A 72,089-nucleotide genomic window follows, 5' to 3' on the forward strand; every position below is an offset into this window, starting at 1 on the left:
TGAACACTACCTGACCTGGCAAGTTGCTGGCAGTGCCCCCCCGCCCGCTCCTAAAAGAGGGCACACACACACCGCCGCCCCGAGTACTTCACAAATCTTTAAAAGACCATGCGCTTGTTCATGAGGCTTAAATGGTTTATCACCTCTTCTAGAACCCCTGCATCGACCCTCTGACGTTTCCTGGAAAAATTACCATGTAACACAATACCAAGCCCTGTCAGCTGAAACCCCCAAGGAATCGTGGGGCATATTATCAAGGGGGTTTATCTCCGCTTTTTTGGCTTTAAAAGCCATGAAAGCGGAGATAAAATTATCTCCCTATTACCAAGCTGTCGCTAACACCAGTTAGTGACAGCTAAAAGGAGATAGCGACCATCTTGGGCCCCGCTTTGCATGTCAGTGATACTTATCACTAATGACATGCAAAGTGGCGTACCAAGATGTTAGCGACTGGAAACAGTCCCTAACATCGCTATCTTCTATTACCAACTTTTGGAGATATTCGCGCTAAGCGCGAATATCTCCAAAATCTAACACCTGCCCTGAGCAGTTCTTAGCCATGTTATCCAATGGGAGGTGGATAACATGGCTAAGAGCATTTGCTCGATAATACATGAATATCGCTGACTTTTCTGCGATAATAGCAAGGTTTATCTGCGATAAAAATCGCCGATGTGCGGCGATAATTTTTGTCTCTAAACAAGTTAGAGACAAAAATTATCGCTAGTTGTTCGTAATATGCCCCCGGGTTTTTGCTTGCAGAAATCGGGAGGCGGGAGACTAGCACTGAAATCAGTAGTCACACGCCTGAATCAGGAGGGTTGGCATGTCTGAATTCTCTACAGCTGGGGCCATAAACTACATCCGCAGGGGTAGGTGATAGCCTGGGACCAGCCTGGCATCTAAAATGGCTGCCGTGCACGACAAAATTGTGGCATTGGAAAAAAGGCAAGATGGCGCAGCCGCTGGAAGAGATGTATCAACATATATGAGCCTCCTCAGCCACCCTCAGGAAACATAGGGGATTAGGATACGTCTCCCGCACCCCCTTATACCTAGTAATTTAATTAACGAAGCACAAAATGGCGAATTCCCGTTTCGCTACCAGTTTGCGGCCCAGTTCACGGCCCGTGAAGCGCTTCTACCGTGAAAAATCATTTTTTTTTTCTTTTCCCCACGGGACCCTTTAATAACCCCAACAACATTCCTAGGGGGTCAAGAGGGGGATACCTTGCCCCCTTTCATTAAATTCCCCCTTAGTTTTTCACCTCTTCTTCTCTCTCGATCCTACCGAGAGACAAGATGGCGGCCGCTCCGGACTGTCACGCAGCAAAATAAAAAAAAGCTCACGCACAGCCGCTGGAAGAGATGTATCAACATATATCAGCCTCCTCAGCCACCCTCAGGAAACATAGGGGATTAGGATACATCTCCCGCACCCCCTTATACCTAGTAATTTAATTAACGAAGCACAAAATGGCGAATTCATGTTTCGCTACCAGTTTGCGGCCCAGTTCGCGGCCCGTGAAGCGCTTCTACCGTGAAAAATCATTTTTTTTTCCTTTTCCCCACGGGACCCTTTAATAACCCCAACAACATTCCTAGGGGGTCAAGAGGGGGATACCTTGCCCCCTTTCATTAAATTCCCCTTTCGTTTTTCACCTCTTCTTCTCTCTCGATCCTACCAAGAGACAAGATGGCGGCCGCTCCGGACTGTTTAGAATGTTGACAGACACCGGAGAGCCAATCAGCTTTCTGCGCGCAAAGTTCCGATAAGCGAAAAGTAAGCGGACCGGATCGCTGCCCGGAGCGCTGTTACAGATATATATCTTGATTTAAACGTTAATTTCTCAAAATCCACTGAAGCACATATATTGAGACCTAGCAAAGGCACATCGGGCTACCAGTCCCTACAATTTTGCCAAGTTTCGTGCAAATCCATTCAGCCGTTCGAGCTAAAAGTGAGGCCAACCGCCCTATGGAAAACTCAATGTAAAAAACGCGTTTTGGGACCCCCCTTTTTTCTCAGCCCCCCCTTGACGAAAGCCCACCAAATTTCCAGGGGCTGCTCAGAAACAAAATGTGCCATTTTCCTGAAAATTTCAGCCGATTCCGTCCACAAACGCCAAAGTTATTAGACATAGAATTTTCAGAAATCCCATAGGGAATAAATCCTAACTATATATACCTACTGGCGATAGCCAGTAGGTAATATATATATATATATATATATATATACATATATATATATATATATATATATAGCCAGTAGGTAATATATATATATATATATATATATATATATATATATATATATATATTCAATGAAAAAACCATTGGTTTTAGGCCATATATAGTTAGGAATTAGCATTTACAAAACCTTATTTTACTCGCATAAAACCATTGAAATTCCATATATAGTTAGAAGCGCTAACTATATATCGCGCACCCGCAATCCACTGCTGATGATGTCACATATTACATCATTCATGACATGGTCAGTGACATCACTGATGACATCACTGATGACATCTCAAATGACATCACTGATGACATCACTGATCACAACATCCAGTGATTGTATGTGTCTGTAAAGTTTAAATATGTTTTACATATTGAAGAATGAGTGGATGTATAAGTGTCTGGATGAAGAATTTAGTAGGTGCATGACTGACTGTATGAAAGAGTGATTAAATGTGTCTCACTGAGTGCATGGGTTAGTGACTAAACTGTCTTAATTTGTGCATCAGTATGTTTGTTGTTGTGTAAGCTGCTGCATGTGTTGATCAGTAGCTATAAGAGTGGCCATATGGGTTATTGATTGGTTGCCCAAGTATTTGAATGGGAGGCTGAGTGTGTGTGTGGGTGGCTGGGAGGTGCGTGACTCTGTGCATAGATGTGTAAGCAGTTGATTCACTAGGAGTATGAGTTCAAGAGTGCATGTGGAAACAGCTATATGGGCGGTTGACTGTGCATGGGTGTGTTGGTGAGTGAATGGATTTCTCATTGCTACATGTGCAAGTAAGTACGTATGTAAAACACAATACATGTGAGAGTTGACATATATAAATAACTGAACATAAGAGCCAGTGAATGTGTGAGTGGCTGTATCGATCACTGTGAGCTTGTATCAGGGATTATATAAGAGAGTAAATATGTGTTATTATATGTTTGAATAAGTAAGATGTGTATAACTGTATAGTTGAGGAAATGGAGGTGTGATTGATTCTTTGCATGACTGACTAGGTGTGTGAGTAACTCCATGGATGAGTGACAGTCTGTGAGTGTCTGTTTATACTGAGTGTATGTAAGGTTATATTAGAGTCTGAAGAGGTTCATTGTATTATCACATGAGTGATGTGATCAGTGATGACAAATGAGATGTCATCAGTGATGTCATTTGAGTTGTCATCAGTGATGTCATCAGTGATGTCATTTGAGATGTCATCAGTGATGTCATTTGAGTTGTCATCAGTGATGTCATCAGTGATGTCATTTGAGATGTCATCAGTGATGTCATCAGTGATGTCACTGACCATGTCATGAATGATGTAATATGTGACATCATCAGCAGTGGATTGCGGGTGCGCGATATATAGTTAGCGCTTCTAACTATATATGGAATTTCAATGGTTTTATGCGAGTAAAATAAGGTTTTGTAAATGCTAATTCCTAACTATATATGGCCTAAAACCAATGGTTTTTTCATTGAATTTTCAAGGTTTTGTAAATGCAAATTCCTAACTATATATCCACTATAACCTATGGTTTTTTCTGTGAATTTCATTGGTTTTTTAATAGCAAATATGAAAAGCTTTAAAATGTAAAGTACGTGATAGATAAAAACATTTTCGTATTTATGCAAGCTGATGTGCTTTGAACGCTGCCCCCCTCCCCTCTTTTCTCTTAGTAGTACTCTCTCTTTGCAGATAGTGAAGAGTAGTTAACGCAGGCCTTTACCCCCGTTGTAATCCGTCCTGCCTGCTTGTCTCTCCATTTGATTGATTATTATCCAAGCATTTACTGTTTTTCAATTGATTCTCTTTGGTTCATTCTCTATTTACAAACAAGCACAAAGTCGCAATACTCTGTTTAGTCTTTGCAGATCGTGAAAAATCGTGTAAAAAAATAAAAGTAATCGAGCAAAATCAGTAGGCCACTAATTGGATCTCTTTTTGACCTCGCTAAAATAGAAATATTATAAACAACCCTTCATGAGAAATACGAAAATAGTGAGATGAACTGAGCTCCACACCATGAGGGCTGCAAGACAGCTCGGCTCCGTCACCCACCCCGCCCAAAATAACGACAAACCCTATGCAAATATTAAAAATATAGACAACACACCAGCAAAGAAACAGGGTAAAACATTTTATTAAATAACTATTTACATAACGTTGGTTTATAAGATGATGTCAGTAGTGGACCGATGTGTGAATAGGTCGGAAGCAGCACAAGGCGCCAAGATCCGGATGGAAAGTCCTGGATATTGGGTGCCATAGTTCAGAGTTCTGAGTTTGAGCCTTTTTCAATGTCTGTGCTTTGTTGTTTCCCCTCCATCAAAAACAAAAAAAATATATAAAACTGTGCAAAAATACAAAAAAAACAAAAAATGTTTACAAAAGCAGTGCTTGTAAGACTGTCTGAAGCTTATTTCCACCTACTGCAGCTTCACTATTCCAAAGTAAGTGAGGGTCGTTTGTGGACCTGACTGCATTTGAAAACAATGTTATATGGTACCTCCCTAAACCGCTTGACGGAGGCCCCCGAGGGGCGGTGTGATGACACGGACTCGGAGAAGACGCTTGGCTCCGACCCCCTCCCCAAGTCTTATAGCACTGGTGTAGCCTGAGATCGCCCCCGACATAGGCGGCCGGCTCCCGGGGTCCGGCGGAACTTTTTGCCTTTTGATGACTCTTCTATTCTGGACTTTGTCCCACAATCCGTTTGACCTGAAGACACGCTGTAGTGGGGCGCCCCTTTACCGTTTTAGTTGCCATTCCGCCCGCTTTTGCTACACTGTGCCTCTTCCGCCATTCAGCTGTTTACCGCCCGCTCTTGCGACTACAGCGTCTCGCTCACCATGTAGTTAAGTTGCTCCCGCTCTTGCGGTGCAGCGATAGGCGGCTGCCACAGGACTCTCAAAATGGCGGCCGGCTCTTCGGTTTTGGGCCTGGTCCACTAAAATGGCCCTGGGACACCTTGGAACTCGGACGCTTCCCTGATAGGGCTTGGGTCCCATTCTCGAAAAGCGTCCCCTCAGCCGTGAAGATTCTACAAAAGTCTTGGGGGCCTCCGACTCCCGCAGGCTTCTGGTGGGGAGCGGCTGCCATGATTGCTCGTGGAATGGCCACGACGGAGCTACGAGATGGTAGTGGTCTCATGCTGACGCCAGCTTTAGTCTGAAACATCCAGAAACACTATAGACTACCAATTCGATCAGTTCCGGTAGCGCCCCAACATGACCCGGAAGAGAAGAATTTGCCCTCCCCTCTTTGACTGATGGTTCTTGTTGCCTGTCCCCTCTGTTGTCATTTAACAGAACTTTTTGGACTGCTGAAAGGGGTTGTGTTCTGAACGCTGGTTGGTGGAGACATTTAGACTATATTCTTGACCTACGTTGTCGCGTAATGCGTTTTATGACACGCCGCGTTAGCGCACCCGGAAGTGATCCGAGGCGCGGCGCGCAGCGCGTAACGTAAGCATAACAGGTCATGTGACTTGTTAATAAAACTTTTCATTGGTTCATTTTACTTTTGTTAATTTAATGATGAAAAGCTTGGTCATATGACCTAAAAATTACGCTTTTTATTTTTTTCGAACATTATTTTTTTTTCAAACATATGTTATAATATTCCAGGCTAATGTACTTTCCCGGAAAATTTACAACTGTCCTGCAAGTAAAATATATTCCTTTTTCGAGAAAAAGGGCGTTTCTTCGTTCCATGACGGAGCCGTTGAGTAAGAGAGACTCGGCCTGCTGTCTTAGTCGCCGATACGCCTGATTATCAGATTCTTATCGATCACTTTATGTTGCAGAAATGAAAAACACAACTGCCCTTGACCATTTATCTTTACTGCGTTCCTACATATTATACCTTTTATCCGTCATGTAATTGGACTGCTTTATTTCACTTGCCTTTTACTGATTCGAAAACAGTGACTAAAAGTAAAAACTTTACCAATGTAAATACTACTACCGTGTTTTGTTTTAAAAACCTTTATTGTGAAAATATCAGTATACAAATACGGGCCTATAACCACGTGGGCCGGCCACGGAGCAAACTGAAATCGTATATGATGAGGAGACATTTACACTGTAGAGGAACGTAACGAGCGGGCCATTAGGTTGCAAGAACTAAGGTGTCTAACAGTTGCGGAATCGGTGGACGTACATTTTGTAATTAAAATAAGACAGGGCCACTTACAATAACATTTTCTAGATATACATTTGCGGGCAAGGAGTTACGAGTCCCATTTATACCGGCGCCATTTTGGGCGAGGCCGGGCAGGTCCAAGATATAGTCAAAATGTCTTCACCAACAATCGGCCAGACCAGAACCCCTTTCGGCCCTTTATGCTACAAGATGGTGTCTTCCATTCAGAAAATATTGTTGGCAGCATTTTGAAAGGAAAGATAAACAGCCGTTCTCCTAGTGAGTCTCACATTGTTACATTTAGGAAGAATGTTGAAGAGTAATATGTGGAAAATCTGAAGCCATTTTTCTACAAACTCTCAATCAGCCTAAGTCATGGGCGATCTTTGTCCACACCAGGGCAATAGTGAAGCTGCAGCAGGTGCAAAGGAGCTTCAGACAGTCTTACAAGCACTGCTTTTCTAAACATTTTTTTGTATTTTTGCACAGTTTTATATATATTTTTTTGTTTTTGATGGAGGGGAAACAACAAAAAACAGGCATTGAAAAAAGCTCAACAGTGCAGGGCGCCTTGTGCTGCTTCCGACCTATTCACACATCGGTCCACTACTGACATCACCTCATAAGCCAACGGGGCACCCCACACTGACTTTCGGCGCAGCATTGTAGGATGGCCACACCAGTGCGGCAACTTGCTGGACACCACCTCGGTGCCATCCGGATCTCGGAGCGTTCGAGTCACTGTACCGCAAGAGTGACCGGAACTCAGCTGGTCACGCCGTCTTTCGGCGCAGCATTGTAGGATGGCCACACCAGTGCGGCAACTTGCTGGACACAACCTCGGTGCCATCCGGATCTCGGCGCGTTCGACTCACTGTACCGCAAGAGTGACCGGAACTCAGCTGGACACGCCGTCTTTCGGCGCAGCATTGTAGGATGGCCACACCACTGCAGCAATTTGCTGGACACCAGCTTGGGCAACAGTGAAACTGCAGCAGGTGCAAATAAGCTTCAGATAGTCTTACAAGCACAGCTCAGAACTCTCAACTATGGCACTCAATATCCAGGACTTGCCATTCGGATCTTGGCGCCTTGTGCTGGTTCCGACCTATTCACACATCGGTCCACTACTGACATCACCTCATAAGCCAACGGGGCACCCCACGCCGACTTTCGGCACAGCATTGTAGGATGGCCACACCAGTGCAGCAACTTGCTGGACACAACCTCGGTGCCATCCGGATCTCGGCGCGTTCGACTCACTGTACCGCAAGAGTGACCGGAACTCAGCTGGACACGCCGTCTTTCGGCGCAGCATTGTAGGATGGCCACACCAGTACGGCAATTTGCTTGACACCACCTCGGTGCCATCCGGATCTCAGCGCGTTGTGCTGCCTTCGGCCTATTCGCACATCGGTCCGCTACTGACGCCGCCTCACGTGCCAACGGATTTTCTACGGTTTTTGTAGCCCTATGCCGCATAACAGGTCATGTGACTTCTTTATAAAACTTTTCATTGGTTCATTTTACTTTTGGTTTCCTAAAGATGGAAGGCTTGGTCATATGACCTAAAAATAACACTTTTCATTGGTTTAGAACATTTTTTTTTCCCAAACGATGAAAGCCCCACCTTGTTTCTGGATCATTCAGACTGAAGCTGGCGTCAGCATGAGAGCACCACCATCTCGTGGCTCCGTCGTGGTCATTCCGCGAGCAATCATGGCAGCCGCTCCCCACCGGAAGCCTGCGGGAGTCGGGGGCCCCCAAGACTTTTGTACAATCTTCACGGCTGAGGGGACGCTTTTCGAGAATGGAGCCCAAGCCCTAGCAGGCAAGCGTCCGAGTTCCAAAGTGTCCCAGGGCCATTTCAGTGGACCAGGCCCAAAACCGAGGAGCCGTCCGCCATTTTAAGAGCCATGTGGCAGCCGCCTATCGCTGCACTGCAAGAGTGGGAGCAACTCAACAACATGGTGAGCGAGACGCTGTAGCCGCAAGAGCGGGCGCAACTCAGCTAGATGGCCGCCACCTGGGGAGGCCCATTCACGCCGCCTCCCCCACACCCCCCCCGGGCCGCCGCACGCCAATTTTCGGAGTAGCATTGTAGGATACCAAAACCAGTGCGGCAGTTTACTGGACATCACCTGGGTGCCTGTCGTACATGTTGTGTCAGCCATGTGACACTGGACACAGACCGCTACTGACGAGGCCTCCCCCCGCACCACCCGGGACGCCCCACGCTGTTTTTCTGTGCTGCATTGTAGGATCCCTAAACCAGTGCGGCACCCAGGCGACATCACCTGGGTGCCGTCCAGAACTCTGCACGTTGTGCTGCCTTGGGACTATTCGCACAAAAGACAGCTTCTAACCATTGTTGCTTTTTGTGTTGAGAAATGTTTAAATGTTTTTAGTTTTTGTTCCGTTCGTTAAAGTTAATAGTTAATAAAGTTTTATAACCTTACTTTGTTGGAGTGTTATCTATTTTTTTAAAAACGGGTGAATGGGGCCTTGAATCGGGTTATTGTCATGTGTGGGCTTTGGAAGTGTGCTGCTGCAGGATCGGACATTTCAAACTCAAATGCACGTTCTTTTTCTTACCTTTCCGAAGCATGGAGCGCAATAGCAAGCAGAGAAAGGGTGATGCACGTGTTGAACACTACCTGACCTAGCAAGTTGCTGGCAGTGCCCCCCCGCCCGCTCCTGAAAGAGGAAACACACACACCGCCGCTCCAAATACTTCACAAATCTTTAAAAGACCATGCGCTTGTTCATGAGGCTTAAATGGTTTATCACCTCTTCTAGAACCCCTGCATCGACCCTCTGACGTTTCCTGGAAAAATTACCATGTAACACAATACCAAGCCCTGTCAGCTGAAACCCCCAAGGAATCGTGGGCATATTATCAAGGGGGTTTATCTCCGCTTTTTTGGCTTTAAAAGCCTTGAAAGCGGAGATAAAATTATCTCCCTATTACCAAGCTGTCGCTAACACCAGTTAGTGACAGCTAAAAGGAGATAGCGACCATCTTGGGCCCCGCTTTGCATGTCAGTGATACTTATCACTAATGACATGCAAAGTGGCGTGCCAAGATGTTAGCGACTGGAAACAGTCCCTAACATCGCTACCTTCTATTACCAACTTTTGGAGATATTCGCGCTAAGCGCGAATATCTCCAAAATCTAACACCTGCCCTGAGCAGTTCTTAGCCATGTTATCCAATGGGAGGTTGATAACATGGCTAAGAGCATTTGCTCGATAATACATGAATATCGCTGACTTTTCTGCGATAATAGCAAGGTTTATCTGCGATAAAAATCGCCGATGTACGGCGATAATTTTTGTCTCTAAACAAGTTAGAGACAAAAATTATCGCTAGTTGTTCGTAATATGCCCCCGGGTTTTTGCTTGCAGAAATCGGGAGGCGGGAGACTAGCACTGAAATCAGTAGTCACACGCCTGAATCGGGAGGATTGGCATGTCTGAATTCTCTACAGCTGGGGCCATAAACTACATCCGCAGGGTTAGGTGATAGCCTGGGACCAGCCTGGCATCTAAAATGGCTGCCGTGCACGACAAAATTGTGGCATTGGAAAAAAGGCAAGATGGCGCAGCCGCTGGAAGAGATGTATCAACATATATCAGCCTCCTCAGCCACCCTCAGGAAACATAGGGGATTAGGATACGTCTCCCGCACCCCCTTATACCTAGTACTTTAATTAACGAAGCACAAAATGGCGAATTCCCGTTTCGCTACCAGTTTGCGGCCCAGTTCGCGGCCCGTGAAGCGCTTCTACCGTGAAAAATCATTTTTTTTATTTTCCCCACGGGACCCTTTAATAACCCCAACAACATTCCTAGGGGGTCAAGAGGGGGATACCTTGCCCCCTTTCATTAAATTCCCCCTTAGTTTTTCACCTTTTCTTCTCTCTCGATCCTACCGAGAGACAAGATGGCGGCCACTCCGGACTGTCACGCAGCAAAAAAAAAAAAAAGCTCACGCACAGCCGCTGGAAGAGATGTATCAACATATATCAGCCTCCTCAGCCACCCTCAGGAAACATAGGGGATTAGGATACGTCTCCCGCACCCACTTATACCTAGTAATTTAATTAACGAAGCACAAAATGGCGAATTCCCGTTTCGCTACCAGTTTGCGGCCCAGTTCGCGGCCCGTGAAGCGCTTCTACCGTGAAAAATCATTTTTTTTTTTTTTTTCCCCACGGGACCCTTTAATAACCCCAACAACATTCCTAGGGGGTCAAGAGGGGGATACCTTGCCCCCTTTCATTAAATTCCCCTTTCGTTTTTCACCTCTTCTTCTCTCTCGATCCTACCGAGAGACAAGATGGCGGCCGCTCCGGACTGTTTAGAATGTTGACAGACACCGGAGAGCCAATCAGCTTTCTGCGCGCAAAGTTCCGATAAGCGAAAAGTAAGCGGACCGGATCGCTGCCCAGAGCGCTGTTACAGATATATATCTTGGTTTGAACGTTAATTTCTCAAAAACTACTGGAGCACATATATTGAGACCTAGCAAAGGCACATCGGGCTAACAGTCCCTACAATTTTGCCAAGTTTCGTGCAAATCCATTCAGCCGTTCGAGCTAAAAGTGAGTCCAACCGCCCTATGGAAAAATGAATGGAAAAAACGCGTTTTGGGACCCCCCTTTTTTCTCAGCCCCCCCTTGACGAAACTCCACCAAATTTTCAGGGGCTGCTCAGAAACAAAATGTGCCATTTTCCTGAAAATTTCAGCCGATTCCGTCCACAAACGCAAAAGTTATTAGACATAGAATTTTCAGAAATCCCATAGAGAAAAAATCCTAACTATATATACCTACTGGCGACCGCCAGTAGGTAATATATATATATATATATATATATATATATATATATATATATATATATATATATATATTCACTGAAAAAACCATAGGTTATAGACCATATATAGTTAGGAATTAGCATTTACAAAACCTTATTTTACTCACACAAAACCATTGAAATTCGCATATATAATTAGTTGCACTAACTATATATCGCGCACCCGCAATCCACTGCTGATCATGTCACATATTACATCATTCATGAAATGGTCAGTGACATCACTGATGACATCACTGATGACATCTCAAATGACATCACTGATGACATCACTGATGGCATCTCAAATGACATCACTGATGACATCACTGATGACATCTCAAATGGCATCACTGATGACATCACTGATGACATCTCAAATGACATCACTGATGACATCACTGATGACATCTCATTTGACATTACTGATCACAACACTAATGACATCATTCATGTGATTATACGATGAACCTATTCAGACTCTAATATAACCTTAGATACACTCAGTGTAAACAGACACTCACAGACTGTCACTCATCCATGGACTTACTCACACACCTAGTCAGTCATGCAAAGAATCAATCACACCTCCATTTCCTCAAGTATACAGTTATACACATCTTACTTATTCAAACATATACTAACACATATTTACTCTCTTATATAATCCCTGATACAAGTTCACAATGATCCATACAGCCACTCACACATTCACTGGCTCATATGCACAGTTATTGATATATGTCAACATTCACATGTACTGTGTTTTACATATGTACTTACTTTGACATGTAGCACTGAGATATCCATTCACTCACCAATACACTCATGCACACAGTCAACCGCCCATACAGCTGTTTCCACATGCACTTTTTAACCCATACATCTAGTGAATCAACTGCTCACACATCTATGCACTGAGTCATACACCTCCCAGCCACCCACACACACACTCAGTCTCCCATACAAATACTTGGGCAACCAATCAATAACCCATATAGTTACTCATATAGCTACTGATCAACACATGCAGCAGTTTACAGAACAACAGACATAATGATGCACAAATTAAGACAGTTTAGTCACTAACCCATGCACTCAGTGAGACACATTTAATCACTCACTCATACAGTCAGTCATGCACCTACTAAATCCTTCATCCAGACACTTATACATCCACTCATTCTTCAATATGTAAGACATATTTTAACTTCACAGAAACATACAGTCACTGGATGTTGTCATCAGTGATGTCATTTGAGATGTCATCAGTGATGTCATCAGTGATGTCACTGGCCATGTCATGAATGATGTAATATATGACATGATCAGTAGTGGATTGCGGGTGCGCGATATATAGTTAGTATATAGTTAGTGCAACTAACTATATATTACGAATTTCAATGGTTTTGTGTGAGTAAAATAAGGTTTTGTAAATGCTAATTCCTAACTATATATGGTCTATAACCTATGGTTTTTTCAGTGAAATTTCAAGGTTTTGTAAATGCTAATTCCTAACTATATATGGTCTATAACCTATGGTTTTTTCAGTGAATTTCAATGGTTTTTTATTAGCAAATAGCAAAAGCTGTAAAATGTATTCTTCTTTTAAAGGAAAAATATATTTTATATGTATTTAATATAATTTTTTTATGTATGTAAATTTTTTGAGGGAACAAATAATCAACTATCATGCTGAAGAAGAGTGTGGGGAAAAAAAGACAAAGAGGAGGACTAAGAGGAAAGAACAATCAGTTCAAAAATACAATTGCTTTAAAGCATGAAGTGCTTTTCCACACATTTACATTTAAATAACCCATATTAGAACATACAAAATATCTACAGAGGAGACGGTGTACATTGAATTTTAGACTCTTCATTGGTACCTACATGTTGGTACTTACATCCCCCACACAACACAACAGCTCTATTCAGAGCTACCCTACCTCAAAGCACTCTAAAATATTATTTTACTATTTCCCTTGGTTTTCCCCTTGTTACGCTTTCCGGAACGCTACCCGGTGCGCGGACCGGGCGTAACCGTGCGAAAATTTGAAAAAAAGTTTTTTTTTTAACAGATATGGGCCTCCTCAGCCACCCTCAGAAAACCTAGGGGGTCAGGATATGTTTCCCGTGCCCCCTTATACCCATTCCCAACATTGTTTATCCTCCATCTTGTGACTAAATTAGTCCGAAACACAAGATGGCGGACTCCCGTTACGCTACCGGTGAGCTATCCAGTTCGCGTACCGGGTAGCACTTCCACCGCGAAAAATCGAAAAAAAAATTATTTAATTTTTTTGCCCCGCGGGGCCCTTTAATAGCCCCCACATCAATCCTAGGGGGTCAGGAGGGGTCTACCTTGCCCCCTTTCATTCATTTCCCCCTTCATTTATTTCCACCTCTTGTCTCTCGATCCTACCGAGAGACAAGATGGCGGCTGCTTCGGACTGTTTAGAATGTTGACAGTCACCGGAGAGCCAATCCGCTTATCCTCACGAAGTTCCGTTAGGCGTCTGGTAGCTAACCATGACGCTGTCACAGATATATATATATTTTTGAACGTTAATTTCTCAAAATCCACTGGAGCACATATCTTGAGACCTAGCAAAGGAACATTGGGTAAACAGTCTCTACAATTTTGCCAAGTTTCATAGAAATCCATTCAGCGGTTCGAGCTAAAAGTGAGTCCAACCGCCCTATGGAAAACTCAATGTTAAAAACACGTTTTGGGACCCCCCTTTTCTCTCGGCCCCCGCTTGACGTAACCCCCCCAAACTTTCAGGGGACGCTCAGAAACAAAATGTGCCATTTTCCTGAAAATGTCAGCCAATTCCGTCCATCAACGCCAAATGTATTCAACATAGAACTTTCAGAAATCCATATTCAAAAAAATCCTAACTATATATACCTACTGGCGATCGCCAGTAGGTTATATATATATATATATATATATATATATATATATATATATATATATATATATATATATATATATATATAACCTACTGGCGATCGCCAGTAGGTATATATAGTTAGGATTTTTTCTCTATGGAACTTTTGAAAATTCTATGTCTAATAACTTTGGTGTTTGTGGACGGAATCGGCTGAACTTTTCAGGAAAATGGCACATTCTGTTTTTGAGCAGCCCCTAAAAAGATGGGGGGGTTCCGTCAAGGGGGGGCCGAGAAAAAAGGGGGGTCCCAAAACGCGTTTTTCCCATTCATTTTTCATAGGGCCTTTGGCCTCACTTTTAGCTCGAACGACTGAATGGATTTGCACGAAACTTGGCAAATTTGTAGGGACTGTTATCCTGATGTGCCTTTGCTGGGTCTCAATATATGTGCTCCAGTGGATTTCGAGAAATTAACGTTTAAAAAAACAGATATATCTGTGACAGCGTCCTGGATAGCGCTCCAGATCGCGTACTTTTCGCGTAACGGAGCTTTGCGAAGCGAAGCTGATTAGCTCTCCGGTGTCTGTCAACATTCTAAACAGTCCGGTGCGGCCGCCATCTTGTCTCTCGGTAGGATCGAGAGACAAGAGGAGGAGAAAAACGAAGGGGGAATTTAATGAAAGGGGGCAAGGTAGACTCCTCTTGACCCCCTAGGAATGATGTTGGGGTTATTAAAGGGTCCCGTGGGGCAAATAAAAAAACTTTGATTTTTCGCGGTAGAAGCGCTTCTCGGTTCGCGAACCGGGTCGCAAACTGGTAGCGAAACGGGAATTCACCATTTTGTGTTTCGATTTACTTAAATTACTAGATGGAGGAAAAGCAATGTGAGTATTGGGTATAAGGGGGTATGGGAGATGTATCCTGACCCCCTATGTTTTCTGAGGGTGGTTGAGGAGGCTCATATATGTTGATACTTGTCTTCCAGCGGTTGCGCCTGAGTGTTTTTTTTTTTTTTTGCCGCTTGATTTCTGTTAACGTTCGATTCGAAGGAAATTAGGAAGTGTTGATCGCCATTTTGACACTGCGAGTAAATATATTGTTAAAAATAATTGTTATAAATTAATCCGTATTGATAAACATTGTCTGCGCCATCTTGCCTTTTTTCCAATGCCACACTTTTGTCGTGCACTGCAGCCATTTTAGATACCTTGACCAGACCCACTCTCTGCACGCCGCCGATCCTCAGCATGGCTCCCCACCCTTGCAAGCATCTCCCCCACGCACTGGTCACCCCCGCTCTCTCTCTCATGCATGGGCCATAAACTTCCCCCATCTGCGATGCTCTTCCCTGAGAATCACACCCTGTGCCCGCCCGACACCTCCCTTTCACCCTATTCACTACCGCACCCTCTGACACTCCTCTTCCTCTGTGTCTGATTGTCCAGGCCGGTCCCAGGCTATCACCTAGCCCTGCAGATGTAGTTTATGGCCCCAACTGTAAATAATCACCCCTGTTCAAAGGAGTTACAGTAGATCAAGGTCGCCACCTCATGAGATCCGTCACACCACATGCGTTCCTACTATCTGATAACGATCCTGTATTGTGATTGGGGAGGGGATTCTCACTGTAAGGGTGTGTGGGACCGAGCCTGAAGCGGAAGATTCCAGGGATGCCTTTTTGTACATCAAAGTCTTCACAATTATGTGTCACATTAAAAATATATAGCACTCCAACAAAGTTGTAGGATTATAACACTTTAATAACTTATAAATATATACAACGCTCCAACAAAGTAAACATATTAAAAAAACTTTTTAAACAACTATTTACATGACATTGCTTTAACCAGGATAGACAAAAAAGTTTCTGAAAGAAATGCCAAGAACGTCCCATGTGAAAGTGAATTTTATCTGGCAATTTTTTTTTTCCTTCTAATGAAAAGAAAGTTAATGCCAGGTTCGTTACCTGCCTCATCTGCAAAAACAAAACTCTCGAGAGGGACCGAAAAAAAATATAGCTATGGTAATCATACCATGCATTGGCACATGGAGAGGTGGCACCCTCTTAATTATTCTAAAGCACAGCTTCGAGATTTGGTGGATAATCCCCGACCAGCAAAAACATCCACCAATGACTTAGCAATAAGTGAGTCAGAGGCAAAGGAAACGGTCCCAAATCTGTAAAAGAACTTTAGGCAGATGAGATTGACTTGTGTAGCATGTGGAAAATTAATTTCATGCGGAGAGATGAGTATTACTTTAATAAATAGATCATATGAAAATCATCAATGTCGAAAACGTCCTAGAAAGTAATTTTTGTCATTTTTGAGGAAGAGAGATAACCTACAGTGGTACGGGGTCATTTTCGTTCGTACTAGGGGGGCCAGGTGACATTCGTTCGGGGTGGCTTAGGGGCATTTAAAACAACTTCCCTGATACATGTAGCATATAAAGTAGAGGCTAAATACCAGGATCTTTATTGATTGCTTTATGCTGTACAAAAATGAAAAACACACAACAAACTTGGACCATTCATATTTTCAATGTTTCTGCGTACTATACTTTTTAACCCTTAACTAATTGAGCTGCTTCATTTCACCTGCTTTTTAAAAAAAAAAAAAAAAAATCGCAAACAGTGCCCATTTATTCGAAACTTACCAATCTACGCGTTACAACTACGTTTGCTTTTTCAAAAACCTTTAATAAAAATGTTGGTGCCCAAATACGGGCTTACAACCCCGTGGGCCGGCCACGGAGCAGGCTGGAACTGTAAATGGGGGGGGGGGTATTTATTTGTGGAAAACATAACAGAGAGTCAGTGGTCGTTGATTTCATAGTAAAAAGTGCGACAAGTGCAACAAAATCATATCGATAATTCATTGTGAGGAAGTACCAAAAGTGTCGACAATTCGAACCTTCAATAATAAATACAGTAATCAATGATGCATTAGAACTTAATATCAATTCATTGTTCGAACGTGTAATCAGTACCCGTCCCATGTCAATTCATTGTTCGAACGTATAATCAATACCCATCCTGGATCAATTCATTGTCCGAACATATAATCAGTCTTATCCCATATCAATTCATGTGCTAAAAACTGCATACATATCTCATGATATCAAGGCTGAGCAATCGGGGCACAACAAGGAGTTGAGAGTTTCATTTGTACCGGCGCCATTTTGGGTGAGGTCAGGAAGGTCCAAGTATAGTCAAAATGTCTCCACCAACTCGTGGTTGGACCGGGACCTCTTTCGGCAGTCCAAAAGTTTTCGTTGAAGGGTAGCAGAGGGGACTGCCGACATGAACCATCAGTCAAAGTGGGGTGGGAGGCAACAATCTCTCCTACCGGGTCATACTGGTGTCCCACCGGAACTGATCAAGTTGGTAGTCTTGCAGGATTTTGGTGATTTCAAGACTGAGGCCGGCGCCGGCATGAGCGCGCCGACGTCCCGCGGCTACGTCGTGGTCGTTCAGTGGGTGATCATGGCAGTCATTCCCCATCGGGGGTCGGGGGCCCCCGTGGCTCTTATAGAATCTTCAAAGTTGAGGAGAACGTTTCTGGACGCAGGAAACTAGAAGCGTCGTTGCACCGCAACAGTGGACGAGACCCCCGCTGGGTGAGCGGAGCATCATTGCCTCGCAATAGTGGACGAGACCTTTTGTCGGGTGAGTGCAGCGCTGCTGCATCGCAAGAGTGGAGGAACCCTTTTGTTGGGTGAGTGGAGCGTTGGGGGTGCAGCTGAGGGGCCCCCACCTGTGGGGGTGGGAGAGGCTTGTTCGCGCCGCCTCTCCCTCCCAGCGCACCCCACGCCGACACCTGGCGTTGATATCCGTGATGTCCGGACCAGGCGATAAGAGGGGGGGGGTCGGAGGCAGAGGCAAGACATCCCCCCGTGGCCTGCAGGGCGCCGCTTCAGGCCCGAATGGGGAGCTCATATCAAGCACACGTGGGAAGCGGGTCAGCGAGCCAGTCTAGAAGAACACCCTCCGGCCTTGTTGACTGAAACTTCATGGACTCACGCCAGGAATTCAAGGCAGCGAGCACGTCGCCAAGTGTAGGAAAACCTTTACAGTATTCAGCAAACGTGCCGACACCTGGCGTTGATATTCGTGATGTCCGGACCAGGCGATAAGAGGGGGGGGTCGGAGGCAGAGGCAAGACATCCCCCCCGTGGCCTGCAAGGCGGCAGAAGAAGGGAATCGGGAGACCAGTACATTTTGGGCCATCCACCCCACGGCTGATGGCGGTTAGCCGGGCCCCGCCCTGCACGTGTCGAGGCCTCATCTTCCGGATGGGCGTAACCGTGGCCCTGTTGCACTTCGGGAGTTTCCGGAATGGGGGTAGGTATCTGCTGATTTGTATCTATTTCATGTTACCGTTAATGGGCGTGGCGGGCGGTGGGACAGACATGCTTGGAGCAGTGGGGGGGTGGCGGAGCCTAGCTACCTCGTGGCTGCCGTAACGTCAAGCTTGGCTTTTTTCACCACTTCCATGTCTCTTATTTCTAGCGAAGTCAAAAACTTATCAGTGGCCTACTGATTTTGTTCGATTTCTTTCCCTTCCTTTTCAAGTGTGTTTCATGCTAAAGTTTCTGTTTATTAGGATACAGTGATTACTTTGTATTTTACATATGTCTTCTTTATTAGGGGTACTCTCCGGTTGAGCCAGATGATGTACCTCTAATAAATAGTCCGGGTGGAACTAGTTTCTCAATCAGTGGGGAGTAGATGGGCATGACAGATTACAACGGGGGACAAAGGTCCGCATTACCCACCCTTCACTACTTGCAAAGACTAGACAGAATATTTCTATTCCACGTTATTTGTAAACAGAGAATACCTCGAAAGAACTATTCCTTGAACAATAAATGTCCAGCCAATCAATCAATCAGTGGGGAGAAAAACAGGCATGACGGATTACAACGGGGGACAAAAGTCCGCATTACCTATCCTTCACTATCTGCAAAGGGAGACAGAATATTCCTATTCTTCTCTGTTTGTAGACAGGGTCCGATTATTGCTCTTTGAGATATTCCCTGTGACAGGGAATATCTCAAAGAGCAATAATCGATAAAAAATTAGTAGGATTATAACACTTTAATAACTTATAAATATATACATCGCAACAAAAACAGTAAACACCTTAAAACATTTTTTATTAAAACAGAAGCAAAAATTACAACTAACAGTAGTGATATCCTGGGCGGGTGATGGAACTGGGATTGTTAATGGAAAAAGATCTACAGAGAAAGGTATTGGTGAATTATACTTCTCCGTAAACTTAAAACTCACAAATGTTTTATTTGTGTAATCGTTTCAGGTCAAACGGATTGTGGGACAATGTTCAGAATGGAAGAGTCACCAAAAGGCAAAAAGTTCCGCTTGACCCCGGGAGCCGGCCGCCTATGTCGGGTGCGATCTCAGGCTATACCAGGGTAACAAGACTTGGGGAGGGGGTCGAAGCCAAGCGTCTTCTCCGAGTCCGCGCCATCACACCGCCCCTCGGGGGCCCCCGTCAAGCGGGTAAGGGAGGTACCATATCACATTGTTTTCAAATGCAGTCAGGTCCACAAACGGCCCCCACTTACTTTGAGAATAGTGAAGCTGCAGCAGGTGCAAATAAGGTTTAGACAGTGTTACAAGCGCTGCTCAGAACTCTGAACTATGGCACCCAACATCCAGGACTTATGCCATTTGTGCAAGGCAGTGACATCGAAGCAACTCAGGGACCAAAACCATGAACGTACACTCATGTATGAAAATCTTACTATTGATGCTTGACTGAGGCCAAGGAGATCAGAGTGCATGAGTCTCATGTTCGATCGATTGAGCTAGCTGGATCGGGCAACTAAAAGTATAAAATAGTTATGTAAATAGTTATTTAATAAATTGTTTTACCCTGTTACTTTGCTGGTGTGTTGTATATATTTATAATATTTGCATAGGGTTTGTCGTTATTTTGGGTGGGGTGGGTGGCGGAGCCGAGCTGTCTTGCAGCCATCACCATGTGGAGCTCAGTTCATCTCACTAGTTTCGTATTTCTCATGAGGGGTTGTTCTTAATGTTTCTATTTTAGCTAGGTCAAAAAGAGATCCCATTAGTGGCCTACTGATTTTGCTCGATTCCTTTTGTTTTTTAAAACGATTTTTCACTATCTGCAAAGACTAAACAGAGTATTGCGACTCTGTGCTTGTTTGTAAATAGAGAATGAACCAAAGAGAACCAATTCTAAAACAGTAAATGCTTGGATAACAATCAATCAAATGTAGAGAGAAGCAGGCACGACGGATTACAACGGGGGCAAAGGCCTGCGTTAACTACCCTTCACTATCTGCAAAGAGAGAGTACTGCTAAGAGAAAAGCGGGGGGGCAGCGTTCAAAGTACATCAGCGTGCATAAACACGCAAATGTTTTTACCTATCACGTACTTGGCATTTGACAGCTTTTGATATTTGCTATTAAAAAACCATTGAAATTCACTGACATCTCAAATGACATCACTGATGATATCACTGTTGACATCTCAAATGACATCACTGATGATATCACTGATGATATCACTGATGACATCTCAAATGACATCACTGATGACATCACTGATGACAACTCAAATGACATCACTGACAACATCACTGATAACATCAATCATGTGATAATACGATCAACCTCTTCAGACTCTAATATAACCTTAGATAAACTCATAGTAAACAGACACTCACAAACTGTCACTCATCCATGGAGTTACTCACACACCTAGTCAGTCATGCACTGAATCAATCACACCTCCATTTCATCAACTATACAGTTATACATACCTTACTTATTCAAACATATACTAACACATATTTACTCTCTTATACAATTCACTGGCTCTTATACACAGTCATTTATATATGTGAACTCTCACATGTACTGTGTTTTACATATGTACTTACTTTGACATGTAGTACTGAGATATCCATTCACTCACCAATACACTCGTACACAGTCAACCACCCGTACAGCTGTTTCAACATGCAGTTTTGAACCCATAGATCTAGTGAATCAACTGTTCACACATGTATGCACAGAGTCACACACCTCCCAGCCACCCCCACACACACACTCACTCTCCCATACAAATACTTAGGCAACCAATCAATAACCCATATAGTTACTCATATAGCTACTGATTAACACATGCAGCACTTCATAGAACAACAGATATAATGATGCACAAATTAAGACAGTTTAGTCACTAACCCATGCACTCAGTGAGACACATTTAATCACTCTCTCATACAGTCAGTCATGCACCTACTAAATCCTTCATCCAGACACTTATACATCCACTCATTCTTCAATATGTAAGACATATTTTAACTTTACAGAAACATACAGTCACTGGATGATGTCATCAGTGATGTCATCAGTGATGTAACTGACCATGTCATGAATGATGTAATATGTGACATCATCAGCAGTGGATTGCGGGTGCGCGATATATAGTTATTGCATCTAACTATATATGCAAATTTCAATGGTTTTGTGCGAGTAAATTAAGGTTTTGTAAATGCTAATCCCTAACTATATATGGCCTAAAACCTATGGTTTTTTCAGTGAATATATATATATATATATATATAACATTTCTATGGCAAAATGAAACCCTCATTTTGTTCCTTTTCAAATTAAATGTATTAAGTGTTACCACTTTATTCCAATCAAGATGACTTCAGGTGTGCCATACTTTTGTCATAAATAAGACTGTTAGCGTTCTAGTTGTTCTTTAGAACACTCTGGGACATTCTGTCATTGAGCTATAGTTGGGCTACATCTGGCTGATATTTGGGCTACATTTGGGCTCTTTTGTCTCTGGTGGCCATCTTGGGAGACTGCATATCAGAATTTTTTTAATGAAATATAAGAGGATTTGAGAAGTCACTCAAAATGTGCCCTAATTTTTCTTTCTTCAGCACTAATCATAATTTCTATGTCAAAATGAACCCCCTCATTCTGTTCCTTTGCAAATTAAATGTTTTAAGTGTTAACACTTTATTCCAATCAAGATGACTTCAGGTGTGCCATACTTTTGTCATAAGTACGACTGTTAGCGCTCTAGTTGTTCTTTAGAACACTCTGGGACATTCTGTCACTGGGCTATAGTTGGGCTACATCTGGCTGATATTTGGGCTACATTTGTTTTTTTTGTCTCTGGTGGCCATCTTTGGGCTACATTGGGTTACATTGGGCTACATTGGGCTACATTTGGGCTCTAACATATATATAGCCCAATGTAGCCCAATATATATTTTTCAAAGTTAATTTTCATAAAAACCACTGGAGCATATATCTTGAGACATAGCAAAGGCACATCGGGCTACCAGTCCCTACAATTTTGCCAAGTTTTGTGGAAATCCATTCAGCCGTTCGAGCTAAAAGTGAGTCCCACCGCCCTATGGAAAACTCAATGTTAAAACACGTTTTGGGACCCCCCTCTTTTCTCGGCCCCCGCTTGACAAAACCCCCCCCCCCAACTTTCAGGGGACGCTCAGAAACAAAAGGTGCCATTTTCCTGAAAATTTCAGCCAATTCCGTCCATCAACGCCAAAGTTATTCAACATAGAATTTTCAGAAATCCCTATTCAAAAAAATCCTAACTATATATACCTACTGGCGACCGCCAGTAGGTAATATAGTTCGTTGAAGACTAACTGTAGTCAAAATGCGTAGGACGTCCTTCTTTTGCACTTTGCACATGGTGTTTTAAATTAAATAAAGCAAACTTACTTTAATTACTGCTGTGGTGCCGTGATTTCCGTCAAAGAAAAAGGGATGAGAGGAATCTAAGGAATATATATATAGATATTAAAAAGGAATATCTCAGCACACCCTTCTCATTATTTCTGAAAGCGGTAGTGTCCGTGTTATTTGACACAGTCTTGGTAATCTCAATGCCCTATGTGATTCAGTCCAAAACAGAAAAATATAATCTCAGGGGGTAATGATAGAATAGTCCAAACAGGTCTCCTTGAATCGAAGTTTGTTTATTCTCATATACCACAGGAAGAAAACAGCCGACGCACGTTTCGCCCACAGGGCTTTTTCAAGGCTTGTAGTCATTTTTCTTCTAGTGACTAAAGTCCACAGATTATCTTGTTGCATCCAATTTAAATGGGAAGAAAGGATATTCCCAATATGTATACTAATGTATCCAGTCAGTCACAAGATACGAATTCGGTCTGCTTTTGTCATTCACTCCATGTTGGAGTGAGAGTATGTCCAATTTGAGGGGATGTATTAGTTTCCTTTTCAAATGATAATCCAGTACTGGATTCATTTGGGCGTGATACACTGCCCTCGCTACTTTGGAATAGATCTACCCTTGGATTTATCAAGATTCATGGAATAAACCCACCCCTTGGGTCTGGAAGTCACTTATTTTGGGTTGTGGATTATCATATATATATATATATATATATATATATATATATATATATATATATATATATATATATATATATATATATATATATATAAATTTCTATGGCAAAATGAACCCCCTCATTTTGTTCCTTTGCAAATTAAATGTTTTAAGTGTTAAAACTTTATTCCAATCAAGATGACTTCATGTGTGCCATACTTTTGTCATAAGTAAGACTGTTAGCGCTCTAGTTGTTTTTGAGAACACTCTGGGACATTCTGTCATTGGGCTATAGTTTGGCTACATCTGGCTGATATTTGGGCTACATTTGTTTTTTTTTGTCTCTGGTGGCCTTCTTTGGGCTACATTGGGCTACATTTGGGCTCTAACATATATATAGCCCAATGTAGCCCAATATATATTTTTTCAAAGTTAATTTTCGTAAAAACCACTGGAGCACATTTCTTGAGACATAGCAAAGGCACATCGCGGTACCAGTCCCTACAATTTTGCCAAGTTTGGTGGAAATCCATTCAGCCGTTCGGGCTAAAAGTGAGGTCGACCGCCCTATGGAAATTAACATGGGGAAAACAGGTTTTGGGACCCCCCTTTTATCTCGGCCCCCGCCTGACGACTCCCCCCCAAACTTTCAAGGAAGGACCGGAGCTTCGCAAGGCAAATTTGAGGAAATTTTCAGGCAGATTTGTCAACCGGCGCCAAAGTTATTCACAATAGAATTTTGAGATTTTGCATTGAACGAAATCCTAACTACAACTACCTACTGGCGACCGCCAGTAGGTAATATATATATATATATATATATATTTGCAAAGCAAATTGAAATAAATCACCGCACTCTTCTAGGATTTGATTAAGCTTTTTAATCCATCACGGAAAAAACCTCCTCACCTACGCGTTTCAAACAGATTACTGTTCTTGCTCACGGTAGTTACAAGTCCATTTTTTCTTTTTACTATTTATACCCTCCTGCCCATGTGGCAATTAGGATGCATTATGGGAGGGGTAGTTTTAGGTGAAAACAAACCATGTCAGGTCACTTTTACAAGTTCATCCAGACACCAGCCCTGCCATGCTTGAGGAATGGGGGCGCAATAACATGGAATGTTCAAAAAGAATGATAATGATAATAATTAAACATGCAAAAATTGGAGTAACAGATCTACACACTAAAATAGAGGAAACGGAACAACTAATAAAAGCCTCACAAGAAGGGGAAGATGAAATGAAAAAACTAAGAACCATAATGGAAAATAATTTAGACAAACACGAAAATGAGATAGAAGAACGCAAACAGCGCAAATTCAGGAGAGACCAATATGATTATGCAAACGGTGCGATTTTCACATTTGCCAAACGATTTGATGTAATCAAACAACAAGGAACAAACAAATCCAAACCCAAACCAGGGGCAAGTGAAACTGAATCTGACGCCAGCGAAGGGGAACAAAGAGGGAGAGAAAGAATAACCAACCAGAAACAGCTCTCTTTTTTAGAGGAGATGGAAATGCTATACAACGACCAACAAACCCCAAAACCAGCAGGGAGAGGACGTGGAAGAGGGAGACAAAGAGGGCGAGGAAGGGGCCAATCAACAAGCTCAAACATAAACGCAAAACCAGAAGAGCAAAGCGCTCCAAGATACCCATTGCGCAATCGCACCTTGTCAAAGAAGTAATACTGGATAACGCAAGGAAAAACAACATGAATCCAGACCTAATAATAAACTTATCGGACTATACCCTCACCACCAATGAAAGAAAGGTACTGAATAAAGGATTAACATTCAGCCCAGAAAAACATCAGGATGAAGTAGAAACGAAGATTGACATATACAAATATACAAGGAAACTGAAATTAAAAAAGTTTTTTGCCAAATCAAACAACAAAAAAAGTACACAGGAGCTCAATGCGACTAATAGTGGAGATGAGGATGGATACACAATCTCTGACCTCCCAGCACTCGTAGTAGCTCACAATTTGGCAAATGAGGATGACAATGTTTCCTTAACGGAAACACAAATTTTGAAAGAAATGGATATAGAACACAACAAGCATCCAAAAACAGCTTTCAAGAACCCGTCGAAATTCTGTCCTACCCTACATCCGGGTAATAAAATTGATGTATTCCATGACCTAATCACTGCGGAACTAGAAAAATTGAAGAATGTCAACAACAAAAACAAAGAAAACCTAACTTGGGAGGAACGTCAAGCATTGAACTCTCTAAAATCAAACCTTAAAATTGAAATAAAACCAGCTGATAAAGGTGGGAATATTGTGGTTTTAAACAAAATTGACTACATAGAAGAGGCCAATCGACAACTGCAAGATACCAAAAACTATACAAAATTGGAAGCCAACCCAATAGCGACAATGACAACAGAAATACACCGTCAAATAAGAACTTGGCAAGAAAGTGGGCTGTTAAGTCAGGAAGAAACCAAGTTTCTGACAGTAGAAAATCCTATAACACCAACTATCTACTTTCTGCCGAAAGTTCACAAGACATTGTTTAAACCTCCAGCTCGACCGATTATTTCCAGCTGTGGATCGCTGTATGAAAATATTGCCTCATATGTGGATCATTTCTTAGCTCCCATAGTACCCACACTTAACTCCTTCATTAAGGACACTGGAGACTTTCTTCGAATAATAATGGACACGCAATGGCAACCAACTTATCTTTTAGCTACAATTGATGTAGTTTCACTTTACACATCAATAAACCACCAAATAGGTCTTGAAGCAATTGCTTACTTTCTAAGACAGAGACCAATAGGGGAACTCAAACATTCTGCTATGCTATTGGACATGATACGCACATGCCTAACAAACAATGTGTTCCTCTTCAATAATGGAATATATTCCCAAAACTGTGGAACCGCCATGGGAGTTTCCTTCTCTCCAAGCTATGCTAATCTCACCATGGGATGGTGGGAGAAACACATAGCTTGGAGAGAAGAAAACGAACCATACACTGCCAAAACTATTCTCTGGCTGAGATTTATTGATGATCTCTTCCTTGTGTGGAATGGAACCAGGGAGGAGTTGGTAGAGTACATAAGGATCTTGAATCAGAACAATGTGGGCCTACAATTTACTTTTAATATCCAAGAGAAGGAAATAGATTTCTTGGATACAAAAGTATACATTAAAGACAATACAATGCACACGACCCTTTTTCGCAAAAAAACCTCCACAAACAGCATCCTGCATGGGACTAGTTTTCACCCAACATCCTTGAAATCAAATGTACCATATGGAGAGTTTCTAAGGATGAAACGGAACTGTTCTGAACCATCGGAAATGGAAAATAAATTTGCAGAAACAGCTAACCGTTTTTCCCAAAGGGGATACAAGATGAAAACAATAAAAAGAGGAGAAATGAGAGCTCGAGAAAAAACCAGAACAGAGACACTGATAGTCAAGAAAAAAGAGGCTATTGAAACAACAAAGGAAGACAAACCACGCCTTATCTTGACGTATTCAAAAGAGAGTGCAAACATAAGAAAAGCGGTCACCAAATACTGGAGTGTATTAAAAAAGGATCCTGATATTGGAAACACCATAGGAGATGCCCCCTTAATTTCTTTCAGAAAAGCACCATCAATCGGTGACATTCTGGTGAATAGCCATTTCATAAATAAAAGAGAAGAAACGTGGCTAGAAAAAAGACAGAAAGGGTTCACCAAGTGCACATCATGCAAAGCGTGCAAAATTGGTAAAAATCTCAAATCCATAACAGATCCAAAAGGCCAACCCTTTGAAATACGGACCAAGATCACTTGTGAATCCCATTATGTTGTCTATCTCTTGGAGTGTGATTGTGGAAAGAGATACATTGGATCAACCATATGTGCCCTAAAGAAAAGGATGTTAGAACATATTAGGGCCATGCAAAACAAGGACCAAACGTATGCCATGGCAAAACACCTCATAACTCACAAAAACAAAACCTGGCTAAATGTGAGATATTCAGGACTGGCAATGATACCTGACAATGAGAGAGGAGGAAACCGCCTGCAAAAACTCAGACGTTTGGAATCTAAACTAATAATAAAATTCAAAACCAAGACCCCGCAAGGATTGAACGGGGACGAGGAACTTTATGTACATTTATGAATGAAACCAATATTCTAAACAATCACATGACTTGAAGTATGAAGATCTCCATTTAACTATGACATATTTTTCTCATAAAGAACTGTTTGAATCTAAAGTATAACAATCGTATGAAATGTAAACTTGAAACTTGGACCAGACGTATTGATTCCTTTTAGTACATATTGCTCATAATTTTGAAATGTATAAGGTTAAACTGAGAACATATGTAAAAGTATGGAGAGAAAAAAAAAATTTGTTTGTTATTAACAGCGTTTATTTTAAATAATGTCAGAGTCCTGAAACAAGTTATAAGTCAATGACTTTTACAATTAGCACTTAGCTATCACCCACTATGTACAATAATTGTACATATATGCAGCAAGTGAGATAACAACTCGACTTGCTTTGAAATGGTTTTATTGTGTTAAAGCCATAGGCACTCAGCCGCCAAATGCCATCCAAAAAGTCACCAAAAAAGACTTTGTGAACTTGTAAAAGTGACCTGACATGGTTTGTTTTCACCTAAAACTACCCCTCCCATAATGCATCCTAATTGCCACATGGGCAGGAGGGTATAAATAGTAAAAAGAAAAAATGGACTTGTAACTACCGTGAGCAAGAACAGTAATCTGTTTGAAACGCGTAGGTGAGGAGGTTTTTTCTGTGATGGATTAAAAAGCTTAATCAAATCCTAGAAGAGTGCGGTGATTTATTTCAATTTGCTTTGCAAAAGTCTAAACGAGTCTTGTCCTTGACTCGGCATCGGCACCAGCTGAATGGTCGCTTCTCCTCCAGCAAGGGACATTTGCTTGAACATATATATATATATATATATATATATATATATATATATATATATATATATATATATATATATATATATATATATATATATATTTCATTCACAATTTCCTTTTTCCCAGAAATAATTCAGCACTCCAAGGGGGGTAGTTTAGTAAATTTTTACTTGAGAGAAGGCATCCACGCGTTCCGGCTGTCACATACAGCCTTGTTCGCGTAGCGTACTGCCAGTTTTTTAAAAACTTTAAATACAAGTCTAATAAAGCATGGACATAGACAAAGGAAAAAACCCAATGCACATCTAATCCGATTTTTTAGATTAGAGTGGGCGCCATTTTAGAGTGTTTACTAACCATTGCATTACATTCAATTCCTCATGCAAGTGCATGGATAACAGCATTTTATTAAACCTCAATGCAGTGTATTATCATCAGTTTTGCAAGTTTAAAACGTACATAAATACATTTCACATTTCTGTTTACAAAATGCATATTAATTAATTAGTATTCACTCTAAGTTCACCTACAATGTACTTTGACACATTGCAATTCAATTGTGAATACGGTTTAGTTAAAGTGCTATGTGCTACAGTACTCATTACTAAAGCATAATTTGTATACGTTTTTTCTTCATTTTATAAAATAACAACTTTACCTCAATTAAAAGCGACATTTATTCATTAAAACCTCATTCTTATGTATATTAAAATTCATATAGTTTCCATTGTAATTCTTTCTTGTTCCATAAAGACAAGATGAAGTTAAACAAGTATAAAGTGCTAGTGCTGTACAAATTTAAAGTGCTAAACAGTAAAGTGCATGTATCCATTGTCCTCCTCAAATTTAAATATAAATAGTTTTAAAAGACAGTTCTTCTAAATGTGCTGCTACACTTCATATAAATTGTCTTTCATAGAAGGTAAATAAATCTACGTCAATATTGAGCCCTTCTGTCCAATTCCAGTATAAAATATGTGTCTAGTTTTCACAGCTCCTTCTCTTTTTCCGTACTACAGCTATACAACTGTATCTCATTTGATTTGGGTCATTTTGATGTTCTTTTTCGAAGTGTTTAGCGATAGGGTAGCTTCTATCAATGTTTATAATTGCTCATCTATGTTGCAAGATCCTTTGATGTATTCGTAAAGTGGTACTCCCTATATAAACCTTTTTGCAGGGACACTGCAGCATATACTCACTTTCAAAGTTTTATTAAAAGGGGTTTTAAAATCAGCAATGTTCTCCCCATGCTGGCAGGCTCTACATTTATAACACTTTCTTTTTTTCCCTTCATTTTAGCAATACAAAACTAACGAAAATTCCGTATTAAAACATATCACAATAGGAAAAAATCTTAAGATAAAGTACATTCTCAGACTTATCTTCAGAATAGTGGATGATTAAACTAATGAGTACAATAAATTAGAGACACCAGTATCCTATAGTTGACACATAGACCTTCAGTGTGTTTGCCAATACCAGCAGAGTCTGTCCTGACTGCTGAGATCTCCCTGTGGAGCCTGAGTCTCAATGTAAGTATTGTACAAGCTCCAGAAGTTCTTTGGTCGGTTCCTAGTGGGAAGTAGCTTGCTATTTCTCTCTGTTTGTGTATTGCAGTACATCATGTCCCTAGTCCATTGAGATAGCAAGGGCGGGGACCCCGGTTCCAATGCAGTGTTATCACTCGCTTACAGACCAAAAGGGCCTTTTCTACCAAGCGTCTTAAGGGTTTCTGAAATTTTGGGGAATAGCCGAGGAGGGCTAGTGGCGGGTCGGGCTGATTGCTACCCGTGTAACTGAATGGAGTTCTGCAAAGACTTGTATCCCAAAATCCGCTATATTGGGGCAAAGCCATGCTAAATGTAAAAAATCTGCCTCACCCACACCACACCGCTCGCAATTGGTCATGTCGTGTAGCCCAAATTTCTGCAGCTGCACCAGTGTATGGTAGATTTGGTTAAGAATTGTAAACTGTATAAGGCAATGTCAGCCGTTAAGTGAGATAAATTTGGTGACTTTGCAACAATATTTCCACATATTGTCATCTTTGTCAAGCCCTAGATCAGTCTGCCATTCAAGTCTGGATTTGACATATTGATTACGGTTCAGTTCCTGCGTCTTAGAGTATATATGTGAAATTAGTCTCTTAGGGGATACTGCGCAAAGCAGTGCGGAGAAGGAAAGTACCTCTGGAGGCTCCAGTAGCTTGTCACTGAGTAGGTCTCGCAGTGCACTTCTAGCCCTAAAATAGTGATATGCGGCTATGGGAGGTGGTGACGGGTCCATCTCTAACAGGTCAGTCCAGTCCCTACCTGTTCCCGCACTAAAGAAAGCCCCAACCGTGTTGATTCCCAGGGAGTATAGAGCTGCTATCATTTCTGGGGAGGTGAGAGCCGGGAGCCACTCGCACCAGGCTATGGGGGTGATAGGGAAGTACAATACGGAAAGCGCTTGCCTGTTAAGGAGGTCATGCCAGGAGTGAGTGGTAGCATTAATCTTCATAATTGCCAGGGCAGTACTAGGTTGCTCCTCCTCTCCATATGTCCTCGCTACTGCGTATTTACCCATTAACTTGACCTCTTTAACTGCCTCAGAGTGCTATTCTTCTAGAGTAGTCTTAAGTGTGGTTAGTAAGGCAAGGTCACTCTTATGTAGCAATTCCTTTTCTAGTCTAGCCAAGGTTTGTTCTAATAGAACCAGTCTTCCCCTAATTGATTTCAGCACCCCAAGTTTTTAGAAATTGCGATGCCTCGCACATATAGCTTGAAGTTCTCCCAGATCATAGTGAAGTGAGGAACTTAGCCCAAGTTTGTATCAAAAAGGGTTTCCATTGCCTCCAACATTTCTGCTCTAAAGGCCTCATCGAGTAATGTATAGGCTTGAAAGTGCCAGGTGAATGGGGGGGCGTTTGTCAGGAGTGGTTAATATTCGGAGCACCTGGGAATGGTCGGAATAGGTACAGAGAAATACCTCACACTCTTGAACAGAGCCTGTAAGTGTTCCCATCAGGAACCAGTAATCAATCCAGGTTTGGAGATTATGGGGAGCAGAGTAGTGTGTGTAGCCATCTGCTGTCGGGAGCGGGAGCGCCAGACAACTACCATGTTCAGCTCCGTGATGGCATCTAAAATTGCCTCGGCTGACTGTGTTCGCCTTCGTGGTGGTCCCCCAGAGCGACCAAGGTCAGAGTTAAATGTGCCGTTAATATAACCCCCTCATATTTGTGGTACATTAGGCAGTTGTCGAGCTAAGGTCAAAAGGTCATGGAAAAATTGCGGGCAATCGTGATTAGGGCCATACACATTAATTATGACATATTCTACGCCTTTCCCACGAATCTGGACACTACATATCTACCATTAGCATCTGTGTGTAATTAAGAGTGAGTCAGACTTTGGGATTAATCCAGGTGAGGACCCCTGTGCATGTGTAGTAAAGTCTGCAGCATGGAATGTGCCACGGATCCTGCCTCTGATCTGTGGGAGATTTGATATGGGAAAATGTGTTTGCTCCAATAGTGTAACGTCAATATTGTGCCTGCTGAGATACGACATGACCTTCCTGGTCTTACGTTGGTTATTATGGCCTCTGACATTCCAGGACAGGAACCTCAATTTAGTCTCCATGTCCTATAGTAATACAAAGAGCGCAATGGAACAAGAGCTTTTCTGTCACCCCCCAAGAACGTGTCAGCTGTGGAGTGGTGTCTTTGTATACCCTCTAATGTGTGTGTCTCTTACCGTTGTGACAAAATAATCCAACAAAACAAAAACCAAACAAATAAACATAAACGCACAACATTCCCTTCCACCCTCCTCCCACGCCATTCTATCCCAAACTGAGCACAGTGGAATCTTCCCTCCCCCTCCCTTTCCCCAGGTAGATATGGTAACCAACCATGTAGTGAGTAACATGCGGGTGGATATTACCTAAGCACTACGAGTAACCATCAGCATAAGTCCACATAACAAGAAAGAAAGCATGGCAATCAAATTCTAGAGATATTCAAATGGATATCAAGCATCAGAAAGGCAGAGCAAGACTATCTATAGTCAGAGAGCCAGAACCTTCTCCCCCAGGGTTACCGCTGAGTGTTTACAATAATTGTAATAAACAAGTAATAAGGCATAACTGTCCCCCAAACTGCATCCAGGGCACGAATACTTGCGAATAGTTCAGGCGATTGCTCCCTTGAGCAATCTGTCCTCTGGTCGTCAAGTTTTCTGATGGAGGGCAGTCTCGGCAGTATCGGGGGCGCTGAGTTCAACCTCGCTGTGAAAAGGGAGCTACACATCAAGCATTCAAAGAGTGGGAGCTTTACAGTGCCAGTGTTCTAGACAATATTTTCAAGGGAGCTCGCCTGTGCTTAGTCATCCACCGCATCTGATCTCTCCTGCATCGTCTCCTGTTTCGACTTCTGAGCAGGTCTTTCATAGCTTATTGCAGCATCTTTGAGTCTGTAAAGAGTCGGGAGGAACCGTTCAGATTCACCCTCAATTCAGCTGGGTACAGCATGGCATATGTGATGTTATGTTCTCGGAGTTGGCGTTTAAGCAGATTGAATTGGCGTTGCACTTCTTGTACCTTTGCCGTAAACTGTGGGTAAAGCGATAATGCAAATCCCTCATAGTGGAGTTCCCCCGATTCTCTGGCACATAGTAAGGCTGAGTCTCGATCCCAGTAGTTTAGCAACTTAGCTATTACGAGTCGCGGTTAGGTACCCGGGATGGGCCTCGGCCCCAGCGAACGGTGGGCGGTTTCGATCACAAATATGTCCGAGCAAGTTTCACGGCCCAACTAGGTAATAAGCAGCTTTTCTGTAAATTGTTCTGGGTTGCCCATTTGGGTGGTTTCCGGAAGGCCCAATATGCGAAGACTGCTGCAATGTGAGCGAGCTTTCAAGTATTTTGCCTTATCCTTCAGTTCGCTGATGGTTTTAAACAATTGTCTCTTTACCAAGTCAGCCTCTGACTGAGCCTCTTCAACCTTTGTAATCCTGCATTCAGCCTTATCGAAGCGTTCCGTTTGTTTATCGATTCCCATCCATCATTGTCAGACTTTTCTGTATTGTTTGGAACATTTGTTTCACCTCGCAGGCCTCCCCCTCAGAGGTGTCTGCTCTGGTGTCCACGGAGCGGACCCTCTCCATTTCTTTATTTCTGGTGGCTTTAGCATCAAATGGGAGCTTGGTCTTCATTTTGTCAACTCCGACCATGGAGTCGTCTACTCACTAGGCGGGTTTGAATTTGCCATTCCGGTTCGTAAATTTTAAATGGGGCTATTTAGTGCTGTTTGGGTCCACTATCTTCAGGCGTGCAAGCAGGACCGAAGTGAAGGGTCCTCCTATAGACCAATGAGGGGGGTCAAATACTGCTGGTTGCAGTGGTTCCCAGGATAGCGAGAAGTAACAGGGAGTGTGTGGTCAGAGCACTCCTGGAAGGAACCAGGAGATCTACCAATATGGCTCCCCACTCTAAAGTCTCCCAAAGTCAATGGGCAAGGCTTGGGGGCCTCTGCAGGAGCGGGGAGGTACCCTGTTGTCAAGGGGAGTCCGGTGCACGGGAAATCCAGGGTGTTTCAGCGCTCCACGCCCCCAACCATGCAGCTCGTATGCGCGATTGGGGGGTCCGCACCTGTATGGAGCGTAAATAGGAGTCTAGAGGGGCCAGCTTTAAGGCCTGCCGGGAGTGCATATGTAATATCCCTCCTCACAAGTCTGAGGGGTTATGAGATCCGGCTACAGTGCTGCAGATCCCTCTGGCATCACAAGGCCGACTTCTAGTGGCAGGCCGCAGTTGGAACCAGCATAATCTGGCGTAGCCTAGTGTTCAGAGAGCTAACAATGTCATGAAGAGGCCAAGCACAAGCCGCCAGTAGGCACCCAAGGAACTCACTCACTGTTTTTGCCTTCAGTTCATACGAGGGCTGCCATGCTGGTATCGGGATGTCCAACACTTGTACATGGCGCAGGAGACAATGGTAAGTCTATGTTCGGGCTGTATCTTCCTTCAGCGCCGCCTCACAGGAAGGTGGGGATTGAAGCCCGCAGCCCCTGTAGTAGCACAGTGCACCAGCGTGCCGTGCCTAGGCCTTCGGATAGTGAGGGATTACTTCAGCAGCGGGAGACCAACAATGTCGGTCTGAGGTGAGCTATCTTTGCACGTGCCGGTGCCGGCAGACGTCCAGTGGCCCCAAGTGTTGAGAGCGTGTGTTTGTGGCACATCACTGCCTCTGACGCCACCAGTGGAAGGCCGCCAGGAGTGTGAACGTCTCCGTCCTCTGCTCCCACAATCAGGCCAAACCGCAGATATCAGCTGCTTCAAAGCATTTTGCCACATCAGGGGGGCAGCGATCGTCAGCTCTCCCCGAGGAGAGTTATAGTCCATTGGCAGCTTGTGATTTAGGACAGAGATTGCCTGGATAGGAACAGCGTGTAGTTGGCGGCTCACGGAACTCTTTCTCTACATGGCCATCTTGCACTGCAGCAAGCTCTGCCCTCACTTAAAACACTTTCTAAAACCATCCTTAGTTGATAACCATGTCTGTATATTTGTTATTTCCCAGTATTCACTATTTACTAATTTGTTCCTAAGGGATTTTGACTTCCTACGGGTTATCTCTGGGTACTTTTTTTCTTCCTGGACCTAATACTCGGTCTCCTTTAATTAAGTACCAATGTTTTTTCAAGATCGCTCAAACTTCCTTGTGTTTAGTATTATAAGTTCTTATAAACATATGGGATTTTAATATTTCCTTTTTCATGTTCCTGATCGATCAAATAGTATCTTGTCTCCCTCTAACTTCTTAGCTTTTTCTGAAGCTTTTTGAATCACCTCCTGAGTATATCCTCTTTGGAGAAAGCGATCAATAATTTCACTTAATATTTTTACATATTCTTCCAAATTGCTGTAGGTTCTTCTCACCCTGAAGAACTCTGCGAAGAGTATACTTTGGATGAGAGGTGCAGGATGAGCACTCCTGCATGCAAGATGGTGTAACCTGCCGTGGGCTTGCGGAATATAGTGGTTTCCAACCTATCCTCTCTGACGGTGTCTCGCACATCTAGAAAATCAATAGAGGTTTTACTGTACTGTCTCACAAATGTCAGGTTCAGATTATCCTTATTTAAGTAGTTGATGAACTTATTGATATTTTCCTCTGTGTCCTGCCACAACATAAACACGTCATCAATAAACCGGACCCACAACAATACATTAGACATCCACTGTTCCAGTTCACGACCATGGCACACCCGCTCTTCCCACCAGCCTATATGTAAATCGGCATAACTGGGGGCGAAGCAGGTGCTCATGGCTGTTCTGTGTTCCTGCTGGTATAGGTTTGTTCCAAACATAAAAATATTTTTTGTTAGACACCATTCCATCATTTCAATGATCATTCTATTCTGGTGTACAAATCTCATTGGTCTTGTTTTCCGAAAGTAGTATGTAGCTCTTATTCCATCTGCATGTCTGATGCTAGTATATAATGTTGTAATATCTCGCATTAATAACAACATATCACTGTCCCATTTTATATCATAAATACGTTTCAAAAAATCTGTTGAGTCTTTAATATAAGATGTTAGAATCTTAGTGATAACAATATATCTGGAAGCATTCTCAAATAAACTACCACAAGAGTAAATAATTGGCATCCCTGGTGGATTTTTGGTGTCCTTGTGCACTTTTGGCAACATATAAAAGACCAGAATAATGGGGTTTTCCTGCTTTATACATTTAAATTCATCCAGCTTAGTAAGTCATGTTCTTTCCAACTTTAGAGTCTATCATGAAATTGATCCTTTACTGTTTCAAAGTATGTTTTTCCACTTGTTTGTAGCATTGTCTGTTATCCAATTGATTCAATGATTCTTTACAGTATAGGTCACGGCCCCATAGTACAACATTACCCCCTTATCCGAGGGTTTCAGCAGTGTACCATCCTCATTTTTTGGTTTAGATATTACTCTTTGTATTTGTGCTTTCTTGGGATTCAATTTCTTTTTCATGTTTCCCATTTGGTAATACAGACATTTCAAATCCATAGTTTGTGGGATATATTGTGACCGTGGGCGAAATGGAGTATAATCACTTTTTTGCATTTGAAAAGTGAAGGGACTAGGAATTTGATCATCAACGTTTTGGGCGGGCTCACAACAGAGGCCACCTACGGACGCCATATGCGCCTGAAATACCGTTGGGGATGCTGACGGCCCTCCCCCACGGAGGGGATTGGTCACGTTTGGCGGACTGGGAGGATTCCGGTTTACAGCTCGTCGGGGACCTGTACGAGGACGGAGCACTCCTGTCCTTTCAGGATCTCATTGACCGCTTTGGGATTCCCCGGGGCGACTTTCTGCTGCACTCGGCCATTGTGCGAGCGATCCAGGCGCACTGGCAGAACGGGCTAGAGGAACCTCATTTGTCTCAGGTGTGCCAGTATGTAATGATGTCGGCGGGCACGGTGAAGGCGGTCACTTGCCTCTATGGCAGGCTGATTACCGAGGGGTTGGTTCCTCTCACCACACTGAAGTCCCGCTGGGAAGAAGACATTGGTAGGGAGATCCCGGAGACGACCTGGTCCCAGTTGGTGAGGCGCGCCTGGAAGGGTACACGTAGTGCCCGTTTCCAATTGGTCCACTATTATGTCCTCCATAGAGCGTACCTGACCCCGGTAAAGATCAGGCGTTATTTCGCCACGGCTTCAGCGGAATGCCCTAGGTGCCCGGCTCAGGAGGCGGACCTCCTACACATGCTATGGGCCTGTCCAGGACTGACGTCCTACTGGCAGGAGGTGGCGACGACTTTGGAGGAGGTGACAGGGAGGCACTTATCATTCGATGTGGCGGTAGGGCTCCTGCACTGGTTCCCCCATACCCCCCGGAATAAAATCTCCAGTAAATTTATTGACCTGGGGCTCCTACTTGCTAAGCGAGAGGTGACCAGGAACTGGAAGGCACGAGCTGGTCCTGCAGGCAGCAGATGGCACAGTGAGCTTTTGAAATGGGCGGCGGGTGAGAGCGCGCTAAGATATCAGCTGGCTTGGAGGCAGGGTAATGAGAAGGCGCAGGAGGCCGCGTTGGAGTGGGAAACGCTGGTGCAGGCCCTCAGGGATTATTGTACCCCTAGCGACTCCGAAAGTGAAGAAGTAACTTGCCCCGAGTCCCGTTAAACATTAGCATTGACAGCACTATTACCTTCCCCGTGGGTCAAGCAGTGGATCCTAGGTTGATGAGCTCCCTGGCGCTGATGGTGGGGGGGGGGGGGAGGGGGGGTTTTACAGTTACTGGGAATTTCGAGGGGGGGGTTTATTTTAGGGGTTTTGGGTTTGTTTAGAAAAGCAGATGACGGACAGTGTGTTATCCGGACCAGCTCCAGCATCCTACTGACCCCAACTGTATTCGCCGCCCAACCCCAGGGATATGGGCTGATTAGCTGTTTACAAACGTTATGGAAGGGGGTCGGTGGGCTTTATTTTGGATATGTTGTTCATAATACAATGCTGGTCGCTACTGTATTGTTTTACTGATTCCTGCAATAAAAATATATTTAAAAAAAAAAAAAAAAAATCAACGTTTTGGGGGTACAGGAACACTTTCTTCACTTTGTAATGCCCATAGTTCTTCCAGAGTTGGCATATCCTGTGCTGTTCAATTATTTTGTTCAGATTGGGGTATTATAGGCTGAGGTTGCAGTGAAGATCCTTTGAAGTTTTTATGTAGTTTGGACAATTACATTTTCTGAAAAAAACTGTATAGTCCAGTCTACATTCCGCAGAATTAAATTAATTGCTACAGCAATACGAGAGGCCCAATTCTAGCACCGATTTTTCATCTTCATTTAATGCTGTATGACTTAGTTTAATTACTGTGTTGTTAGTAGCTATTTTTTGTAAACTTGTTTCATATTGGAGAGCATAGACATGTTTGTTGCTCTACCTGCTGCTCATATGGTATCCCGCTCCTCCTCTTCCGTTTTCTCTTCCTCGTGCTCCTCGTCCTCCTCTTTTCCCCCAACCTCTCATTATTTGGTGATCCGATTTCTGGTCTCATTGTAAAAACCTTTAGCTTTTCCATCACATTAAGTCTTGTACTTTGTACACCTCTCTTGGTGTGCTCTTCCTGAACTACTTCTGACCCCGTGTCAAAGCTTATTTCACTCACACATCTTGGCGGAAAGCATTTCCAATATATACTTTATTTCGTCCTTACGGGTAAAATCCTTTAGAGAATGTATAGATTCGCCCACTCTCAAAATCCAAACTGTCATGTAAAAATGTGATCGCTTTTCTGTCTTTTGTTCTTTTCTCGTATTTCTCAAGTCTGGTCTTGAGATCTCCTTTGAATTTAGTTATTCTCGCTTGATCTGTGTTGTTGTCTAATATGACAATTAATTCTTTAATCTTCATCACTACCTCTTGTCTTTCTATCTCAGCATATTTAATAAGTATTTTTACCATGTTGTTGAAGCTGTTGGCACTATTCTCAGCCCATTCTCGTAAGAGCTCAGGATGTGGGTTTTCATACGTCGGTGTTATCATCACTCATAATCCCCTTGGGACTCTACCAAACTGGATATACTGCTTGAGCAATGCAACCTCCCACCAATGACATATTTCCTGTTTTTCAGTTTTTCATATTCTTGCAGTAATTTCCCTATTTCATTGCTGGGTGACGGTAATGATTCCCCTCTTACAATATTTTGTACTGTTCCAGTTTCATTAAAGAGTTTAAGAGCTTCTAGCTCTCTTGATGCACATTTGTCATCACTCATAATTGTATTGTTGGTAAATTTCCTCCTAGCTTGTAGTCAACTCTTTCACTTTCCCTTGGTGTTCTTTCAGGAAAGATTCCTTGCGCACTCCACCCGGCTCCCGCTTACACCTTGCTCCCTCTACCTACCGGAATGCACTTGAGTAATTTGACGATGACCGGAGTACTCCGAAACCGGTCCCGCGTTTCCTTGCGCTTTAATCTGTTCTTATGTAGACTGATTCAACGGGTAAGAGGGGGGAATGCCTGTCTTTTCTCCTTACTTTTGCTTGGTGGTTTCCCTGGCGTGCTTCCTGAACACTGGGAATGCTGGTCTCAAGACGCCCGCAGCTTCTTTACTTATTTCATTCCCAACTTCCTTTTTCCCGGAAATAATCCAGCACTCCAAGGGGGGTATTGTACTCAATTCTTATTTGAGTGAAGGCATCCACCTGTCCCGGCTGTCACATGCAGCCTTGTTCACAATGCGAACTGCCATTTTTGTAAAACTTTAAATACAGGTCTAATAAAGCAGGGACATAGACAGAGGACGAAACCCAATGCACATATAAGCTGATTTTTCACATTAGAGTGGGCGCCACCTTAGAGTGTTTTCTCATAATTGCATTACATACAATTGCTCACCCAGAGACATAAATAACAGCATTTTAATAAACCTCAAAACAGTGTATTATTATCCCGGTTTTGCATTTTTAAAATGTACATCAATACATTTCAAATTTCTGTTTACAAAATGCGTATTAATTAATCAATAGTCACTTTAAGTTTGCCTACTATGTACTTTGATACATTTCAATTCAATTGTGAATACGGTTTAGTTAAAGTGCTACGTGCAACAGTACTCATTACGAAAGTGCTAGTGCATAATTTTTATACGTTTTTTCTTCTTTTATAAAATAACAATTTCACTTCAACTAAATATGAGATTTTTTCATTAAAACCTCATTCTAATTTATATTAAAATTCATATCATTTTCATTTTAATTCTTTCTTGTTCCATTAAGACAAGATGGAGGTAAACAAGTATACATATATAATATATAGATGTGTATATAAATATATGTATATATATATAAATCCAAGCAAACGATCTCGAACCTCCAACATAGTGGCGAACAAAGACCAGCGAATCCCAAGGTATGGCAAGATGTTTTAATGCACCAGTTTCAAAAAAAGCACGCAGCGGACTGACGCATTTCGGGCAGATGCCCTTGATCACATTGAAATGCAATTTAAAAAGCCTTATTCTTATATGCTGTGGAGTACACCATGTGATTAGTGGAAATAAACAACATACTATAGAGTGAACATGGCTCCCCCAATGGGCATTTAAAAGGTTACTTGCTGTTTACAGATACTTTATAACAATTCCACTTTGGTCAATTTATACTGACATATTACTGATTAAATTCAATAAAAAATTGTGTATCTGCATGAATGCAATAAACAAATGTCAGTTATAACAGGCCAGGTACATACAGTACATGATAGTCTAAAAACATTATATGTACGCATAGGCAGCATGAAATATATGTGCAAGATATCGCATTATGTAAACAATTGTGCAAAGTGCAAATAGAATGGCATATATATATTCACTGAAAAAACATAGGTTTCAGGCAGGTTGTAGTTAGGAATTAGCATTTAAAAAACCTTATAAATTCACTGAAAAAAACATAGGTTTTAGGGGTGTTATAGTTAGCTGGACATTTCACTCATACAAAACCATTGAAATTCCTCTGTTATAGTTAGTTGTACTAACTGTAACTCTCGTACCTGCAATCCACTGGTGATGACGTCACATATTGTGGCAATGTGGATTTATTTATTTGAAGTTGAACCTGACCAGCTTGCCCCCTGTGTCTACGGTGCGAGGCGAGTTTGGGAGCAGAAGGATGTAAATCTAAGATTGCAGACTGGTGTTGCTTTTAATCAGTTTGTAGTATTAATGTTCCACTCACTTGATTAAAAGAAGCACCCTGACCCCCTAGGCCTGCTCAGGGGGTCCCACAAAGACCCCCCCAGACCCGCCCAAACGTATTTATTTTTTTAAATTGTGGGGTACGCGCACCGTACGCGTACTGTACACGTACGGTGCGCGTACCCCGAGATTTTCACAAAAAAAATTGGGGGGCCTGGGGGATCCTTGTGGGACCCCCTGAGCAGGCCTAGGGGGTCAGGGTGCTTCTACCCTGCTCCCTTTGCATGTTTTGCACCTTTGTTTCACTGCTTTCTTGTGCCTTGGTACTACGGAGGCACAAGATGGCTGCCAACACTTCCTGGTTTGGAGTGTTGACAGACAGTGGCAGCCAATCAGCATGCCTTCCCGAGAAAACTGCATGCCCATTGGCTGTCAACACTTCTAACCAGGAAGTGTTGGCATCCATCTTGTGCTAGGTTGACAGACAGTGGCAGCCAATCAGCATGCCTTCCAGAGAAAGCTGCATGCTCATTGGCTGTCAACACTTCTAACCAGGAAGTGTTGGCATCCATCTTGTGCTCGATAGACAAAGGCAAAAGAAAGCAAAAAAACAAATGTGAAGAACACAAAAAGGGGGCAGGGTAGATACACCTAAAAAAACCTGGTCGGTTTTTTACAAAATTACCCCCCCGGGGGGACCAAATCGCGGGGGCATAGTGATAAAGAAGTGTGGGGGGTCCACAATTCCCCCAATCTTCCACGGGGACTGCCGCCCCCGGGGCATAGCAACGCAGCCCCTTGGGGCATACTGGAGGCTTCTGGTGGGCTAGTTGGCCCCCGAGGACCCCCAGTATGCAAGGGGAATTAGTTCTCCATCTGCAAACACGCCCGGGGGCTGCGTTGCAGAGAGGTGTAAAAAAGGGTGTGGCCTCATTACACCTCTCTGCAATGTAGCCCCCTGGCTTATACTGGAGGGTCCTGGTGGGCTAGTTGCCCCCCAGGGACCCCCAGTATGCAAGGAGAATTAGGTCCTCTGCAAATGCGCTGCAGAGTGTTGTAAAAAGGGGGCGTGACCTCTGAACACCTGCCTGCAAAAATGTAGTAAATCAGTATAAAAAAACCAAATTATTACATTTAAAAATTGTCATTTAAAAAAAACGTCGAAATTCAATGAAAAAAACATAGGTTTCAGGCCTAATATAGTTAGGAAATAACATTTAAAAAACCTTGCAAATTCAATTAAAAAAACATAGGTTTCAGGCCTTATATAGTTAGGAATTAGCATTTAAAAAACCTTGCAAATTCACTGAAAAAACCATTGGTTTCAGGCCTTATAAAGTTAGGAATTAGCATTTTTTTTTTTTCAAAAAACTTTTATTCGATTAGCGACATCATAACATTACAGTACATGTTTAAGTCCGGAAGGGTAATACAAATAAAAAACAGAATAACTTTCAAACTATAATGAAAAACATAATAACAGATTAATGTACATTGGGGCATAAAATCTTGTGGACTGTGGTTCAAACTGTACATCGGTTTTTCAGACATGATTTCAGGAAACAAGCTACACATTTAGCAGCATATTGTGAGTCTAACAACTGCAGGGCCAGGAAATCTGGTCAACACGTTCGCAGGCCGATAGCACGAAGAAGGGGGATAATCCAGCGCTTTCGGGATTGCTCCTAATAGCGGCAGAACAAAGTTACATGTATTGTGGACTGAGGTGAAATTCCGTCACATGGACATTTAATCAATTCATGAGACCAGTTTTGCACAGTGGGGAAGGTAACAAGACGAAAAAAAGTATTAAATCGAAACCTAGTAAGAACAAATTTTTCGTGGTTAGATAGGAAAAAAGTTAAGTAAGGCTGGATACCGGGCGAGGTCTGGACCGTTAAGATCTGCACATTAGTTGGCTTAATTACTTCTTGAGAGAGACGCAAATCTCTGGGATGGTTTAAACAAAGATTTTTCAGAGCGCGCCTGGAGATATCTGTTGTTGAGGTGGGCTCAGAGAAGTAAGACGTGCAGTTCATATCCTTTAAAAAATTGGAAACATAAAGGAGCCAGGGGATTTTGCTCTAACTAGCCAAGGATAAACAGTCTGTTATTAATGAGCGGGTTATGTGGCATTGCGGTTTGTTCCAAATACGGTGCCATAAGAGAATCGGTTGTCATCTGATGTTATCTGTTAAATAGTCAATGCCGAGCTCAATATGGCAACCGTAAGTTGGGGCGCTTTGTGGAAGTGCCAAGATGTATTTTAAAAACCCGTTTTGAACCTTTTGTAGGTCATCTACAGGAACATAGCCCCAGACACCTGTGCCGTAAGTTGCTACACTATGGCATTTAGCGTGATAAATTTTAAGCAACTCGGCTGGGGCAGGTTTGCCCAATTTAGTTGAAAAGGAAACAAGGGCAGAAGTTGCTCTCTGGTATAGCAATTTCTTACTAGACACTGCTTGTTTCCAGGATAATTGGTCATCTAATAGAATGCCTAAATAGGGATATTCTCTGGCGCGTTCCAATCTAACTTGTTCAATAAAAACAGGTTTGGGGTTCTTCACCTTGGGTCCAAAATGCATGACAAATGTTTTACTTTTGTTTACTTTCAACCCTAAAGAAAGCATAAACTGGCAATAATTGTTTAATTGTCTTTGTAACTGTATTAGGGTTCTTGCTAGAATGACTGAGTCATCCGCATATAATAGAGCGGGTATAGGGTGATGTTTAATAGATGGGAGGTCCTAGCTCCCAACTAACATGGCCGATTCCAGCCCGTTAGTATACAGGTTAAATAGGAAGGGGGCCAGGACACAGCCCTGTCTAACTCCTTTGTTTACTGGAAATGTGGGAGATAATTCACTCATAAACAACAAGAGAGATAGGGAGAGTCATGGACACTCTTAGTCCCCAAACTGTATTAGACATCAACAACAAAAGAGTGTTCCTATTATGTTTAAGGTGGAAAATAGCACAGAGCACAAGGAACCAACAAAGCCCATTTGGTTTGTTAATAAAGCCCTCACTCACCGACCTGGTCGGTGACTTGCTTCATCATCGGGCCCCACCGGGTGTGACCGAATGCCACCCCGGTGTGCTGCGACGCCAGAATTACTGCGGAGTTGGTCTTGTGAGGGTGGGAGGGCTATGTGAAAAATTACGTGAATAGTGTGAAGTGGTGACTTAAAATTGCCTTGTATGTATCAAAAAATAAATTTAATCAAAGATCATCAAGGACAAGGTTAAAAAATGTGATGGTGAGTAAGGCCAACTAATTGTATGGTCTACTCCCACTAACATTAAGTGACAACGTGAGTGGTCAACATGAACATGTTTCAGCCGGTGTGGTGTAATTAACCTGGCATTCATCAGGACCTAGAGTGTAAACCTCGGCGGTATGGGCACTCTAAGGCCCACCCAACCAGAGGACTTGAAGGATAAAAAGTCTGTGAAGTGCAAAAAAGAGGGGGGGGCGGGCTTCACCACCCGAAGGTAGGACGCACACACCTCCGGTCTCTAAAGTTTAGAGACAAAAATTAAAAGCACCTGTGGGGTTTAAAAACAGACAAACAAAACAAGACAAACAAACAATTAGAATTTTTTGTCGATAGATTTAGCCAATTCAAGCTAATTACTTGTGCTCGAGGTGCCGGGGTGCACAACTCATACATAATAGCAGAGGTGCGTGGCTCTGCCTGTGGCTGAGACTAAATGGTAGGTAGTATAGTTTTATGCAGTGACACTCCCATGGTAGATTGCCAAATTGTAGAATCTAACAGTGTGAGTGCGCAGGGAGGGTAAATAGGTGAAAAAGGAGGCGAATGGCAGTGAGAACATTCAAGCAACACTTAATCACTCAGCGATCAATGGGCCAAATGGCCAGTGACCATTCAACAAAAACGCAGCGAAAGAGGTGAGAAAAGGTAAGTTCTCACTTCACCAGGGATGAAAATCCACCCCATAGACCGCGGGAGGGAGGGGACGGCGCATTTGGCACATCCTAAAAGGAAAGCATAAAATGGGGGAGAGAAAGAGGGACAAAACACAGTCAGCAAGCAGTAACAGTACTTAGCTTAAATGGTCCTTTGCACCCAGAGTAGTACTCACGCCCACGGCGCCCGTCTCCTGCAGGTACGCCTATTCAGCCCTCGGGACCGGGTCTCGTCGATCCGGGTTTAGAGAGTGTGGGTGGTTTTATGAGCCTCCGGTAAGAAAAACCGGCGTCCGCGCTTCCGGGAAGGGAAGCGTGCGTACTGCGCATGCGTGAAAGACGCGGGAGAGGAATAGAGCGTGAACCTATTCCGGTGGAGAATACTCACTTCCGGAAAAGGAAGGGCTGTTTGGCGCGCATGCGTGCCTGATCAACCGTCCTGGCCGCAGCAATAGGACTAGGATACTGGAGTTTGATGCGCATGCGCGGGAGTTGTAGGCCAATGAGGGGAGGAGTAAACAAGGTGGAGTTCGTTATGGTGCGCATAGAGAGCCGAAATACCCAAATATTTGGAATAAGGAATAGGCAGACATGGCCCATGGGATAGAATTGCAATAAAGAAGGGGATAGAAGATAACCCATATGAGATGAGATGGATATTCGTCTTATGGATCTAACTTGTATTAGTCGGATAATTGTGGGACACAAGCACCACAGACATCAGGAGTTTTTTGGAACAGCTAAGGGTCAGGGTTTTTTTTTGCATTACTTGAGGACAGACCTGGTATATCGTCATTGAGGCCATTGATATGGGTGCCCAGGCGGTATACCCACCGTTGTTCCTTTTCAAACAACCTCTCAGAGATGTTGGTGCCCCCAAGGATTTGTTCAATCACAGTCCATTTTAGATCGTTGGTGGTGTGATTAGTTTGTAGAAAGTGATCACTCATTCTTGTCGTCGTTTTTTTGCACCTAATGTTGCTTCTATGCTCACATATCCGTTGTTTAATTTTTCTGGTTGTCATGCCCACATACCGAAGTGAGCATGGGCATGTGACAAGGTACACGACATTTATGGAGTTGCAATTAGTATGTGCTTTTTGCCACCAAGTTTTTCCGGGTTCAAGGGTCAAGGATTTGGTAGGGGCTGTCAGGTGACAGACAGAGCAGTTTGAGCAGGGGAAATGGCCTGTGACTTTGGGTAGGTTCCATGCATCAGTGACACTCCTCACAGGAGTTGCAGGTAGTTCTTTGGGTCTGGTGTGGACCAAGGCATCTTTGAGGCTGTGCCCTTTCTTAAAAGAAAACAGTGGTTTTTGCCAATCCTTCTTGCTGCTTGTAATAATTTTCCAATTCTTGTTTATTGATTTTTTCATTAGATTGGATAATGCACTGTAGGTGGTTACACAAGTCAAGGGAACTTCCGTTGTTGTTTTTATGACGGGTTCTAAAAGGGCTTCCCGTGGTTGGTTCCGTGCCCGTTTAAAACCTTTGTTGAGAAGATGACTAGGGTAACCTCTTTGTGCCAGCTTGGTCGTTAGGTCAGTTGATTGACGTTTAAAATCAACTATATTGCTACAGTTCCGGCGAATACGCAAATATTGTCCGTAAGGGAGATTCTCCCTTAACGGGCGGGGGTGGAAGCTAGAGAACTGTACAAATTGTTTTTGGCTGTGGCTTTATAGTGGGTCTTCGTAGTCAGAGTTGTTCCACTATTCGTGATTACCACATCAAGAAACACCACCTCCGTGGTGCTCACTGTATGGGTAAATTTCAAATACCTGTTGAGGGTGTTAATCCAGCAGAGGAATTCCATTAGTCGTTCCATGCTGCCCTTCCAGATGAGCAGCACGTCATCAATGTACCGTTTCCAGTACGAAATGTTTCTGCCAAACAGGTTGTTGATGGACTGTATGTTTTTAGCCTCAAAGTCTGCAACATACAACCCCGCTATGCTGGGAGCAAATGTACTGCCCATCGAGGTACCAGAGCATTGCAGGAATAGCCGTCCTTGGTAAGCGAAGAAGTTCTCTTTGAGTGCGATTGTTGCGCATTCTGTTATAAATTCTCTGGGGGTATTGTATTCCCAGGTGACAGAGTTCAGAGCAGCTTTTAATACCATGATTGTCTCATCTTGCGGGATACTGGTATAGAGGCTCTCAATGTCTAAAGTAGCCAAGATGATAGTATCTGGCTCAAAGGTGATGGTCTGCAGTTGATGTAACAGGCTCTTTGTATACTTGAGATATGTCGGTGTGTTTTGAACAATTGGTTTTAGGAACTGGTCACAGAAGGTGGACAATGGTTCCAGTAGAGACCCATTTCCTGACACAATCGGGCGTCCAGGGGGCGGCAATTTGTTTTTATGGGTCTTCGGGAGTGTATAAAAGTAAGGAATAATGTTCTTACTTATAGAGAGGAAATCTGCTTCATTTTTAGATATATGTCCCCTCGATTCGGCTTCCTTAACCAGGTTGGTAATGCGGTTCTGGAGTTCCGGAGAAGGATCCTCAGTCAGTGGAAGGTAATTGTTGATGTCATTTAGTAATTCCTCACAAACTTTCTCATAGTCCGTCGTATTTTGAATTACGATGCCGCCGCCTTTATCGGCAGGTTTTATTGTAATTGCGTTATTGTTTTTTAGTTTCTCCAGTGCCCGATACTCCTCGGCACTGAAATTCCCGTAGTTCTGTGGTTCAAGGCTTGTTTCTAAATCCAGAAACACTGCTTGTTCGAAAGCTGTAATGGCAGCTGGTACAGTATGAGGTGGGGGTACAAATGTTGATTTTGGTCTTAAACCAGTGTCACCTTTACGCATTTCTGCATTAGGGTCCTCTTTACCTTCAAAGAAGGCTTTCAGTTTTAATTTGCGGAAAAAATCAGTAAGTTCGCAATGTAGCTTAAATTTGTCGGGGCGGGCTGTAGGTACAAAGCCCAGCCCTTTCTCTAATACTCGCTGTTCCACAGGTGTTAATTGGGTATCCGACAAATTTGTAATTAGACTTGTTGGTTGCTTGTCCCTGGTTGCGGTGTCTGGCTCCTGGTGCGATTCCCGACAGCGTTGTCTGTTTGCCAAGAGACTTGGTTGAAGGTTCTCTTGTTCTTCCCTCTGCCTCTGCGGCCCCGTTCTAAAAAAGGCTGTTGGTATTGATTTTGGGGAGGTGGGTGATGCCACCCTGGGTTCCAACCCATCATAGGAAATTTTGGGTGTGGAAAGGGGAATGGTGGAGGCCCATATCCAGCATGTGGTGCCATTGCCCAACTTGGTGCTTGGTTATGATTCTGGTATCTCTGATTGCCTCTATGGCCCCTGTTTCCTCGTCTCCCTCCTCGTTTAAATGAGCCTGAGCTGGATCCGCTGCTATTCGAGGAACTGTCATCTGTTAAATCTGATTCACTTAGGCCCTTTGCTGTTGCTGTGTACTCAGGATCAGCGTAAGGGTAAATTTTATTAAATTCGAATTTTTTTAGGTCCTTCTGGAATTTGGTTAATTTCGACTGTAATAGGTTTTCTTTATACTCATTCATTTCACGATTAATCTCATCCAATTTCTTTTTATAACCGGTCACAGTTGTTTTAAATTGTGATTCCGTTTCCTGTATTTCTATCAGTAGGATGTCTGATAGACGCAGGGCAGTCTTAATTATTAGGACGAGCCAATCACGCGTGCAGTGCCACGCGATCATGGCCCAATCTTTTCGAAATTGCGCATCATCTAGAAAGATGCGAGGGGCATTGGTCACCAAAAGTCCTTTTGGTGCTGAGTTTGAAGAGAGGTATTGCTTCATAATCGTACCATGTAAGATGGTGCGGATACGATCACGTTTTTGTTCCGTTAGTTTCTCCCAGTCTGAGGTGTGTGCTATGGCTTGTGAAATTGCCGGGTCTGCAAAGAGATTAGGATCGGCCATAATCGCATCTATTTCTGCTTCAGAGTAGGTAAGTCCCAGATTCGCCATTATGCAAACAAGAAAGATAGTAAATAGTGAGTGGCACTATTTAAGGGGGTAAGGGTAAGCCGGGTGGTCGTCTCCTAATTCACCACCAATCCCATATCTCACGCAAGCGGAAGCATCAGAATAAATCTTGCGGAGAAATGTTATAAGTGGGGGGTCTACCCCTAATTCGCTAAGAATAAGACAACAGCCTGGAGTGTATCACGCAGTCGAATGCTGCGGTCAGATCGACATAAACTAGGTACAAATTACCTCCTTTTGCCCCCACATACTTGCCTATTAAAAGGGTGAGATTCAATGCCTGCTCAACTGTGCTTAGTCCCTCCTGAAATCCGTACTGGAGATCGGTTAAGATGTTATTCTCCGACGCCCAATCCTGGAGACGTTCCAGGATCAGACGGCCTGTGACTTTCCCCAAGGAGTCCAGGAGGGAGATAGGCCTGTAACAGGCTGGGTTGTTGCGTTCACCCTTTTTAAAGATGGGAAGCAGGATAGAGGAAGACCAGGAGTCTATTAGGCCTATCTTCGACACTGCTGCCATCACCTGGGTGACGAGGGGAGCCCAAAGTTCTAAGTTATTTACAAAGAAATCAAGGGGGACTCCGTCGGGGCCAGGGGCCTTACCTAATTTAGAGGATGAAAGTGCGTTAATGACTTTGTTTAGATTGAAGTTAAGGTCAATGGGAAAAGTTGATTCTTGGGCACTGTCGTTGCCCATCTGGACCATAGTTGTAACGTCGACAGGAGGACCACCAAATATCTTTGAAAAGTGAGCCACCCACTCGTCAGCCGACACCGCCACATTTAAATGTTGGGAGGCTGTGGCGTCAACCAAGAAGGGTGATTTAACTATGCGCCAAAACTGGGCGCTGTCTTTACGTAGACAGCTCTCATGTAGTTGGGCCCAAAGATGTTTCTTTATCTGCTTTTTCCGGTTGGATTGTGCCAATATGTAAGCCTTTCTGAGATTAGCAATCTCAACACGATCTCTATTATGGCTGTGGAGGGCTCTTTTTAGGGCTGTTTGTGCTATACGGCAGGTGGAGTCAAACCAACCTAAAGATTCCTGATTGCGGGGTTTATGGTGACAGAATAGTTCAGCCCGTATGACTTTTAAGATCTCCAAGAAGCTGGATATAATCAACTGGGGGGTGGAATCCTCTGCCAGGCAATTGTTCAACCAAGGGAGGGCTTTGGAAACGACTTTGTCAGTGATTATTTCGGGGTCAACTTTAGACCATTTTACTGAAAAGCCATTTACCTTATCCCTGGTCAAGGACTGTTGGTTTAGAAGACTGATCCTGGTGGGTTGAGGTAAGGGAATATTAATTGATAAGGTAATGCTGTTTGGGAAATGATCGCTGGAAATATAAGATCCTGTATTAAATTGTAGCATTTGTCCCTTTAATATTTGGGAACATAGAATAAAGTCAATAAGACTTGACAGACCCCTACCGTGAAATGTTGGCTTAAATTCAACGGGCGGGACCACTAGGTTGTTGGAAATTCCAGCTCCAGGGAAGAAAGACAGTCATTCAAGGTAAAGCCTAAATGCAGATGTGGGAAATGGATCAAGGGGGAGCCGTATTCGTCTTGAAGACCACAAATATTTTTCTTGTAATTGTTACACAGAGGAACGTTGAAATCCCCCCCCCCAAATCACATAACAAACACAGGAGGGGTACTTAGTTTATTGATCCTTTATAAAGGAATTAATTTCAGATAAAATCCTAACACAGTCAGCTGGATAAAGGTTATTGTAAAAATTAATAAACAGATACAACGTGTGCTTATTAAATGAAACCTTTACAATTTGAAAACTCACGTTAATATGTATGTATGTATGTATAGGCATTTATATAGCGCACTACTTACCCGTAGGGTCCCAAGGCGCTTCCACCGCTGCGAAACCCTTCCTGGCTTCCCTGAGAGATGGTCCCTTAATGGGTATCTCCAGGGTGAGACCAGGCATCCCTAGCGGTCTGGTGGGGCCGTTAGTGAAGATGAGGCAAGCTAATGCCCAGAGTTGCCGAGTGTGATCGCTGATCAGAGTGGGCACCGAGGCGAGAGAATTATCGAGTCCGCTGACCCTGGTACAGAAACCTGCCGCACCGGGAATCGAACCCTGGTCCCGGGCCGTCCTCTGCTCTCGGGTATGCCACCTCTAACCAGTGAGCCACACTACTAATAAGCAGTACTGTTATGTTCGCTGGAGGTAAGTTGTTAGAATAGTATGTTACTAGGCCTCCCTTTGATCTACCATGTGTTGATATACTAGCTGGAACATGATAGGTTTTGTAGCCCTGAATGTGCGTGGGCTCAATGGCCCAGGTTTCCTGTAGACATACTAATTGGTGAGCCTTCACGATATCTAAACATGGTTTGAGGTTTATCTAGGAACGGAGACCTGCTACGTTCCAATATAAAACAGATAACGACTGGCTAGAGGTAGCTGTGTTACTTGTGCTCATAGAAATCTCAGGGGATGAAGTTCCTGGGGGTGAGAGTGTATGTATGATGGGAACAGGAGAATAGGGTACCAACTGTTTGTTCGGTCCAGAAGGAATACCTTGTTCTAGGTCTGGGCCCATTGAGCTTGGGGAGGGTGCATGCCTGATGGCATTTGGGGGCTTTGTCAGTACTAATGCTGCGCTGGGGACTGATGGTACGAGGGCCATTTGTACAATAGAGAATGGTATTGTTGGACTGGGGTTTGCCATTGAGGCTACGGTAACATCCGTACAGTGTGGAGTCAGGGAGCAAGAGGCTGGATGCAGTAATTTAGCCTTGTGGGGGGTAGGACCTGTGCAATCCTGATTAATGGCGGGTGGTGGTCAATCCACCATATCCAAGCAGTCATATCTATTTGTTAGTGGGACACCTCTCCATTCAAAAGAAGGAGCAGCGTCTCTATCTCCGTGTCCTGGCCAGTCTATCCAATCTCGTCTTCTATCCCAGTTTCCAACTTGGGTCCAGTTCCATTCTGGACCGTCTTTAAAACTGGGTGACGGTGGGTAGAAATAGAAAAGTCTTTTGGTGTCAAAACCATCACTGGTTGATTGCCTACCCCAGGAGCAAATGTGCTCAACTGTGAGTGGATCCTCAAAATTTATGATGACGCAGTATCTCTGGGTTCTTTTGGGCTCAGTACCTATCCATGGGACCCTACGGACCGATGTTAGTCTGGTGACTGGATACGGTGGAAGGGGTCTATTAATGGATAACCAGTGTAATACTTTGTTTCACAGTGACCAGCCTGGTTCCTCCGAGTTAGTACTCAAATCGGGAACCCCACTCAGGATCACCACGTACGGACTAGCTTCAGGGGGGAGGTGGATCGAATGGCCACCCCTCCTCTTGGTCCTCGGGATGAAGTTTTGGACCCCTGGTGGCTTAGGTTGAACCCCTGGTGGCTTAGGTTGGACAGGCACCAGAGCAGGTACAGGAGCTGGACCTGTTGTTACAGCGGGCCCTTCTTCTTCACCGCTGTAGATGGAAGTTTTTCTAGGACCGCTGGCACTACAAATGTTAATGGGGTGGCCCAGTCCAGTCTTACCCGGTCTTGAACGGGCTTAAACGGGCCCGCCCTTGGCCCGGGCTTCGCTCCGCGCTTTGTTCCGCGAGCGTCCTGCAAGCGCGGGTTTGAGTCAGGATATAACCGTGCGTGCTGTGGGCGTGGCTTCCAGGGAGAGCGGGCCAGGTAGCAACAATTGGCCTCACAGGGACTCCTGGTCAATGGAGTCCCTGCAGCCCTGTTGAGCCGCTGCAGCCCCTGCTGACTATCCTTATGAAGCGGGACCCGTGGAGCGGGTCCGGCGAACAGTTGCTGCAGATGACAGGAGCAGAGCTGAGGAGATTAGGGCAGGTAAAAGATCCTGTGTTCCAGTAGAATCGCGCTGTTAGGCTGAAGAATTAGCCTTTACAAAACCTTGCAAATTCACTGAAAAAAACCATAGGTTTCAGGCCTTATATAGTTAGGAATTAGCATTTAAAAAACCTTGCAAACTCACTGAAAAACCATAGGTTTCAGGCCTTATATAGTTAGGCATTAGCTTTTAAAAAACCTTTGAAATTCACTCCAAAAACTATAAGTTTTAGGGGTGTTACAGGTAGCTGGACATTTCACTCATACAAAACCATTGAAATTGCTCCTATATAGTTAGTTGAACTAACTATATTTTGCGCACCCGTAATCCACTGCTGATGATGTCACATATTACATCATTCATGACATGGTCAGGGACATCACTGATGACATCTCAAATGATATCAATGATGACATCACTGATGACATCCTCCAGTGAATGTGGTTTGCTTCGTTATTTAAATATGCATTATATATATAGCAATAATAGACTCTTTTTTTTACATAATCTTGCACGGCCTTCAAGATGTTGGTTATATGTAGCTTTTTTGCACAGCATAATACTCTTGTACTGAGCGTACTGTAAACTGAGATGCCTCTCAGTGTTTGTGAGAGCACAGGTTGTGGGTGTTTATGGTGGTGAATTATTGAGGGCTCTTAGTGCAGGCTAAAGGAAGAAAATGTTTCCGACAGTGCTTGCCAGAGGATCATGAAAGTGTTAAGAATACATGCCAATCCAACCACTTGCCTCTCAATAGAGCACACAGAGCAATGGTCATGACTGCCAATTTTAATTCTGGTTCTATGCCACAGTAAGAGGAGATACACAGCTATTGAAATATTGCCAGGGTGAAAGTAAATGAAAGGGCAATGCTTACGAGTGACTAGGAGTGCTTGCAAAAGGATGGTGAAGTAAAGGAGATGCAAGCAAGTACATGGAGGAGAGGGTGCCAAAGAGGAAAGAGAAGAGATGTGAGATATGTAGACGGAGGATTCGGTAATGATGTTGGGACGATAAGGGCATAAGTGAGGAACACAGAGAGGCTGCAGAAGACAGTGGTGTGAACAGGAGGGATTGAGAATCTTAGGACCACTACCCCTTCCACAGACCTCATTATTGTTCCAGTCACAGTCTCATATATTCACAATTGAAAATTTTCCAATTCTAATTATTCACAACAAAATCATTGTTGCTGATAGAAGAGCACTCTGCTGGGATTTACTTGCTTTGCTTTGGACTTTCCACCTACTGCTCGCGGAACCCGCTACGCGGGTCCCGCATCGCGCTGTGTGTCCAGTGGCAGCTTGGAGCTAGGAGGGTCAGCTGGAGGAGATCACTGATGGGGCTGCGAGCGGCGTGCGCTCACGGAGGGACTACAACTCCCAGGAGCGCCTGCCAGCCCGGAGGAGCAACACCTGGGCCGCTCTCCCCGACCCCTCCCACCCTTCCACCGATCATTTAAAATCAGCATTTCCCTGTGAGCGAGTGGGACGCTTTGCTGATAGAAGAGCACTCTGCTGGGATTTACTTGCTTTGCTTTGGACTTTCCACCTACTGCTCGCGGAACCCGCTACGCGGGTCCCGCATCGCGCTGTGTGTCCAGTGGCAGCTTGGAGCTAGGAGGGTCAGCTGGAGGAGATCACTGACGGGGCTGCGAGCGGCGTGCGCTCACGGAGGGACTACAACTCCCAGGAGCGCCTGCCAGCCCGGAGGAGCAACACCTGGGCCGCTCTCCCCGACCCCTCCCACCCTTCCACCGATCATTTAAAATCAGCATTTCCCTGTGAGCGAGTGGGACGCTTTGCTGATAGAAGAGCACTCTGCTGGGATTTACTTGCTTTGCTTTGGACTTTCCACCTACTGCTCGCGGAACCCGCTACGCGGGTCCCGCATCGCGCTGTGTGTCCAGTGGCAGCTTGGAGCTAGGAGGGTCAGCTGGAGGAGATCACTGACGGGGCTGCGAGCGGCGTGCGCTCACGGAGGGACTACAACTCCCAGGTGCGCCTGCCAGCCCGGAGGAGCAACACCTGGGCCGCTCTCCCCGACCCCTCCCACCCTTCCACCGATCATTTAAAATCAGCATTTCCCTGTGAGCGAGTGGGACGCTTTGCTGATAGAAGAGCACTCTGCTGGGATTTACTTGCTTTGCTTTGGACTTTCCACCTACTGCTCGCGGAACCCGCTACGCGGGTCCCGCATCGCGCTGTGTGTCCAGTGGCAGCTTGGAGCTAGGAGGGTCAGCTGGAGGAGATCACTGACGGGGCTGCGAGCGGCGTGCGCTCACGGAGGGACTACAACTCCCAGGAGCGCCTGCCAGCCCGGAGGAGCAACACCTGGGCCGCTCTCCCCGACCTCTCCCACCCTTCTACCTGTTACTATAATAAGCCAATACTACTCCCGCAGCGCGGGAGAGCGCGCGGGAGAAGCCCGGGACAAGGGCGGGACCGTCTGTGGCCGTCCGGGGCCGCAGGAGGCCGGGCTGGGCCACCCCTTTAATATTTCCAGTCTTGTTGTTGGTTGTAATTGATTTGTGTAGTGTTCGCTCGGATCATTTAGTTATAGAAGGTAGTAGGGGGGTTTGCACTATGGCTAATATCGCAAGTACCTCTGCCTTGCAGTCTTCGATGGGTGAGGCTGAGACGGCAGTTATGGGGCCCTTAGATACGTATTTCAAACGCCTGCCACAAGACATCGATAGGGAGATCGCTTTGGCGGAAAGACGCGCCGGGCGAAGGCTATCGATCGAGCTTATGAAAAATCCCCTTGATAAGCATATAGGCCAAAGTTTCCCTGCATTAGTTACCCCGCTATCTTCTACAGTACTGCCACTTACACATGATACACAGCATGACATATCTGTATCCAATGAGCTACTGGGTACTTCCCCTGTAGATATAGTGGCTACTACTTTACCGTCAGAGCATTTAAATGGTTCTAACAGAGCACCAAAGGGGCAAAACGCCATATCTAAAGCGTGTGTTCAAGCACAGGCTATTAAGCCTAAATCATGCCCAAAGAGGAAAAGGGACACATTCACAAAAAAAAAAAAAACAAGTACAAAAACCAGCTAGGAAGATCAGGAAGTTGGCTATTAAAACACCCTTAGTCAATGTTCCTGCTGAGAACCCTAGTGGGGTAACAATTAGCGGGGAATTGGCTGTGTTAACAGGTGCAGAGAAACAATTGATCCCTGCATCACCAGTAATAGAAATAGACCCCATTACCTTAGCAGCCCCTGGGCAACCGACACCTGATCAAGAATATTTATTGGGTGTGGAAAAACTAATACGCTCCCTCCTAAACCCTCTTGAGACTAGACTTGAGAAGCTAGCAAAACAATTGGACCATCTTGAGCAGGCTAGCTTAGATAACTTCTTCTCAATAAAAACATTAATTAAGTCCCATATCAAATTGGGAGAGAATGGGTCAAAACATAAGCTAGCCGAGCGGGATACTGGTGTCACCGTGGTCGAATTGACTCCCCCAACGGTGAATGGTGTATCTATTCAGCAGAATAAGGGTCAGAACAATAAGAACATAGCAGTACCCTTACCCTCTGTAAATAACTGTAGTTCTGGGAGAACAAAGACCAGCTGTACTAGTGCAACGGCTAAAGGTACAAAAGATGGCATTAAAAACTGTGCCCCAGCGATTAATAAAAATAGTTCACGCTTACCAACTACTATGGAACGTAATCAGGGTACTTTGACAGACACAGACAAAAATCTAGGCAAGAACGTTGATGGATCAAACGGGTCTCTTGCCTCTCAGATAGTAAATAGGGGAGGGCAGGTAAGGGATAGCAACACCACAGCCGGTGGAAACAACACTAGCATGGCCGTGGGAAATAGTGCTCCTTTGAGCCTTGCTGTCCAAGAACGATGCCCACCAAAATCACATCCCAACAAACCCACAATTCGGATTCCCCCGGTTCAACTCACCCCTGATTCCCACCCATATGTGGCCATTCTCACCAACGTCCCACTCTTATCGGAAGGTCAATGGGAAACATATGACATGTTAAAAAATAAAGTCATGCATTGGCTGCGGGTCAATAGACCCCTGCCAGGGGGTGTGGACGGCCTGATCATTGGGGTTAGAAGGGTCAACTGGATTGGGAACACTCTAAAAAAGCAGGGGGGCGAGTGTATCATAATCAACTTTCAAGACCCAAGGGTAGTAGGGTTGATCACGAAACCGGGATGGAATATTAGTTTTGGTGGGATTGGGGTTGTAGACTTGACTTTTTTCTATCCCAGATCTGTGTTCTCTTATCCGGGGGGGTGTAATGAGTCAACGCGAATTACTCTGCCTCCCTTGGTAGAGGTCAGCTCCTTCTCTGCCCCTATCTTGTATCCAAATGATAGTTACAAACAGGTATATAACTGTAATGGTGGAGTAGGGTACACGAGATGGGGATGCTGACGGGATCCAGTTGAACTTTGGGATTCTGTTGTACAAATGGACAGGGAAATTATTGTGGAGCCAATTTTGTCACCTAAGGGGGATGCAATGTGTAATTTAGCAGAAGTGGTCCCAGAAAGGGAATATGGAAGCACGGGGGGGGTCAATAAGGTATGCCAGGACGACTGGGGGGATGATCCCAGACTACCATTAAGTCCTGGTACAAATGAGGCAAATGTGGCAAATTGTGCAAATATTGTGATGGGAGAGGGTGGTGACTGTGAGATCTTGACCAATTCACCGGTTATGGTAGATACTGAAAGGGGGATTGGCAAAGGTGACACCACTGGGAGGTTCCTCTCATGGAATATAGCAGGTTTGGCCCCCAGATTGTTGTCCCAAGATTGGTTAGACTTTGTTAATGGGTTTGAAATGTGTCTATTCCAGGAGACGTGGGCTTGTGAGCCTATCTATTTGCCAGGTTATCTAAACTTTTGTATACCAGCGACTAGGGGCCCTAGGGGCAGACCTATGGGAGGTCTAACAGCCTGGGTCAAGCAGAATTCCCAGGTCAAAATAAAAGTCATTGACCTATGCTGTAAGGACATACAGTTATTGAGGTTAACATCAGGACAGGGTAGTGTTATAGATATCTATAATATTTATGCTAGGGGTTTAAGTGCTGGGAATTCTCCCACCCTTGAAGCTCTATCAACCTCCCTTGAATCCAAGTCACTTGGTAATAGATTGGTGGTGGCAGGTGATCTGAACAGGACTTTCGAGCCTTTGGAAAATACTGAACATCCGTTAGGACAAGAAGAGGATGCTCTATGGGGCGTCCCAATCCTAAACCTTCCACCAGTGAAGCGGTGGACTAAGGATGTATTGTTATTGAATGCGTTATGCCTGGAGTATGGTTTGAGGGCCCTTAATGGCAGGACAAAAAGTGATCAAGGTGGAAATAGCACATTCGACAATTGGCATAGTAAGAGTAGGATCGACTATGTCATTTGCAGTCTTGAGCTATGGTGTGGTGTGGGTGACATGGAAATTGTGGGGAGAATAGAAAGTGATCATAACCCCCTCAGTGTTACCCACTCATGGTGGAGGGCTGCGCCTGCCCACCTTGTGTTAGGTAGTGAAATTGTACCTGTTATAGCTAACGACTCAAGAAGGGTGAAATGGCCTAATGTGTTGGCCAACTTAGCCACTGTGGAGCACATTAATCTGGAGGTGGATAACGCTATTGCTGCTATGGAATCAGTATACCCTGTAACACCGGGTTCCTCTCTAATAGCAGACATACACGACACATTCTTCCATTTGATAAAACCGTATTTTATTAAATCAGTTAGGGCAAATAGAAAACCTCCCATTAAACAGGCAAGGTGGTTTAACAAGCAGTGCAGGGCAACCAGACTGGAGCTGGGCAGGGCAATCAAAAGCAGGGATAAGGCTATGATTAGCACTGCTAGGAAACAATATAAGGAGAATATTTGCAAGGCTAAAAAACTTTGGGACGAGGAATATTGGGAGGAGTTACTTGAGGCCTCTGGGCAAAAAGACTCAAGACTCTTTTGGAAAATTATGAAATGGGGCAGAGGTGGTACGCCAAACAATCCCGATAATAATGTTAATGAAGCTTCATGGGTTGAGTATTTCCAACCTCAGTATGCGGAGAATAGGGATATAATGGACATTGAACCAATCCCTGCGGTATTTTCCAGGGGAGACCTATTCTCAACCAAAGAAGCAGAACTGGTAATTTCATCACTACAGGGGGGGAAAGCTCCGGGGTTGGATGGAATTCCCTCAGATGTCTTCAAACACGATACGGTCCGCTGGGCAAAATATGCGACGGTCCTGGGAAATGCCCTTGCAAAAGGGGCAAAAATCCCAGATGTATGGAAGGGGGCAATTATAATTCCAATCTTCAAGAAAGGTGATCGGTCGCTCCCGGCAAATTATAGACCTATAAGCTTGCTGGCCACTATCCAGAAAGTTGTGGGCAAGATGGTGGTCGACAAACTTATGGCCTGGGTAGATGAAAACAATGCCTTATCCCCCTACCAGGCAGGATTTAGACGAGCTACCAGCACGGTTGACCAAATTTTTCGTTTCACTATGCTGCGGTGGGGGACTGTACTCCTTGGCGAGGGCAGCCTTTATGTAGCATTTGTAGATCTGAGGGCTGCCTTCGACCTGGTGCCCAGGAGTATGCTGTGGGGTGTCTTGAGCAAGATAGGGGTTCCACTTGAATTGCTCACATTAATAATGCGCCTCCACGAAAGCAATTTCGCTAAAGTCCAGTGGGGGAGGAATGGGGAATCATCCATCAATTTCCCAGTCGAGCGGGGGGTACGTCAGGGTTGTGCCATGGCACCCCTGTTGTTCTCCTTGTACATCAATGGTATAGTCGATAGGATGTTGGATGCGAGGGTTGACGCACCTTCGCTGGCGGGCATCAGGGTGCCGATCCTGATGTTCGCCGACGATACTTTAATTGTGTCCAAAACCCCGGCAGGACTCCAGCAAGCATTGACCATATTTGATATGTTTTGCAAGGAACGGGGTCTCGAAGTCAATGTAAATAAAACTAAGCTGATGGTCTTTGGGCAAAAACGCCAAGCCCAACCCAGGGTATCTCTGAACAGTATTAGACTAGAGGTAGTAAATGTTTTTACATACCTAGGGGTGGAGATATCGAGTAAATTTGATTGGTCAAGACATATCGAGAAGGCGGTTTTGAAACATCAGCAGATTTCAGGAGCGCTTCGAGTGGAACAAGCAAAATCTAAAACCAGGCCTATTAAACCTGTTCTCATGGTATACGATGCAAAAGCCTTGGGCGCAGCCCTTTACGGGGCTGAAGTCTGGGGCTTTGAGAGGTTCGATACACTCCAAAGATCTGAGAACAGGTTCCTGAGAGGGATAACTAGTCTTCCCCAAAGTACCCCATTAATACCGCTTGGCCTGGATTTAGGAAGAAGATCGCTTAGTGATCGTGCCAGACTAAGGCCTATCCTCTATTGGAGACGGTTGTGGACGACCCCAGAAATTATACACTATGCTGAGGGGTTTTCTGCCTTAGTTAAATCAGACGTCTTTCATAAAATTACATGGCTAAAAAAGCTTAGGGACACCCTTGCTGTGCTTGGTCTCTCTAAACTTTGGGAAAATCCCTCTGGGGAAGTGTTCCCCAGTAAAACAACTATAAAAGCTATATTGGGATTACATTGACCAGAAGTCTTGGAGGAGTGTGACTTCAGAATCTATGGGGGGTAGGTTTATGGAATTCAAAATGAGGCCTGCACTAGAACAGTACTGGGACACTATAACTGTTCCGACAGATAGGAAATTGTTTTTCCAGCTAAGGGCAGGCTCCCTCCCCCTGAAGTCATTGACGTCTAATTGGGGAACTAATAGTAGTTCATGTTGCCCGACATGTGGCGCCCCCAATGAAAGTATAGCACATTTTCTATTCATGTGCGAGGGCTATGTAAACCCAAGGAAATTGTGGTTGGCACCTGTTTGCAGGAACCTTGGTGTCTCAAGCGGTGTAGAGGGGCTGAGAATTATTTGTTCCTCAACCGAACTGCCTATAGTTGTAGGAACGGCAAAATACCTGGGGTGGGCTTGGTCTATAAGGCGGAGGGCTCTATCTTCGAATAGGCCTTGAACCTCGTTTTCTTGCTTGTATGAATTGCACTGCTAAATCCCGAGGGAGAGAATTATGAATTTTAGCTATAATATGTTGCTAAATGCCCGTAAGGAGTTCTGACTGTAAAAATTTTGTTTATGGTTAATACTGTGGTCGACTTTGCCTTTTAACCCGCATTTAGCATTTTGTATATCATGAAAAAGCTTATATTAATTTGTGGTGAATATTTTATGTGTTTATACTGTGTATTTTAAGCTGTAAATTAAGTGTTACTGTATGTTTAGAGTTTTTTAAAAAGTGTAATTTTAAATGTTTGTGCTTTTATGAGTGTATAACTCGAATAAAGCTTTTTCAATCAATCTTATTCACCTAAAAAGTATTGGCAAAGCAAAGAGAGCTGCTTGATTCAGACCTATGTCTGTTGAGTTTGATAACTGGATTTTTAAGCAAAATATATAACTGTATTGACATAACGTGAATGACATGTAGTTAAAATAAAACATGTTGTCTAGAAAACTGTGCTTATGTGAAAATCTACCAAATGTCAGTCTCGCGGTCTCAAATTCAAAATGGTTGTTGTTGCTTGAAACCATCTTTTTCAGCACGCTGTCTTCTCTCTGTCCTTTTCTTCACTGTACACTCAGCACACAATTAACTATTCAGTGAATACTGTTTTGAAACATGATATTTCTTTTTCAAGCACATGATGCTTTAATTTCAAGCTTCATACAATGCTGTGTTAGTGAAATTAATTTCCCAGAGCCCTCATCTATTGGTGTGACTGTATTGTGTGATTATGTTTCTGAAACTTGTGTAATGAATCATGTACCACTCATTGGATGTCTGAAGGGCACCACAGATGAAAACTGTGTTATGTGACTCTGTGGAATTGCGCTAAATAAAGTGATTTCAAACTCTTTTGTTGTTTCCTCAATATAACTGGATGGAATTATGTGACCTTTGTGTAGTGTCTTTGCTATTATGCATGCTAGGACCCTCGTGGCTCTGAGGGTACTCTGAACCGAAATATGCAATCTGTTGTGAGGTGGTAAGGTGCGGCTTTGAAAGCTTTGATGCATTGCATGTAGAGACTGATCATATGTGCAAGAGTAAAAACATCTGCTGCAGAGCTCCGTGTGTGGCATATTCATTTGCATGCTCCCATGCTGGGAAAGACACTACAACTGCCGATGAGAATGGGATGAGTGTTCTGAGGAAATGAGTCTGCTCTCCCTGAGAGTTTACAAAGGTACAGCAAATTGCTCGTGCATGCAACATGAGCCCCAAATCGATGCAAAAGTGCCTGTGGTTGCGGTCTGTGGAGTCATGGCCCTGATAAAGTCCATATACAGCCATTGAAGAACCTGAAAGCCCTGTAGAGGAGCACATTTGTAAAGCCCACCAGAACCTGCTGGTAAGACTGAAAGAAGTGACACTGTGCCCTGCCATAACACAGCGCCACCATCTATACGAAGCAAATGCTAAAGGCAGTGACAAACAGGTAATCAAAACAGAACTGTACTGACCAGCACAAGCAAGTAAAGTGCTATACAACCCAAAAACTGAAAAAGACGACCAGGTCCAAGCAATGGGGGGGGGGGGGGGTTGTGGGGGAGGATGCTGGTCCTGCTTTGCATGAATAATGCTGTCTGAATAACATGCGCTCTCAATGGCTACATAAGAGAGCACAAAGTACAATGTGGCTACATTCTGGAATCCACCACCATTGTTTGAAACAGTGAAGAAACAGACCATCGGTGCCAGGTTGGCTGCATGGATTGAAACGTTTTATGATATCATAGATGCACTAGAAGAAGACAATAAGAAAATATTATCATATTTGAAAACAATTGGCAGTGATGGAGTGAAAGAAGGGCTAAACCAAGACTTCCAAGCTGATGCACTATCATACCAAAAGATAAAATTAGCTTTGGAAGCCAAGATCAATCTGAGGCTGAATGTCCACTATGAACGGTACATCTACAACCAAACACGAAGACAGACTAGAGAGTGGATGAATTTGTTGAGAGAACTGATGCACTTCTCAAACACTGTAATTTCGGTGACTTTAAAGATAAAGAAGCCATGCAGCTCAGTCATTGATGGCTGTCTTTCCGATTACTTCAGAACAAGGATGTGGAGAGAAACAGGATGTTGCAAAAGACACTCAGTTTAGAGAAAAATCTAATGGCTGTAAGGGCAGAAGGATGAGAAGATTGGAAATCTGCTGAAATGAAACAAGAACAGCACATAATGATTCAGAGTTGATCATGAAAAGCACACATAAGCACAAAATATATAAACACAAGTCGATGTCTTAGAAGAAGAAAAAAGTATGCGTTCAATGAAGTTTCCATTTCACTATTAAGGTAAATGTCCAGCCATAGAACTGACATGCAACGCCTGAGGGAGGGAAAACCAGTCTATAACAGTTTTCAAAGCAAAAGAGAAACCAAGTGAGTTACAGAAAGAAGAGAAAATGGACGCCAGATAGTTCCGGAAGCATTCTCGCCATGCCGACAAGGTCAAAAGGTAACATCAGTTATGACAAGTAGAAACTAAGCACAGTCGATCATCATCAAGTTCATCATATAAAGCCTCTTCAAAGTCATTACCAGGGGCTAGTGAAGAAGATGTATGTGCGTTCATGATATCAACTAAGGAACAACATGAACCTTTAGGATGAGCTGCTTGCAAAGAAGATCAAAAGTCAAAGAAGAATTACCAAATGAAACATACAAATTTGATTGGACACTCCTAAAATTACATTACAGGTGAATGGTTGTCCCATAACCTTAATTGTTACCCCATAACCTTAATTACGTACAATGGTCCATCGATTAACATCATGGCAGAAGAAAAGTTCAACAGCCTATCTCCTGTACCATGCCTTACTCCATCAAACATGAAGGTATACACAGGGCTGCTTCTAAACAATTACAGAGTCAAAAGTCTTCTCTAATTTTGATCTGAAGAACGGTTACCATCAACTCAAGCTGGAAGAGTACTGTAGGTACATTACTACTTTATTGATTGTGGATTTGTTCAGATACAAAAGACTGAGAACAGTGATGGCATACTGGTATTTGGGACAACACAAAAGGGAGATGACGAGGCTTTCACACAAGAGTGACAATTACTTGCTGATGCAGGTCTCACTCTGAATGCAGCAAAGTGTGATTTTCACAAAACAAAACTATAATTCTTTGAACACATGCACACTGATGGGGAATGAATCCTGACCAACATAAGGTGCAAGCACTGTCATCTATTAGTCCTCTACAAGATGTAAACGTGCTGCAATCCTTCTTAGAAGACTATGCAATTGCCAATACTGTATTTCTAAGTAAACCTTCTCTAATTCTCCACATTGGAATTAAACTGAATGTGAGAGCTTGACTTATGATTTGGTCTGAATAAATCCATTTTTATTACAAATTTTTAGTTCATTTGTTGGTTATATTTCACCAATTTCACATTTATGGACTGCTACAATCAACAAACACAAAACAATTTCAAGATAAAAACAACTGGACTGTCATGAATTCATACTCTGCTTTCATCTTCTGTTGATCAACAATTCACTCTCTATTCTCACACTCTCACACATATACAACTGTCATACTTTATATACAATTCAATATACAATGTTACATATAATTATCACCATAGACAAAAAAATATTTCTCTTTAGAAGATTTTTCAGTAATAGTATACGTTTTGAAGATCTTATGGTGTAGAAATAACGGTCTACGCGTTTCGAACTCCTATTTAGTGGGGAGTTCTCATCAGGACCTCACAGCTGTGGAAAAGAAGAAATGTTCTCTATCACTATGAGTGCAAAACTCCTCAAACTGTACAAAGCTAGCCTTTTTCCTCGTTTCTGCTTGAGCCTCTTACCTTAGAATGGACTGTAACCTAGCTCTTAAAGAACCCGGCGTCGAAAACTGAAAAGACAAACCAATGACCAAATGTCTCAAATGTATAAACAAAGTGCTATTTCAGTTCCAATCAGTCTACTAACACACTGTCCATGCAAACTGATGGTGTGTACTTACAATGCCACAATGCCTTTTTCATATATTACTAAGTGATGGTAAGGACCTGTAAGGAAATGGATATCACTATGATTACCCAATATATCCATGTGTTATTACTTGAAATGGAGAGCAATTAGTGACCTGCTTACTTGATATTAGTTTCCTCTCCGACTTCCTAATTCTGTACGTGGCTCACTCTGGCATAAGCAGAATGAAGGACCTGCGTTGAAATTTCTCGAGTGATTTCGTCTTCATGCGTTTAAGAGTAGGGATTCTCTTACGTTTGTACTGAAATGCTGCCTCCGTCTCGCAATCCAGCTTGAAATTGGCGTGTTGCTTGAATCGAGATTTCGAGTTCTTTTACGTATGGTGTTTCCTGGTGCGTTGCTTCATGGGAGTTAGAGTATCATGGGACATGTAGTTCACCACTGTATGAGCGCGTGATTCCGTGGTTGTAAATATCGTAAACTGACTGAGTCTTTTTTCCTATTTCATAATGTGCCTCAATTCTAATATTTGAAAAGAATTAGGTTTATTGGCAGTCTTTCCCGAATTTCCTGCCATTGGACCTCCCATGCATATGGTGCCGATGGGAATTGTAGTTTAACCTTTTCCGGTTCGAGTCTGCTGTCCCATTTCTCTTGAACTCAATTATTTCTCTTAAAGAAGAATCGAACCTTTAGATCCATTTCCATTATATGCCTTAATTCTGTTTTTTAGAAAGAATTGGTTTAAAAATGCCCCAAATATATTATCCTCAATCCTCCCATCCATATAATACCGATGGGAATCAAAGTCAGTTTTCCCTGATACCCACGATGCTGGGAAACCTTTTGGAGGACATAAAAACAAACATCACAATGCCCCCCTCAACAATTGAAAGGCATATCAAGACGGAAACAGAATCAACCTCAACGAAACATTCATCACCAAACAGATGGCCCGACACCCCACACCTCAAAGGGGCACCAGAAAACAGCAAAGACCCACATAAAATAAAAATAAGCACGCAGTGGAGCCTGCCCCCACCTATCATAAGCTCACCCGAAGAACTGCCACGGAACAGCTTCAAAAGAGGACAAACCGAACCACTGGAGAACCCACCAAACGCACGGGCACGACGCAAGCAAAAAAGAAAGGGCCGGAACAAGAAAACAGCTGAATTGGAAAGTAGAGAAGAGCACAGTCAACTTACCACACCGAGGGACAAGGAGCAGCCAGGTGACAGTAAGCACCAAAAGGAACCCACAAATCTCCCATCTCCACTTATAAACCCATTGCAAACAAAGACACCAACAGCAGCAGGAACGGGATCCTTCATACTCCTAAAAGAGGCCCCCAGCCTCTACTCAGAGCAGAACCCCGCCGGCCAACCATCTAAACCGGCAACTGCAAACCCACCAGGACAGGAACAAAGAGGGCAAAGGGCCCATCAAGAGGCAACAACACAAACAACCTCGGAAGCAAGCAGACGGTCCCGAGCGAATCCCAGACCATCACGAACCGAAGCGACAACACAAAATTTCTCAGAAAAATGCACCTGCAACAAAAATGAGACCGACACTAGAGAAACAGCACAGAATCACCGATTAACAAGCGTTGCCCTCTCGTTAAGCAGCCAGATAAAGGAGAAACCGGAAGGAGTCACAACCAAAAGCGGAACAATAACCCCGCCCATTCACAAGTCACACGGTAATACCCAAACAGAGCAACAAAAGCGTCAGCAAACACCTCCCCTGGGCGAAAAGTACACGGACACAATCTTATTCATCCCTGAATTTATCTCCAGAGGAAGAGTGGACATTTTAAACAGGGGCAACATTTTAAAGCTCATCAATTCAATAGAGAAATTAAAAAACATAAAAACCACTGATCTGCTAACACTCGAATTTCAATCAGCCCCCCACCCACAAGGAAACGAAACAACAAAGACCAAATGGTCATCGAGGGAGTTAGCAACTTCAATTATGAACGAATCACCTACTTTTTCACTGTGGGGAATCAAACTCGAAGCAGGAAAAAAGCCACCCTACCCCACTCTGCTCCTTGAAGAAAGGAACCAAGAAAACACCCAGCCGGCCAAATCAATACTGAAAGGAGCGCTCAGCCACTCCCCAGGGTTGGACAAATACTCACCATTCCCTCGCAACCCCCCCACACAGCAATCAACATTAAGCAGTCTCAAAATCACACGCACTATACCTGGAGGAGCCCCCAACTGACAAAAAGTGCCATTCTTTACATCCGACCCAACGGCCACCTTCACCAAAATCAAAATATGCAGTTGGAACATTAATGGCCTCTCAAACAAACTGGACGACCCAGACACACAAAATTACCTTAACAATTTTGACCTGATCCTCCTCCAGGAAACATGGGAACCAAACGACTTCCCTTTAAAAGGCTATACAACTTTGATCCATCCGGCAACCAGAGGTTCCCAACATGGCCGATGCTCAGGAGGACTTGCGATACTCTCCTCAATATCTACCATCGGCGCAACGGAAATCAAAAGAGCAAACATCACCCCACCAAACGAAATACAGTTTATATCATTTGCAGTTAAAAAAGAACAGGTCATTCAACAGTTACACGTAATAAATACATACATTCATCCGAAGCACAAAAAATCAGGGTCAAGAGAACTTGTCAAAGAACTTACAAGGCTCATGGTCGAGGGGGACATGGAGAACGTACTTGTGGCAGGAGACTTCAATCTTAACCTTTTCAGAGATAATACCACGGACGAAATGACAAAGGAAATGGACACCATCTGGAAAATCCCAAGCCAATCTTTCCCCCCCCCGAAACAGACACACCAAAACTGCAACCCAGTTTGTACAAGATCTCGAGCAATTAAACCTGAGAGCACTCAACGGACGACTCACTGAGGACATCCCCCCAGCACCAACTTATTTTTCATCAAGTACCTATTCACACCTTGACTTTATGCTCGTATCACTCCCACTGTACGAGAAGATAAGCTCGTTCAAGATAGGAAATAGCACCCAAAGCGACCATCTGCCGCTAGAATCCACTCTTGAACTGACCAGCGTAAACAAAGCTGCTGTAAGAAGATACCTTGCTACAGAACACACCACCAACTACCGAAGAATAAGATGCGAAACCACAGAGCCTGAGAATCTCCTAATCAGCGCTAAAACAATCATAAATCAGACATTCAGCTCAAACAACAACCCCCTCGACGCCTGGGTTGACTTCGTAACGGAAATAGGAGCCAAACATGCAACAGAGACAAAAACCCAAAAAGGCAACAACATCGCCAGGATCACACACGGAAAAATAACAACTGCGGAGATAAAAAACATAAAGCGAGAAATAAAAAAGACCCTCAAAGAACTCCGAAAACACCCTAACACCGAGGACTCTCAAATGAACCTCCGCAAGCTAAAAGCACTACTAAAAAAGAAGACCTGGGAAAGAAAAAGGCAACTAAACAAGGACCTCTGGGCAAAAATCCTCCACAACTCCAAACAGAAGAACAGTTCCGGCTTCTGGAAGATCATCCATAGTCTCCAACAACCAGGCCACAAAGGCATTGACTCCAATATTTCCGAATCTGACTGGGCTACTCATCTATCAGCTCATTTCAACGCAGCGGACCCAACAACGGTCAAGCCAACAGGGGAAGACAGGTCAGACACAGGGTATCAAAGCCCTGACAACCTGGGCATACTTCGCCTCAAAGAGAACCAAGCCCGTAGGACTAAACCAATCGAGGCCCAAACACCACCCGAGGCCAGAGCCCAAACACCCACACTGGACCCAACTGTGCTTCGAGAAATAAATTCAACCCAGGTCAAACCAGACAGGCTAAGGAAACTAATCCAGAAAGGCAAACTCGAGGGGGCCCCCGGTCCCAACGGGATACCGCAGATCCTATACAAGCAAGACCCCACTTTCTGGTGCAACACTCTGACACCAGTATTTCACGCAATAAGAGGAACAGCAAGTATACCAACATCCTGGAGAGGCTCGATAATAAGCCCGATCTACAAAAAGGGAGCCAGGAACGACCCGAGCAGCTACCGTCTCATAGCCCTTATTGATACAGAGGCCAAATACTACGCAGGCCTCATTTTGGAGGAACTAACATCTTGGGCATCAGAAAAAAACATCATCACAGCAACCCAAACTGGATTCCGCAGCGGCCAGGGCACCTCAACCAACATCATGGCACTTACCCTTCTGGCTGACGCTGCAAAAACCTCTAAGGGTGCACTCTTCATGTGCTTCATTGACTATAGTGCCACGTTCGACCACGTGGATTGGCAAATACTCTGGCGGAAGCTGGACAGATGGGGAATCCCAGGCCCACTCTTACAACAACTGGTAATGCTATACACCGATACCTGGGTCAGAATCAAGCTGGGTTCTGGCTCGCATCTCTCGAGACAAATTAAGACCAGTAAAGGCCTGAAACAGGGCTGCGTCCTAGCCCCCATGATGTTTAACCTTTTTCTCGCAGACCTCCCCGACGAACTGGAGACAGTTAAATCTCATGCTCCAAGACTAGGCAACATCACGCTTTCAAACCTTCTATACGCGGATGACCTAGTCCTCATCAGTCGGTCCCCCATCGGCCTTCAGCACCTCCTCAACAAAACCAACGCGTTTTCAAAAATTAACTCATTAACCATCAATCTAAACAAATCAAAAGTAATGACAATAAATCATCACAAAAAACGGAAACCCACATGGTTCCTGAACGGACAGAGGCTAGACCAGGTAACCTCCTACAAATACTTAGGCGTCATAATAGACGGCAATGGCTCTTTCAAGCAACAACTAGAGGCCATTCGCCGAAAGGGCACGACATTCCACCTATCGATAAAGCCCCTGCAGAAAGCACTCCCAGACCGGTCCCTGGGCCCTCTCCTACAGGTAATAAGAGCTCGCTTACAGCCCATGCTCACCTACGGCAGTGAGGCCATGAGAGGAAAAGACGCAACAACACTAGATAAAACCATCAGTCGAGCATTCAGGGCAATATTTCATCTCCCCATCAACTCATCACCAGCACAAATTCGGCTCGAATTCGGCCTGCAGAAACAAGAGGTCGAGAGAAGAGGCGCATACTTAAAAAGCTGGCGGAAAATCAGAGACGCGGACCATGGAACCCTAAACGCCCATCTATGGACAGAACTAAACATAAGAGACAACTCACCTGCAAGAACCTACTTAATAGACTCCCTGAAGGTCTTAGGACTTGCAGACCTATGGGAGTCGGCTACTGACCCTCGTACCTTTAAAAAAGTGGTGTCAAAAGTCACCAAGATGGTGTCATCAATTGAGGACAAAGCCACCCTAGCCAAGAGAGCGCACGGCTGGGTGGTGCTGAACGGTTACAGCGCTCTTAAACCACAAGACTACCTAATGATGGGACTCACACAGAAGACTAAAAACAAGTTTCTTAACATGCGCATGGGTAGAATCCCCATAGCTCCGCACCTGGAACCATGGTTAAGGGAAAATCACGCAAATCATTGCCGCCTCTGTCTCTCTGCAAAAGAAGACCTTATACACATTATCTGCATTTGCACAAACATCCAGGACATAAGGCGTTCCCAGCTTCGAGCTTTATGGAACCAGAAGGGCATTACGAGCTGCAGGCAGGCCGTGATGCTCTGTTTTAACCCTAATAAAACTCAGCTAAATGGCCGAATAACAAAATACTTTGATATAGTGGCCAAAAGACTGAACGAAAAAACCAGAGGGTACTCTCTAGCAGAAGTCAAATAATAACAAAACAAACACCCCTGGCAATCATGGCCATCAAAAGAGGAAGCATTTAATCCCACAAAAACTCCACAGACTCTTAAGCAACTAAAGCTGAGACTTTTTAGATTTTGAACCACTGCACCTTACTTGTTTTAACGAAGAAACAGACCTTTTAAAAAATGTGTACGTTTTATAATTGTGAGTTTTAATTAACTGTACAATAAATAAACCTTAAACCTTAAACCCCTTTCTGATTTGAGTTAGCTGTCCCCTTATACCTGAAACTGCATTCCATATAGTAAAAAAAAATCGAAATTTGCAGTCCGCCCCGTCTCTGACCTGCATGCTACAAGTCAGTCCATTGTTAGTTTATAGTGGCATCTTGTGGAATTGCGAGCGGCTATGTGGAACACTGTCTGACTGTTTGTGAAGATGAATTCAACTAAGAGATTTTGTGATTGAGTGAAAGTTGAGCAGTTTGATACATTTGATGATTTATAGTGGCATCATGTGCAGTTCATGGTAACTATTTGACAGCCATCTATGGATCTATGTTGAAGATTAGTTTAATTTATAGGTTTCCGATAGTTCATTTAGGCCATCCACGGCAGAATTAAATTTCACGATGAGCATTGCCTCTCTCTTGGATAGCTTGTAGTCTAGATCGCCACCTCTGAAATCACGTTCCACCTTAGAAATAACCATCCATGTCAAGTCACTTTCGCCATGATTCATTGCATGCCAGTGGTTGACCAGGGGGTCCGTCTGAATGTTTTTCCTGATCCCTGATTTGTGTTGTGTGATTCCTGTCCTCACTTCTTGATTAGTCTTACCAATATATAGTAGATTGCAAGGGCACTTGATCCCGTACACAACATAACGAGATTTACAGTTTGTGAAAGAGTCATGCTTCCAAAAAATGTTTTTATGTTTGAAGACAGACCCCTCTTCCATTGTAAGGCAGCAGATGCACGTACCACACTTCCGAGGTCCTAATATTGGTGGTAAGCCGACAAAGGATTTTATTGTAATTAGCTCTTTTTGCTGGAGAGCCGCCCTTACTAACTGGTTGGCAATGCTGCGATGTTTGCGGAATGCAAATAATGGTTTGCTATTCAATGATTCATGAAGGTTTTTGACCAAATGCAAGTTGCTGGCTACAACTGTCTTTAGCAGATTTGAATTGGGACAATATGTGAACACAAAGACAATCCTCTCTGTTTGCTTTTTCTTACTTCTCTCAAGTAGACATTCTTGTGGTGTCCACCAAGCCCTTTTCATTGACGTTTTCAATAATTTTTTGGGATAGCCTTGTTCCAATA

Source organism: Lissotriton vulgaris, chromosome 2_1 (assembly GCF_964263255.1).
Source record: "Lissotriton vulgaris chromosome 2_1, aLisVul1.2, whole genome shotgun sequence".
Taxonomy (NCBI): Eukaryota; Metazoa; Chordata; class Amphibia; order Caudata; family Salamandridae; genus Lissotriton; species Lissotriton vulgaris.